Consider the following 71,920-nt stretch of genomic DNA (forward strand, 5'->3'; position numbering starts at 1 on the left):
GGCGGCGTGGTGTCCGATGGGATCGAGGCGGTTCGAAATGGATGGCCCGAACGTGTTTCGGTTCCCGTGACTTGCATCCGACGGTGGAGGCCGCTCGGGCCCAACCCTATAAAGCCTTCGCTTTCTCCCCCAGCCGCATCTTTGCCTTCGCGTGCTCCCCAGTTTCTCTATCTAAGCTCTCCGGCGATCCTGCTCTTCTGTTTTCAGATGATCTCCGGCGTTCTTCCCTCGACCTTCCATTTCATTGTAAGGTTCTCCTACTTTCTCTCTTGGTTAGCCTTGTGTTTCTTGCCGAGTTCTCGTCTTTTGAGCACTGTTTCGTCTATCATCTTCTTCCTTCTACCCTCTACTTTTCTTCGCCTTTTGTGATTTCGTCTGCTCGGACAATGACTAGTTCCTCTCAGCCTCAAGACCAAGCTCTCGGCCCATGGTATACCACCATGGAGTCGCGCTTCGATCGGCGCGACGCCGATATTCTGATGGACTCTTTCGAAATCCCTTCTAATTTTGAACTTATATTACCCTCCCCCTCCGCTCGGCCACACAAACCGCCGCGCGGAGCTTTCTGTGTTTTCCGCAACCAGTTCGTCGCCAGTCTGCGCTTTCTAATCCATCCGTTCATCGTAGAAGTTTACAACTTTTTCGGCATTCCGCTCGGAAGCCTAGTCCCCAACACTTTCCGCCTTTTATGCGGCGTTGTCGTTTTGTTCAAAATCCACAATATCCCCCTCCGACCGGAGGTCTTCTACTATTTCTACTACCCTAAACAGTCCGAGCTGGGCACTTACATGTTCCAGGCTCAGCCCGGTTTTGTTTTCTTTAATAAACTGCCCTCTTCCAATAAGCATTGGAAAGAATATTATTTCTACCTCCGTCTTCCCGAGCGGGCCTCCTTCCGAACCCAGTGGCAGATCGGACCGCCAACCTCCCCTGAGCTTAAGAGGTTCAAGACCCGACCAGACTATCTTCACGCTGCCAACATGCTAGTCGGTCTGAAGTTTGATATCAACAAGTTCTTACCTGAAGGGGTCATGTACATATTTGGCCTGAGTCCGATCAGGACCCCCCTCCCGAGCGGCTTCGGTAAGAATTTTACTCGGTACATTTGCCTTGATTGCTAACTGATTTTCTCCTTTTTTCTTTGCAGCGGACATTATCATGGAGTCAGTGATGGCCGGCATTTTGAAAAGGAAAGCAATGGCGCTCGAGGCCGCAGCTGCCAAGGAGATGGAGGCGTTTGGCATTGAGCCGGTCAGCTCTCAAGAAGGAGAGAGCGACACGAATGCGGGGGAGTCGGCCGAGCAAAAGAAGACGGCCGATCAGGCCTACACTCTGGGAGAACTTGAAAGGCAGGTGAAGACGCTTGAGCGGAAGAAAAACCTAGCCACCGAGCGGAAGAAAATGGCAATCTCCGATCTGGAGAAGAAGAATGTCGAGGCTCGGGGTCTGGAGCAAAAGGTTAAGGAGCTGATGGATCATCTGGTCGGCGAGAAGGCGGCCCGATCGGATGAAGTGAAGAAGCTTGAGGCTGCCTTGCAAGAACATCAGGCAGCTGCCGATGCTTCCCGAGCGGCTCTCAAAGAATACCAAGATGCTGAGCTAGACCGGGTCGCCGCCTTGAGGCTGAATTTCATTCGTTCGGTCGAATTCTCCGAAAAAGTGTGCGAGCGGATGTATACTGCTTTTGAGCTCGCTATGACGACCACCACAACTTATTTGAAGTCCAAGGGCCATCTCTCCGATTCCGCCATCATCCCAGCTCAAGACCAGGCGACACTTCTCAGCACCATCCCGAAGGATCTTTACGATTATCTGGAATAGAAGTATATATGTAATTCGGCCGCTCGGCCAAAGATTATCCTTTTTTTGTAATGCGGCCGCTCGGCCTTAATTTCTTTAATGCTATCCTTTTGCTTGCTTTTTCTTTTACTAATCAATACGAGTGCTGTCCGCTCGGCTAGCCAACTACCGTTGTTCATTTTCCTTCACTTCTCCTCGCTATTCGCCTCTCATCTCACCTTTCATGTGTTCGAAAGGGGTTTTTTACGAAGTATTTTGCATAGCTAGTCCGCTCGGCTGAATATATCCTGTTTCGCAAACGAGATTTTCGCCAGAGGCTCACGAAGTACTTTTGGTTACTTGGTCGATCGGCCAAATGACTTAAAAGTCGACTTCTTTATTGTCTCGGTCTTCCGGTCGGAGGGTTTATAGTTGCCAACGTGACTCTCGATTTTTAACGTCGGAGCTCGACAGTCTTCCGGCCGGAGGGTTTATAGTCGCCGGCGCGACTCTCGATTTTTAACGTCGGAGCTCAACGGTCTTCCGACCGGAGGGTTTATAGTCGCCGGCGCGACTCTCAATTTTTAATGTCGGAGCTCGACAGCCTTCCGCCCGAAGGGTTTATAATCGCCGGTGCGACTCTCGATATTTAACGTCAGAGCTCGACGGTCTTCCGGCTGGAGGGTTTATAGTCGCCGGCGCGACTCTCGATTTTTAACGTCGGAGCTCGACGGTCTTCCGGTCGGAGGGTTTATAGTCGCCGGCGCGACTCTCGATTTTTAACGTCGAAACTAGACGCCTTCCTCCCGGAGGGTTTATAGTCGCCGGTGCGACTCTCGATATTTAACGTCGGAGCTCGACGGTCTTCCGGCCGGAGGGTTTATAGTCGCCGGCGCGACTCTCGATTTTTAACGTCGGAGCTCGACTGTCTTCCGCCCGGAGGGTTTATAGTCGCCGGTGCGACTCTCGATATTTAACGTCGAAGCTCGACGGTCTTCCGCCCGGAGGGTTTATAGTCGCCGGTGCGACTTTTGATATTTAATGTCGGAGCTCGACAGTGTTCCAGCCGGAGGGTTTATAGTCGCCAGCGCGACTCTCGATTTTTAACGTCGGAGCTCGACGGTCTTCCGCCCGGAGGGTTTATAGTCGCCGGTGCGACTCTCGATTTTTAACGTCGGAGCTCGACGGTCTTCCGCCGAGGGTTTATAGTCGCCGACTCTCGATTTTAACGTCGAAGCTCGGCGGTCTTCCGCTCGGAAGGTTTATAGTCGCCGTGCAACTCTCGATATTTAACGCCGGAGCTCGGCGGTCTTCCGCCGAGGGTTTATAGTCGCCGCCGACTCGATTTTTAACGAGCTCGACGGTCTTCCGGCGGAGGGTTTATAGTCGCCGGTCGACTCTCGATTTTTAACGCCGGAGCTCGGCGGTCTTCCGTCCGGAGGGTTTATAGTCGCGGTGCGACTCTCGATATTTAACGTGAGCTCGGCGGTCTTCCGCCGGAGGGTTTATAGTCTCCTCGACTCTCGATTTTTAACGCGGAGCTCGACGGTCTTCCGCCCGGAGGGTTTATAATCGCCGACTCGATATTTAACGCCCGAGCTCGGCGGTCTTCCGGAGGGTTTATAGTCGTCGGTGCGACTCTTGATATTTAACGTCGGAGTTCGACGGTCTTCCGGCCGGAGGGTTTATAGTCGCCGGCGCGACTCTCGATTTTTAACGTCGGAGCTCGACGGTCTTGAAGGTTTATTTCACCGTCCGACTCTCGATATTTAACGTCGGAGCTCGACGGTCTTCCGGCCGGAGGGTTTATAGTCGCCTACGCGACTCTCGATTTTTAACGTCGGAGCTCGACGGTCTTCTGCCCGGAGAGTTTATAGTTGCCGGTGCGACTCTCGATATTTAATGTCGGAGCTCGACGGTCTTCTGGCCGGAGGGTTTATAGTCGCCGGCACGACTCCCGATATTTAACGTCGGAGCTCGACGGTCTTCCGGCCGGAGGGTTTATAGTCGCCGGCGCGACTCTCGATTTTTAACGTCGGAGCTCGACGGTCTTCCGCCAGGAGGATTTATAATCGCCGGTGCGACTCTCGATATTTAACGTCGGAGCTCGACTGTCTTCCGGCCGGAGGGTTTATAGTCGCCGGCGCGACTCTCGATTTTTAACGTCGGAGCTCGACGGTCTTCTGGCCGGAGGGTTTATAGTTGCCTGCGCGACTCTCGATTTTTAACGTCGGAGCTCGACGGCCTTCCGCCCAGAGGGTTTATAGTCACCGGTGCGACTCTCGATATTTAACGTCGGAGCTCGACGGTCTTCTGGCCGGAGGGTTTATAGTCGCCAGCGCGACTCTCGATTTTTAATGTCGGAGCTCGACGGTCTTCCGCCCGGAGGGTTTATAGTCGCCGGTGCGACTCTCGATTTTTAACGTCGGAGCTCGACGGTCTTCCGGCCGGAGGGTTTATAGTCGCCGGCGCGACTCTCGATTTTTAACGTCGGAGCTCGACGGTCTTCCGGCTGGATGGTTTATAGTCGCCGGTGCGACTCTCGATATTTAACGTCGGAGCTCGACGGTCTTCCGATTCGGCTGACGATGCCTTATACTTGCGCTAATTTTTCGATTTTTTACTCCTGTATTTCAAATATACAGCCGAACGGAAAATATACAATATACATTACATTGGCGCACCTTTCACCCCGCCCGGTAAGGTTGGAGGTGGTTCGCACTCCATGGTCGATCTAGTTGTCGTCCGTCTTCATCCTCAAGATAATAGGCACCCGAGCGGAGCTTTTCGATGACTTTGAAGGGGCCCGCCCAAGGAGTCTCTAGCTTGCCAACGTCCCCGACCGGCTTTACTTTCTTCCACACTAGGTAGCCGACCTGGAACGCTCTAGGGATCACGCGCCGGTTGTAATTCTGCTTCATCCTCTGCCAGTACGCCATCAACCGGACGGACGCCTTGGCTCGCTCTTCGTCAATCAAGTCCAGCTCCATGTTCCTCCGCTCAGCATTGTCATCATCATAGTTCTGGATCCGGACGGACTTGATGAAAATATCATCCACGTACACTTCTAGATTGCGTCCGATCTGCGCCTTGAATACTTTGTTCATCAAGCGCTGGTAAGTTGCTCCCGCGTTCTTCAGTCCGAACGGCATTACATTGTAACAGTAAGTGTCATCGGCTGTGACGAAGCTGACCTTTTCTTGATCTTCTCGAGCGAGCGGTACTTGATGGTAGTCCTGAGAGGCGTCTAGCATGCATATCAGCTCGCAGACGGCTGTGGAGTCCACCAGTTGATCGATCCGGGGTAGAGGGTAAAAATCCTTTGGGCATGCTTTGTTGAGATCTCAGAAATCGATGCAAACCCTTCACTTGTTGCCCGGCTTGGAGACTAGCACCACGTTCACCAGCCAGCTCGGGAACTGGACCTCGCGTATGTGGCCGGCCTCCAGGAGCTTCTCGACCTCCGCTCGGATGATGGCATTTTGTTCGGCGCTGAAGTCCCTCATCCTTTGCTTCACCGGTCGAGAGTCCGGTCGGACGTGAAGCTCATGCTGTGCGATACTTGGCGAGATTCCCGGCAGCTCGTGCGTCGACCAAACGAAGACATCACAATTTCTCTGGAGACATTTGATCACCTCCTTTTTCTGGTCTGCCTCCAGATCGTCCGCAATAAATGTGGTGGCCTCTGATCGGGTCGGGTGAATCTGCACTTCCTCTTTTTCTTCATAAACCAAAGAGGGTGGTTTTTCGGTAATGGCGTTTACCTCAATCCGCGGCGTCTTCTGAGCGGAATTAGCTTCGGCTCGGACCATTTCGACGTAGCATCGCCGAGCCGCCAGTTGGTCACCTCGCACTTCTCTGACTTTATCCTCAACAGGGAACTTAATTTTTTGGTAGAAGGTGGAGACGGCCGCTCGAAACTCGCCGAGTGCCGGTCGCCCCAAGATGACATTGTATGCAGAGGGAGAGTCGACCACGACGAAGTTTGCAGTCCGCGTCCTTCTGAGCGGCTCTTCTCCCAGCGAAATAGCCAGTCGGACTTGTCCGACCGGCAGAACTTCATTGCCCGTGAACCCGTAGAGGGGGGTTGTCATGGGCAGCAGCTCGGCTCGATCGATTTGCAGTTGGTCGAAGGCCTTTTTGAAGATAATGTTGACCGAGCTGCTTGTATCGATAAAAATACGGTGAATAGTATAGTTAGCTATTACCGCTTTGATGAGGAGCACGTAGTCATGTGGCACTTCGACTCCCTCAAGGTTCCTGGGCCCGAAACTGATTTTGAGCCAGCTTGCCCGTTCTTGACTGCAGCCGACCGCATGGATTTGGAGCTGCCTGATACTCGCCTTCCTTGCTCTGTTGGAGTCACCTCCGGTCGGTTCACCAGCGATGATGTTGATTTCGCCTCAAGACGTGTTGCTTCTATTTTCTTCCTCCCGTGCGGACGACCTAGGTCGTTCCTTGGACATCTGGGGATTGTCCTCGTACCTCTGAGGATGATGTCACTCGGGAGACAGTTGCTGTCGCCTGTCGGATATCCGCCGATCGGCTTCATAGTGTCGCTGTCGCCTGTCCGTTGATGGCGATCGACGACGGCTATTCCGAGGAGCGGGATGGGCGATCAGGGGAAGGCTTCGACAATCTCGCGTGTTATGCGTGTCGGTTCGGTGGAACGAGCAAAACATGGGGGTCCATACCTTCTTCTTTGGTTTGGGCCTCTCGGCAGCTACCTCTTGGACTCCATGGGCCCTCGCATGGTGAGAGCAGACTGCTTCGGTCCGCGGTCCTCTGGGTGGCTCCTGTCGGGTGACAGCCTTCCGCTCGGCAGGGGCTAACCGCTCAGTTGGAATTTCTTTTCTTCGGGCCGCCTGTGCTTCCTCCACATTAATGTATTCATTGGCCCGATGTAACATATGATCGTAGTCTCGGGGCGGCTTCCAAATGAGTGAACGGAAGAAGTCACCGTCCACGAGGCCTTGCGTGAACGCATTCATTATCGTTTCTGAGGTGGCAGTTGGAATATCCATGGCCACTCGGTTGAATCGTTGAATGTATGCTCGGAGCGACTCCCTGGGCTCTTGTTTGATGGCGAATAGACTAACACTAGTCTTCTGGTAACGCCGACTGCTTGTAAAATGGTGGAGGAAGGCCGTGCGGAACTCCTTGAAACTTGTAATGGATCCGTCCAACAGCCTCCGAAACCACCGTTGCGCCGATCCCGAGAGGGTGGTAAGGAACACCCGGCACTTTACTCCATCTGTGTATTGATGTAGGGTAGCCGTGTTGTCGAACTTACCAAGATGGTCGTCCGGATCGGTGGTTCCGTTGTATTCCTCGATCGCCGGGGGCACATAATGTTTTGGCAGAGGGTCCCGCAGAATGGCCTTTGAAAATTGCCGGTTGATCCGTTCGAGGAAGGCGTCCGTTCGGGGAGCCTTGCCTTTTCTGTTGTCTCGCATAGGCGCCTCGTCGAATGAAGATCCTCGGTCACGATTAACTGTTGCGGCTTCAGGAGGCGTACGAAATAGGGCCCGATGAAATGGAACCGTGGCCGGTGGTGCTTCCGCTCGACCTCCCGACGCGGGCGTCGCTTGTTGCTCCATCCGCTCAGCTTGCGCCTTCTGTTTCTGTTGTTCCACAAACTTAGCTGCTCTTGCCTCGATCAGAGCGTCGAGCTCCTCCGTGGAGAGCATCACCGTATGCGGTCATCCAGCATCGTCCATTGCTTTCGCTCGGATTCAGGTGCGTTCCCACAGACGGCGCCAATTTGATCCTGCCCGAACGCTGAATCAACGGACGCTGGGCACGTGGCGCTCTCCGAACTGATGACGTGGATCTTCGGCCGGTCGTAGGGCTCTCCTGCGAACCTGCAAGGAAGTCGGGCCGAGAAGGGGTTCCCGGCAACGACCCTCCGACGCTCAAGTCAGGCAAGAGGAAACTATGGGGTGGCTTCGAATCTCAGAGAATGCGTATCTCCGGCGAAGTGTGAGGACCCTTATATAGAGCTGTGAAGAGACTTATGCACACAGACCGAGGCAAATACGTGTCCTCTTACCGTACCTCAGTATGGGCTTGTCAGAGGAGCTTGCCTGACACCGTACTGCTACAGTCCGAGCACCTCTCTGATGGGACAGTAGAACCTTCCGTCATAGGCTTCTGCGTATGGGTTAGTCGTCAAACACGCTTGTTGTCAGAAGATGTTCCCCGATGTTTCCCTTGTCCTTGTCTCTTCTGTCCCTGCGCCGAGCGTCTGGCCGCTCGGCGGGCACGTCGCGTCCGACCGGACGTAGGTGATGGTTTGACCGGGAAGATTCTCGGTCACGTGCTCGGCTAACTGTTCACAGCATTGCCGCTCTAAGCCTCGGTCCGAGCAGGTTGCCCGCTCGGCCTGGTTACCCTATTCCCTATGAGCGTCGGAAACCCGAGTCCCCGTCGGGTTGTCTTTGATTCCGCTTAAACCCCGTTCGGCTGGTCAGTCCCCCCTTTTCTGGTCGGCCGTTTGACCTTTGACCTCCACGTGGTGTTGACTCCCCTCAAAGGGGGTCCCGCGTCCGTACCGCCGGATCAGTAGTATAAAAAGGAGACGGGGTATGCGAGAGCAAGCTCACTCAAGATAATCCAAAACATCACCGGGTAGCAACTCGGTCATCTTGTTCCGGCTAATGACCTTGTTTGTAAGAGCGGTGGGAATATAGCCGTCGTCTTTTAGTTGGTCGAGTGTCTCGTCGATCATGAAGTTAAAAAGGTGGAGTGCCCGATCGGTGACCTTGTCGTTGAAAGTGTCCGAGCAGAGATATGCCCATTTCATGAGCTCAAATCACTTAGACTCCCCACCTTGATAAGTTTCAAGGGTCGTTCGGGATGCTTGCAGCTCCTACTTTAATTGGGTTAGCTCCTCATTCTTGGCATCAAGCTGGGCCTTCGCTGCATACCGATCAACCAACCTGCCCTCTCTCTCGGCGTTCAGCGAGGCCTCCACATCCTTCAAGTTTTGAGCAACACCCGAAACTCCTTATTTTTATCTCCGAGTCTTCGATAGCCCAGAGCTTCTTGGTGTTGGCCGAGTGGATCTTGGACTCGAAAGAGCTGACCTGTTTATTAATCTAGGCCAATTGGAGGTAGTTCGATCGACTCTTGTATTTCTTGAGCTCCGGAGGGTTTGACACTTCTAACTGCTAGCTGGTCGGAAAGTCCGCCTGCTTAGGAAAATGAATAAAGAAGAAGTAGTCCTTTCAATGTTTGTTGGAGGACAACATCTTATCAAAGAAAACTAGGCCCACTCGGGCTTGGAAGAGAAAGTCCCCGGTTCGGACAATTTTGGATAGTAGAAATAGTGGAAAAGCCAAGGAGTAAGAAGGAATGTTGTGCAGGTGGAACAAGACGACAACCCTGTACAACAACCGAAAGGAGTTCGACACTAATTGATGGAGAGAAATGCGAAAATATTTACAAATGGTAGAAAAGAAATGATGGATCAGGAACCACAGACCGGTGGTAAATTGGTCCCTAAAGAAGCATACAAAATCTGGCGGCGGTTCATTCAGGTGATCGAAAGTCGAAGGAAGACTTATTTGATAGTCAGATGGAATTTCGTAAGTGACTCTCAAACTATCAGTGTTGCCGCCGTCGAACCTGGACTCGATGGACGTGTACCAGAACCCAGGGATGGCGACGGGGGTAGTGAGGAGCTCACTATCGAAAAATAAGGAGATTGAAGAAGTGCAACGAAAAGATCCGATTAAAAAGGGGAGGAAGCTTACTGGAAGATCGCCGGAGAGACAGAAGAAACGAAATATATACGGAGAACTCAAAGATGAAGGTGCTCGAAGTAAGGAAGAAGGCGACGCACACGAGGTTTATAAACCTCGCGGCTGATCGACCTGAGTCGTCAGATCTAAGGTTGTGAAAAACTAGGAGAAGATCCAACCGTTGAATTTGAAAAGGCATCTGTTACGTCGCCAGCAGATATCTACCTATCACATCAAACGTGTGGCGGCAGAAAGAGGGCCATGTGACGCTCAACCATCGGATGACATTAATGAAGCTTAATTAAAAGGTATGGCCGCGTGCTTGGTCATAATGATCGAAGATTTGCACGGTCTTCAAAAAATTTAGATGACGTCAGAATGCTCGGTCGAGGAGCGCAGGAAAGGATTTTTTTCAGCAAGTGTTGCCGCTCATCACCGAGCGGCACGAGTAGGTGATTATCACATAGCCGAACGGTCGAAACACAGTTGCTCCGAAGGAATTAGGCCGAGTGGCGTTTATATATATGCGGTCGGGCCTTGCGAGGTCGGATGGAAAAAGCGTATAAGTCATTGAAAACTACTGGTCCAGTTAGTCTGACTTGCAGCCTCCTTCGACTAGACTTGAGAGAGAGGCTTGTGATGCGACAATAGAGGGAAGCCTATCTGGCACGAGGTCAACTGCCAGGGTGGAGGTCAAAGTCAAGGCGGTCAACTCCCCAATGTCAAAGGTCGAACGGAGGACAATTTACAATGGCTGGTCGGGTGGTCAGGGCCCAATCGGAAGGATATGGACCCGAGTTGACCCCCATTTAGGCTCAGGATGATACGCAAGACAGCCAACGCTCGATACTATGTAGCAGGACGTTGTATGGGACCTGGCCAAGGACGCAGCGGAGTCCCGACCGAGCGGCTTCCCCTCTCGGCCAAGCAACGGGACATGGTTATGGACGTAGTGGAGTCCCGACCAAACGGCTACCCCGCTCGGCCAAGCAATGGGATCTGGTCATGGACGGAGCGGAGTCCCGACCGAACAGCTACCTCGCTCGTCCAAGCAACGGGACCATTGTAGTATCTCTCGACATCCTTTTGAGAAATAAAACCGCTGACATGAGGCATGGTCGACAGACGGATTGTACGACTGAAACTTCTACTATCGCGTCAGGGATATGCATGCCCTGTTAAGGTATGGTGTTAGGGGTACTTGATTGACAAGGCTCTTTCATGGAGTATATGGAAGAGTGTGCTCATGCCTCGAGAAGTATGTACGCTACCCACCATGACTATATAAAGGGGGATCCTTCACCGACGAAGGTACGCGTTACTATTGAATTTTACTACTGCTCTGCTTCTCCACATTTTTCGGTGGCTGATATGAGTGTTGGAGGGTCAACGCCAGGAATCCCTTCCTGGCTCAACACTGATGTCGTTTGTTTTGCATATCAGAGCGAAGTCCATATTCGATTAATGAAGTCACCACCTCTCAGCTTCATGATTTCGGACAAGATCACATGGTATTAACTCCGCCTCCATTACGTTCTATTCAATTACTAGATAATTAATTAAGATGGTTAGCCTAAACCTGGATTATATAGCTATTCACCAACAATTTATTTTTTTTTTAAAAAAAATAACTAATTAATTAAATCTGGATAAATAATGAGATAAAATCTAGATAAACAAATAATAATAGATATTAAATATATAATTATTCACTAAAAAATTTCAATTATGTCAATTGAATATGCATTAAGTTTTAATTATAGAAAAATTAGTTTATTTTATGCATTATTGATACATGTCATTTTAATTATATGGATTAAGTTTTTATTTTTAAAAATAAAAATAAAATTGATAGGTATTTCTGGAGCTCAGATCCTCTAGTTCAGAATCTTCTGGATCAGGAGAGATCCTACAAGTACATTGATAGGGTGAACTAGACCCTACCTATTTAACAGGTGGGTATAATCCACCCCACTAATGAATAGGTAGGACCCAGAACTGATCCAGGGATCTTGGACTAGAGGATCTATACCCTTATTTCCTAATTATAAAGTTTAATAATTATTTTTTAAAAAAATCAAACAATTATACAAAATTATTTAAACATATCATCTACAATTAAATAAATTATAAAGTATATGTTATTTCAAGTATAAGACATATACTATGTCAATTAAAACTAATTTTAATATTCAAAATAAATCAAAATTTTAGAATACTCTAAGACGATTAAGGTATTTAGTAGTTTTGATATCAATCTTACTCTAGTAAGATTAATGTTAATAGTACACTAAAATATTTAATTTATAGTTTACCACACATAATTTTTTGATATATTATATTTTGACTGTCAAATTAATAATAATTGGATAGAAAATTGTTAAACTATAGATTAAAGAGGCAAACTAGGTGGTGAAAATACTAAAGATAAAATTAATGTCAACTGTAAATATAATATTTAAAAATTTCATCACATAATTAATAAGGAGATCGACACCATTATTAAGGTGATAGACGGTATTTTATACTCCTTCACTCAACTTATACACACTCAAAAATTGATCTAAGATATTCAACTTATACACACTCAAAAGTTGATCTAAGATATTCATCCCATAATTCTTATTCAGTAAACATACTGACAACTGACAGAGTAAATAATAAATCTTAAAGTTTTAGAATTGGACTATGCAAAGTAATATGAAAATTATCATCCAATAATATTTTGAAATTGACCTCTAAATATGCTTAAATTGTATTTCAAATTTACTACAGACAAAACTCAAATATATAATTGAGCATTCTACTTGAGTACAAAAAAAAAAATAATAATCAATCAACACGTGGTTGTTAACAAGTTAATTGCAAATGGAAAAAATGTCTAATTAATCGATTGAAAAGATCTCTAGTTGCAAAATGTGTAGTAGTTGAACAGCTTTGCTATTTGATTTTGTTGCACTTGATGAGAACCTTAGCAAAACTCTTGTACATGTGATTCTTCAGGTATTTCTCTTGCACCTTTCTCCTTCCGAGAATTCCCATTTTTTCTTTCATTGATGGGTTGCTCAGCAGATACTGAATGTTCTGGGCCAGAACTTGTATTCCTTCTCTCCCAACAGGATGGAGAAGACCGGTAACTTCATGCTCAACAATCTCCCTGGTCCCTCCTGCATAAGTTCCAAGCACCTGCACCAGAGGCCACGAGATGAACGAACTTAGATCACAAACAAAAGGGAAACCATCTAATTGAAGATTAGCTTCCATTCTGATTGCACATTCTTGAATTTCCTAATAAATCTAATAAAGGGAATGAATGATCAATATAACTTGCTACAACTCTTCCTGATCTGAAGTTCTCAATTACAGATATAAACTATAATCCATATCATTTTTTAGTCATCCGGCATGAGATTTTGGATCAGACACTCGTGGTAGCTCAACGAGATTGCAGAAACCAACAGGAAATTAAGTCATGTAATTTCTCATCCTTTTGCATATGTTTAGCTGGTTATACATAAACTTCCTATCGATCGTCTGATCTTGGTCCCAACTATGGACAATCTATTTTGAGGTCAACCTAAGAGCCATGAAATTTGAAAGTCTGGAATGAATGAAGGCCTACATAGTCACGCTGCCTAATGCAAATAGTGGAACTTTTGAAAAAGTTAAAAGCAAAAAAGGCATCAATCAAGAAGCATCAACCTATAATGATCATGAATTTAATATAAGAATGAAGAGATAAGGTAAACATGAGAATACCGGCAGGCCAAAAGCCATAGCTTCAATTGTAACCCTTCCAAATGTTTCTCCAAGCCCCTGTGTATGAATTACGTATTATCAGATGATTATAAAGCAATGCGAAAACTGTTATAAGGTAAAGCAAACAGCAACCTAATCATTACGGGGAATGGAAATGGTCATGATAGTCAAGCTAATGGTTAGAACATCAAAACTTCAACAAAAATTATAAACTTGGAGTCTTAACCATTTGAAGTTCACACTAACCTTTCTATTTGATGCTTAAGAAATACCATTTATGAGCTTCCTATTTTTCCCTTTCTTGTAGTCCAATAATAATGCAATTTCCTACAAAAGATCCAGGATTTTGGTGCAAGGAGCAAGCCATCCAATCTACAAGTGAGAGATGACGATCACTAGCTCATATTAGTTTGTCTTTCTAGCCAAATCAAATAATTTTTATCCTTCTACCACCTTCAGCAAATGGTATATTCATCTTCTCTTTCTATATCGGACAACTTGGGTGGTTTTCTGAACTTTCTAGACTTATAACAAACTAATTGCACGGCAAAAAAACAACAATGTAATTTTCAGTGTGATAGAGAGAGACTACAAGAGATCTCAGTTTCAAGATGTAACCTTTCAAAGCTCTCCAAATCGGCTTTTAGTGTCGAGGGAAACTAACTTCATGAAGTACCAGAATGAAACTACTGAGTAATATTAGATATGGTGTATTCTTCAATGGTAAGGAGATCAGGTTACTGACATTCTCTCCTGAGAATGCCATGCTTGAGGAGATTATAAAATAGAGAAACAATAGCAAAGTTGAATCTTCACTAAAAAATATGTAGGCGTTCTATGATTGATCTATCACTTGTATTAGTGAAATCTTTCACTATCAGGATTCATAGGTACAGACAAAGTGTTGGACTAGTTCTTAGGTCATATTAAGCAACAGCAAGATAATCCTTGGTAATGTTAAGAAACTAAGGGTGCGTTTGGTTTCATTTTCATTTTTTGAAAAACGCGCGTTTTCTAGAAAACAGAAAACGACTTTTTGTCATTCTCTGTTTTTCTATAAAACAATAGTCAATTTTTTAGAAAACGCGCACGGAAAACGTAAACCAAACACCGTTTTTCAGAAAACGTGCGTTTGCCAGAAAATGAAAATGGAAAACGCGCGTACCAAACGCCCCCTAAGATATCAAATGAGATTAGAAAAGATGTTGACTCTATTGACAAGATGTTTTTAGGTATAGGAAAGAAGTGATGTGTTTCTCTTTAGGTTATATTAAGTGATGGAAGATAATCCTTGGTAAATTATTTTTAAGGTCTCAAATGAGATCATAAAAGATGTTGAGCTATATTTCTAAGTTTTTCTTGTGTAGTACAAGGAATCTCATTGCACAAGATCTCTAGGAAACAATTACCAAAATCAGAATTCAAAATGTTAGTAGTGTACAGATATCAATATGCTGCAGTAGGAATAAGCGGATTTTTTTAAAAAAGAAAAGAAAAAGGCAAATTCCCCCAGAACCTATAATAAAAAAAAACAGAAAAGTTGGATATTTAGAAAGAAGAATCATGTCAAATCTCAATCTCCAAAAGAGATGCTAGTGTTACCAAAACTATAGTGAAGTTCTCCCAAACAATAATGTATAAATGATAAAACAACTATTTATCTTAACAATAATAATCTAAATGAACATTCCTGTGTGATGTAGATAAATCTTATGATGAAGGATCCCATGTTACCTGTGCATTTATCACGTATACATCTGCTGCAGCATAGAGTGACGCAACGCGTGTAGTTGCTGGGGTCCATAATACTTGTTTCGTCAGGTTTGAATGTTGAGATAACAATTTAAGGATAGCTTTTATGTAAAGCACTTTGTTGCTCTTGGATCCAAGTGAGCCTATAAGAACTTTAAGGTTCTGCTCTACTTTGTCCTTGGTTTCTGCCAGCAGATTCCTTAATTTTTGGCCATCTGCTCTGGTGATACTCTTAGAAATATCATTTCTCAAAGAAAGAACAGTGGCCGATTTTGAATGTTTTCTCCTCTTCCTAGTAGTCATACTGCTAATGTTACTCTTCAGAACAATATCCTGGTTAGTTGGCATTGAGATGCTACTAGAATTAAGCTGAATATCTGTGTTTCGGTGAGCAACTTCTGGAAACTTTACCACAAGTGATTCATCTTTTGGAAATGCTTTCAAAGAAGCATTATGTTCAGCCACCAAAAGAGCTGATTCTAGAAACAAGCGCTGACCTTTGGTAGGGTTTATGCTACTGAGAGACATAACAAGCATGTCATTATCACTCAAGCCCATCTCTTTCCTAACAGAAGCTCTTAGCATATTCCTCTTCATAAGCATGTTTTCTGCACTAAAAGCTGGAGTGTTCAGGGAGGATGGAATACCAGCTATGAAAGCTAATTCATCGTTCACAGAGAGAGGAACTATCATTGGTTGCAATTTGAGATGAATCTTCTCTTCTTCGCACCATGATAACCACTGCTTAGATTGTGACTCAGACAAGAAAACTATCATTTTCACTTGGCTAAGCATATCCTTTGATCGGCCAAAGTATTCTCGTCGATTCTCCATGATCCACCAAACTATTTGATTTGAGCCACCTGGGAAATGTGCCAGATATTGCTCTGCAACAAAACATCACGTATCTTTATGAGCTTAATGATTAAATTTCTCTACAAGTTCATCCAACTTTACATTTCATACATAATGCTTATGTAATTGGGATTTGGGGAAAATTAATTTCAAATCAAAGAAAAACTTCCCTGATGAAAATTGCCATATCAATTCATCTTTTAGTCAATAGACACTACAATTTTTTTTAAATCATACAACTCCTTCTGTTTCATTGTAATTTAGCGCAAGAGGAATATATTAGATGACGAGACATCAAAGAGTGATATAGAACTTAATTTTTGTCCATAAACTCTGATTATAGATTATAATTTGATAATTTCTGACCTATCCAGGATGAACAGACAGCTGATCCAGCTATAATAACATCTGCTTTCATGGCAGTCTTGAAGCTAATCTGCGCCCTGTCTTTAACTACTTTAATCCCTCTTTTATCGAGTTCTGTCAGCAGCCCACCTTTTCTGCTTAGGACTACCGCAAAGACAGTACCCCCACAACTCAGGATCTCAGATGCTAGTTCCATCATTGAAAGCGGAGCTCCTGTCATTGAAAGTTCATGAAGAACCAACACAAACGACTGTGACCGAACAATATGAGCAAATTCATTTTTCCTATCACAAGTGCCCCACATTTTCTCACCATTCCACCCCAGAATGTTGTCCTCTGCCTTACCAAATGGTCCCACGATCAATCCATATGAAGTATTTCTTCTTGGTATCATCCCTTCCTCTATCTCGCCAGTTTTATTCTCCAAAGCCATGCCCTTCAACTTGGCTGAAGCTCTTTGCAGTCTCCGTTCTGATCTCCTACTGCGCTTCTTGGTAGTATTAGCTTTTGTTGGGACCTCTTTTACTTTCTTTGTCTGAGTATCACCGATCTTAATCTTGGTAGTATTAGCTTTTGTTGGGACCTCTTTTGCTTTCTTTGTCTGAGTATCACCAATCTTAATCAATGTTAAGTTCTTTCCATTCTCTGTTACAAAATCCTGATTCCAAGTGATTGAATTTCCAGCTAATTTGCCAGAACTACCTGCCTTGCTCTGATAACCAATGAGTTCTTCCTTTCTATGGTCACCATGAGCCCACTTTGATTGCACATGGAAACCAATGTAAGCCCAAAAAATTACAAGCATCAACCATAGCACTACAAGATTGCTCCGCCAAAAAAGCCACTTGACAGAGGTGGCCTTGTTCTCCCTTCGGGTTCTACTAGAATGCAACCTTCCATTGAGAGGAGAATTCCTAGGACTAAACCTCCCTGACACAGAAGGCTTCAAATTTCCCGTCGTTCTGACTCCAAGCTTCCGCAATGATTTTAAATCCGATTTACTATTGCCTTCCTCCATTTCTACTTCCCTCTTTAAACCTCATCAAATCAGGTCAGCAGTCATCTCTACCCAATTTACAGCAGAAAATCAGAACATATCTAACATAATGTCCAACAAATCTTTAGCTCCACCAATTTTAGAAAAGCGAAAGAAAAAAAAAATCCTTTTTTTGCAACTTAAGAGAAACGATCCAACGTCCAAAATTCCCTATTTTCGTCCATCAGTATGCAAGCTCTAAAATTTTGGTTTAGAGCAACTGCTTCATTGAGACACACCCATAATCGACAAAAAGAACCAAAATTTCGGAAGGAAATATACGATAGATAGCTCAATTCATCCGGGAGCTAACTGGCAAGAGAAGGTTAGGAAGCAAACCCTAGCAATTGCGAAAAAGAATCTGCTCAAACCAACCAGAAGTTCGAACCAGCTAACTAGAAATCGATGAACAAGCGAACAGGCGACCTGCAACCGACAACAGAGACCGAAGAGGAGAATGAGTAGAAGAAGGACATCAATTAGGGATCTCGTGACGCATCTCCAAATTTGGACGCTGAGAATGGAGGTTAGAAGGAAGCGGCAAGTGCAGACCGAGTAGAGAGAGAGAGAGAGAGAGAGAGAGAGAGAGGCGAGGAGAGGAGGTTTAACGTGAGAAACTTGATGCACCCGCATTCTATACTGGAAATCATAGGCTCTCCAGTGCCCTAAAAGTTGCGTGGACCAATTGAATTATTGGTATCACGTGGGTGCAATGAGGGGAACTCTAAAAAGTAAAACATGTTTTCGCGTTCTGAAGGCCTTCTGAAGTCAGATACTTTCCGAGCAATATCTGCACGTGACGTGCACGTCCATTAATTGGTCGCAAATAGTTGATTATTTGTTATTTTTATTTAGTAAATTGCTTTTCCCCCCTCCACGTGACACCGCAGCCCTCTCCCCTCCTCTCTCTCCCCGTCAAATGACAGATTTAACCTTTTTCTTTTCTTTATTTTTTAAAAATTTTATTTAACTTTATTTTTTAATTAATTTTATTTATTATTTTTTTCATAATACTTATATATTTTTAATTTTATTTAAATTTTATTTAATTTAATTTTTTAATTAATTTAGTTTATTATTATTTTCATTAATACTTATATATTTTTTAATTTTATTTAATTTTATTTTAAAATTAATTTTGATTATTATTTTTTAAATTTTGATTTAATTTTATTTTTAATTAAATTTGCTTTTTATTTTTTTTATTTTTTCAAAACACCCTTTTCTTTTAAATTACGATCTTAACTCTTCACATATATTAGAATCTCCATTCTCTTTAAATTATCCATCTTCCAACCTTGACACATGTCAAAATCTATCATCTCTTTAAATTACCCCTCTTCCAACCCTTGACACATGTCAAAATCTTTCATCCCTTTAAATTACTTCACTTTTAATTCTTGAAACATGTCAGAACTTATCACTCTTTTTAAATTACTCATGTCAAAATCTCTCATCCCTTTAAATTACCCCCCTTCCAACCCTTGACATATATCAAAATCTTTCATCCCTTTAAATTATCTCACTTCCAACTCTTGACACGTATCAGAATTTTTCACTCTCTTTAAATTATTCATCTTTCAATTTTTGATACATATCAAAATACTCCTCTCCTAAAATATATAACTAAAAATAAACAAAAAATTATAAATATATAATAAAAAATTATAAAAAAATATGAATCAACAGCTTCTTTTTTTTTAGCTTGAGCAATACATTTGGAGAACTCCTAAAAAAAATTTATTTAAAAAAATAAAACGGGTAAAAAAATAGATTAACAAAAATAAAATAAAATAAATAAAAAATAAAACTTAAAAAATAATAATAATAAATTAAAAAAATATAAGTATTGGTGAAAATAGTGAATTGTTTGAAACAGCTTTTTTTTTTTTAAGGGTAAACATGTCATTTACAAGGAAGAGAGAAGGGAGGGGGGAGGGGATGCTGACAGTTGAGTGGGGAAAAAGCAGCTCTCTATTTATTCAGCAGTCTCACCGGTCTAAATTTAGTCTTATTTTTTTAAAAAAATATATAATAATAATTTTTAAACATAAAAAAAACTAGAAATATTTTCTAGAATGTAGAAACTTGCATCAGACGTAAATACCCTACTCTTCACATTTGAGGTGTACATAGATACGGATCCAGTATTTATTTGATCATCTTAAATATATACCTCAATTTATATAAACCTATCTCAATACAATTTCTCATAGATATAAAACATCCCTTCCCTCCTTTATATGATAAAAAAATTATAAATCATCTTTTTTAGCAAGTTAACTTACACAGCAATTTATATTATATAAGTCGTTAATTTATATCAAATTTTAATTGAAACATTTATCATTTCAAGTTTCACAATGCTAGAGAAGTTAGTTGTAGCACAAGCATTTGTGAACTATGAATATCATAATTTTCACCAACTTTCATAAGAAAATCAACGACACATAAAAGAGGACTCTGAAATCTTCTGATCTCCCTATAAAGCTCCATGTGTGATAAAAAAGAATCTCATAAATAGTCATACTTGAGAGTGAAGATCAGAAGGTAAGAATTCTTGTGATTACACTGCTGAATTCAAGAAGATATTCAAAAATCTCTGGCACACATTTAGGACCCCTCAGAGAGAGCCTTTACTCTGATGCTGAAAACCAAAATGATGGAGCAAATAGTGAACAAGAGAAACCAAGTTTGATGTTCCTAGGCTGAAGGTGCACTTTCGGATCTGTCGGTGTCCATTGGCTCAGTCGCTTCTGTTGGGGGTGCTTGACTGCCCTCGTCAGACACATGCTCCCCTGAAGCATTCCCTCCATGGCTCTGTGGCTCAGAAGCTTGAGATTGATCCCCAGGTGTTGGAGTCGAAGGGGGCGTTTGCACTTTAGGTGGTGCAGGTCGCGGTTTAGTCATTATTGGTTTGCAAAACCTGCAATAAGTAAAATCCAACAAAGCAGTTATGCGATATGAGTGAAGGGTTTAATTTGAATCTAAACGCATAATTTGAGATCCGAAATAGAACACCAAGGTGACGACTGATAACAAACCATTGTGCCAAAAACAAAAGTAGACTCAGATGCTATTGAGGTATCTGTAAAACTCACCTGTCCAAGGCCTCCGTCTTTCTTTTAATATCAGCAGAAAAAAGGACCGGAGTGGCAGATTTGGGCGAGGCATCCTGCTGCTGCTGTTTCTCCCTTAGCCATGCTTCAGCTTCACCGCACTCACTGACAACCTGTAGAACAAATAGCACTATCATGCATCATAATTTCTTCGACTATATCCTAAATTCCAAGTGGAACTAAAAGAAAGCACAATTTAATCAAAAAAACAACCAGAAATAGCACACGCTCAAATCCATAACAGCAACCAATCATTTCAGCCAAGACAAATTGAATGGAAACCCCAGAGATCCAGATCCATCGCTAAAACGTACTTTGATACTCAGATAAAACAACAGTTGGCATAGAGTAATGTACCTTCTGTTTCTCAGCTATATCAATGTGGTCAAACTTGGGATCATTTGACAAGGCTGCTCCTCTGAAACTATTAATGCAGTAAACAAGTTGATCGATTGCAGGACCTCTTTCTGTCCACTCCTTGTATCGCTCCTCGATTGGGTTACCTTGCTGGACTCAAGACAACCATCATCATAGCAAAGGGGTTCTTTAAACACCAATGTACAGGAAGGCCTAAAGCAAATATTTTACCTTTTGAAGTTCCTCAAGTTTAGCAACATAAACACCCTTAGTTTCGTCTTCTCCGTCTTCATAGAGCCAATCCTCAACTTCCTGAAGTTTTGCAATCAGCTCATCTTTCTCTGGGGATGTGACAAATGCCTCGTACTTATCATAAAGCTGAACGTAGATTTGCTGTTAGAATCTTAATGAAAAGGAAGCAAATGTATCCTACGGTAGAATTAAAAATATATATTGTTACCTTGTTTCGCATATCATACACATATGCCTCCACAGCATTTTTCTTGTCCTTTGTTTCCTCCATCACTCTGTCTTGAAGGGCCATTTCAAATTCCTTTTCAACAGCCTTTTGTAGTTCTTCAGCTGGCATCCCACCATAAACCAACTCCTTGACAGGAACATTAGTTTTCTTAACCTTCTTTTTCACTGCTTCAACCTACAATACATAACCTTTATAGTTAATAAAAAAATGCAATTTATACAAAAAATCAAAATTGAAAATGATGAAAATTTCACCTCAATATGTAAAAATGAAAAAATGTATGCTGAGTGACAGAATAATATCTCAGGTTACCAATTAAAATAAAGATCCATAATAGCACTTCTCAGAATGTGCACATGAAAACAAACACTGGAGCCCAAGAAAAAGAAAAGATAGGAGAGTATAAAAGGATTTTACTTTTGCTAGAAAACAATATTCAGGATGTCAAGGCTTGCTTTCAGTATCACATCACAAACTTCGTTATCAGCCAAATTAGTAACAAATAAAGGCAATAAAAGAAATACACAAAACAAACAACATGATTATCACCTAGGGAAACACTAGCCAGATACAAACAAGCATTAGTAACTGTATTAAAAAAACACCTCATGCACTAGTCTTTTGATCATTTTAAGCGTTAACTTAATTTTAACACCCTATATTTCATGTTTTATAAAATATAACCAAGAATGCAGGTACAAATACCTAGCGTTAAAAAAGTTTAAATGTCATAAGCATGGATTTGAAACATATGCATTCAATAAGGTTTAATAGGGCAATGTAACCAACAAATATCTGGGAATAACAAGTATAATTCATAATTGAAGTATCTGAAACTTTTGCCCAACATTCTATCTTTAATCTCCAAGAATAGTTGAAAAAAATTGAAAAGAACACATGAAAAGAGAGAAGACCCTTGACCAAGAATTTAAAGATGTTTCCATGTGAAAGGCAATTGGCTCACCGCATATGCATATGGAATATGCAAGAGTTTTTATGTGATATAAATTTAAAGTATATATAGAGTGAGTCAGATAAGTCAACCCACCTAGTGAGATAAGATTTGGTTGTTATTATTATTGTTGTACAAAGAGGGCCAGATAAAAATGACTTACAATTATCCAATGCTAGAATACTGTCCATCCATTAAATTCAAAATTCAACATAGATAATATATCTATCAATCATATAATGTAATTTACATAATATAACAATGCAGAGTATCATTTTAATTAGTAACATGTAAATAATTAATACCTAAAATATTGATCATATTTTCATCAAATGTTCAAGCCAACACTTACAAGTCATGTGCTACCACATCAAAAAGTAACTTTACTGTTTTGCAACCATAATTATTCCTCGAGATGAAATACTCTATAGGGGAAAAAATCACGTCCTTTTTTCACCTAGGATGGGTTAAGCACCCACTTGACCCACCTAGGCGCCCAAACCAACCAAGGGAACCTTTTATTGCATGCGTAATGTGGTCACTTATCTAAAAGGCCTAGGCAGATGCATAGAACATTACACTAAAATTGGTACAAATGAAGAGACGAAGAGTATGATAATTATGATGGTTCACTGCTAATTAAGCATTTTAAGAAAGAATCAATATTACACATAAAACTTTGAAGTAATATTGCATAAACGACTCTAATGCGGCAATGGCATGCAATTGTGGAAGTTTAGAGACACAACAGAAACATATAAGTATAGGCACCTATATGAAATATATCTTATAGTTTGTGTCCATTTATGTGATAAATTGTTTACATTATTATCCATTTTACTCTCAATGGGCCAATTATTCTATTTATATTGTTAAAATATATATTACATTATAGTCCTTTTCTCTCCTTACTGAAGAACCTCTGTCAATCATTTGCTTTCTTATTTGTTCCACGGCAACATCAAAGCACAACAAGAATCTCAAGCTAGAAGTCAGGAACTAAACTCACTTTCGGGGGCAATGCCCCCTATATCCCCAAGATCCTATAAGTCTCTTTCTCTTTGGATCCACTGATGCCTTCCTATATACATATCTCATCATTCTGTCCATTTTCAATAGAACATAGATATATCCACGCTATCTTCTAGGGCTTCCCTTTGACAACACACACAATATATATATATATATATATAAACATTGCTCAACTTGGTCATCCACTAAATTTAGAATAACTTTAAGCACTGCATCTTAGACTCAACTTACAACTTCAAATATAAGTTTTGGGGAAACTTCAAATATAAGTCAATCTGTGACAAATGCCAGGATGATATTTAAAAAAAAAAAAAGCATAAAAGGACGTTGCACAGTTTGATAAAGATAAATGATGCCTATATAACCATGTTTCTTAATAGTAAAGCACCAATACAATAAAGAGCTCAAATTACCAGCATCAGATTTGACAGAACAAGGAGAGACAGATAAAATAGGTACCCTAGATCTTAATTAATCTATAAGTGGTAACTTGATCATTTTCAGAATCAAACTAGAATTTGAAGAATAAAAAACTCCAGGCCATGTTACTGATTGCTAATTCAAAGCTCAAAGATTTTAAGCTTAAGTGTCAAACTAATATCAGAAGAAAATTTTTTTAAACATGTTAGGGAGGAAAAGAACATTCAAGCAGGGAAAACAATTAAGGCCCAATTAGGAAGTGAAATCTTAGGTCAAACATAACCACACAGAAAATAAGTACTAAATTAGGAACCTTATTATCAGTTTCTATTTGTGGAGGCCTTTGCTCAGACTCTGGCACTCCATTATCAACGCCTACAGAAGTCTTCACATCCTCCATGTTGACATCAGTTTCTGTTTTAGAGGAATCATTTGCTGCTTCATCTGTGTCCATTTTTACAGATTCCTTTGGTGGTTGCTCTGCAGCTGAGACTGGGACTTCAACTTCCTCCTCCAACATCTGTAGAACCATGATTAGTCATGGCAAAAGATAGGTAAATAGAACAACAATACAATTGCTCACTTCAAGTACTTACCATAGCCGAATCGATAGAAATGATTCCATGAAGATTCAAGCGAACTTTTACTTTCAACCTAGCCCGCTCACCAGTGTTAGATTGGAATGGTCCAATCTGCAAGGAATATTAGAATTGTCAAAAAGAAGCAAAGCTTAAGGATTTGGCAAACATTCACACAATGTTAAGCCACAATCACATGAGAAGGATGTAGAAGTAAAGACTCAAAATTCTCATCCATTGCTGAACTGCATCCACACACAAAAATGTAAATGCTTGTTTGTGATACTTTTCAAAGAAAATGATTACCGTGTAACTGCTGATCTTAGCTGCACCATGCACATCACCTGCATCTGCATATACAGCATCGACACTGAATGTAGCATGCCTATAGAATGTAAGAGATTTGACACTGGGAAGTAAATTTCCTTTTGGAAACACCACTGTAGTCTGTTGATTTTCAGCTCCATTCTGAGAGTCAAGAGCAGATCCTTTCCAAGAAAAGGCAATTGAGAAAGGGAAACTCTCATGAATCTGAAAGCAAAGAAAAAGTTACAATGTTAGTAAAGCATGCAGCAAAAAGAACAATGCCTTGATGTAAACATGTAATCCAGAGCCATTCACAGCTAAGGAAAGTTATCAAGAAAAGTTCGATGGCATAACTTGGTAAAGTTAAGGTATCTAAGCAAGCTGAACCAATGACATCATTATATTAAAGAAAGTACTCAAACTAGAATCTTAATGAACAAATAATAGAAGAACCAATTACTAAGATAGTTGTGAACTGCAACAGATTAATACATTTAAACCTTAAATGTATACATTTAATCCATTTAAGGATAAAGAATTATCCTTAAATGGAAATTGAAATCACATATTAAACCTGCAAGTAAGAATGAAAAATGAATTAGGAAATGAATGCAATTGTCCTATCACAGCAAAGAATAAAAACAATTAGTTTCATGTGTCAAATGATGAAACACATGATAAAATGAGACAGACAGGTATCCTAATGTGAGATATTTGAACAAATCTTATAAAAGTTTGTAAATCATACTACAGAGTTAAATGTCCAACTTCAACACAGTAGCTTCTGAAAGAACAGCTAATACAAAGTAAACCATTTACAGAAGCTAGTGCACCATAAAAACATACCAAGCAAGTGCAATAGCTTGGCACGTAACAACCATTTTATAAGACATTGTCCGCCAAACTGCCATCTGGAATTTCCCATCATTTCCATGGTAAATCAACAGACACAAGCAAAACAACATAAAAAAAATAAACAAGCCAGTGCCCAATACATTTAGCCATCAAAAAGGAAAATGAAGCACAGAAACTCTGCTAACGTAATAGCAAAATATCATTATAAAGCAAAATCAAGATTGAAATATCTAATACCTGAAATTCTCGCACTTTGAAAGTGGGACTTAGTATAGCACACTGAAGGGCACAACCACGGGCCACACACTCACTTGCATTCATGGTACGCCTAGGCTCTTTGCCAAAGAACTCTGTCAAAATTTTGATAATAGCTGGAACACGGGACCCTGATCCGACAACTTCAACTGAGTGAATATTCTCCACAGTCAGCCCAGCTTCGGCAAGTGCTTTCTCTAATGGCCCTTTGACACGCTCCAAGATGGGAATGCTGATCTGCTCAAACTCTTCTCTCTTAATAAAGCCTTTCACATCCTTCTCATCCATTAGACACTCAATGTTCAATGGAGCCACAGGGTTTGCACTAAGAACCTTCTTTAGCTTCTCACATGCTGCTCGGAGCCTGATACAAGCCCTAGCATTTTGATACACATCTATCTTGTACTCATCTCTGAACTTAGTGGCAAAGTAATTAAAAATAACTTCATCGAAATCTCTCCCACCAAGAGACCGATCATATGAATGAGACAATATTTTTAGCTGCCCCTTCTTGTAACCAGCAATACAAACTTGCATGCTTGCATGTCCAACATCAACAAAAGCCACATTAAGCTGATCATTCTCTGGTAAGTCTGTCTTATAGATACCATAAGCCAGTGCAGTGGCAGTGGTCTCATGGAACAAGCGGAGAGGATGCAAACCAGCAATTGTAGCAGCATCTAACATCTCTCTCCTCTGAAGATCACTGAAGTAAACTGGAATTCCAATGCAACAATCAACAACTGCTGCATTTAGATTCTTCTCTGCAATACTCTTCAGATTGGATAGAACCATGGCAAGGATCTGGGTCGGAGTAAATGCCCTCAGTTCACCGAGGTAGTTTGCATGGACCAGTGGAAACCCATCGGGCCCTTCAGTCACCTTAAACGGAAAGGACTGAATATCCTTCTGTACCTCAGGATCTGAAAATTTCAGACCCAGAAGACGCTTGATCTGCGATATTGAGTTCTTAGGGTTCATCGTTGAAGACGCAGCACCAGCAGTCCCAATAAAGCGCTGCTTCTCGCCAAAGCAGACAACAGCAGGAGTCTCACGCTTTGATTCATCGTTCAGAACCACATCGATGCCACGCTGCCTTGCTACCGCAACAATGCCGCTCTCATTGCCGACGTCAAATCCAACAACGCTCATTTTAATATATATTATGCAATCTCGAGACCGAAACTAAAAGGTGATCTGTCAGTTAGCAAATCAAAGAACCAATTTTTAGTAAGATGGATATTGTAAAACCAAAAGCAAAAAAACACACTTGGTCCAGAAAAAACACGAAAAGATCTTATTATAGTAACACTGAACTACTGCTCTGGAAATCTAACTACAAGATCGGCCAAACTGAGCGCTCCACTGATTCAATTTCTGGCTAAGAGCAAAAACAGAACGAACGAAAGCACCAACCAAGGAAAACAAAGGAAAGATCTATTGAAAAACAGTTAAAAGCTTAACTGAAAATGATAAAAAATACGAAGAATCTAGGGTAGGGAGTGGGTTCCGATCGTACCTCGACGAATCGCCGATCGATATTTTACCAATTTGTCGTCGTCGCCGTTGGAGCTGTTAGGTTTCCCTTGCGCAAGGAAGGGGAAGAGGGGGGCAACATAAAGCGCCCCCTGAGACCATGGTGCTTCTTCTAGAACCATCGGCTCGGAGGGACTTTGAGATCGGCGGTTCAGATGAACAGAACTGATCTTAGCCGTCGATCGGGACACGCCCCCCTTTACTGGCGGCGGGTATACGAGTCGCCAGTGCTTCGCCGGTCGGACCGTATAAATGACCGAAAGGACCACACGGTTCGAGAAGGTTCGGGTGGTTGATCGAAGCGCCAGCTCTTCCTATAGTTCTCATTTAACTCTTTATGGTAAATTTTAACGGGGGCAGATCCTCTGTTTCCAAAAAACTAAGTGGACCAATCATTTATAATTACTATCAGATCACGATGATATAATTTCTTTTAAGATTTATCATCCCTCTTAAATTATAGTACGAGTCAGAATGAATAATCGAACATTTAATGAATAATCGAACATTTTTTTAAAATCGATAAGTGGTCAGATAATCTGATATTGAGCGGGAGTAGTCTTCGGATGGCTTTTGATTATCCGTCCTAATTCAAATTAATTCAAATTATAATCGGAAGGAGGAAATTTAGGAGAGATCATAATAATTATGACCGAATTATAACTATAATCCAATTATAATTATAAGGGGTCTATCCCTGATATTTTTTAAAACAAAAAATCTGGACTCAATTTTAATGTTTATTATTATCATCAAAAGTGCATTCTTTTCTAAAATACTATTTCAGTGCTGTTTATCAAACAATTATAATTAAAATTGCTTAAATGTTAATTAAATTACTTAAAATTAATCAAATATTATTAAATTAATTTTGATTAAACTGTCATAATAGAAAGAAGTTAATTAAAATAATTAAAGTTGCACAAGTTAATTATTAAATTTTCACTGTTCTCTAGAACGATAGGACCTAAATATCATTTCCAAACAACGGAACAAAACTCAAAGAGATGCACAAGAACCGTAAAAATAAACATTGAGCCAAATTTCCTTGCAACTTATCAGGTTTCAACATGCCTTCAACAGTGGCAAATGCAGATAAGCAAGTGAAGATACACACTCTACATTTCCTACATTTCCGCGGCGAAGGATTTGCCGCAGCCACAAGTTTGTGTTGCGTTAGGGTTCTTAAATGAAAAGCCACCACCTATGAGTGCATCGCTGAAATCTAACTGCATCCCGTATACGAAGAGTAAGCTCTTGGGATCGCATACTGCATCATCAAGCAACACGAGAGACAAACGTTAGTTCGAGCTTATATATCACATAACCAAATTATGATTTGATCTGTTTGAGTCTCAAGTAACAATGAGAATTAAGACCTTCAAGGACTAAAATGCAGAAAGAACGTACCGATCACGAAGCCATTGTATTCTATGATTGAGTCATCAGACCGTGCATTAGCTCGGTTTTCGAACTCCATAGTGTAGGACATGCCAGAACATCCACCCTGCCTCACTCCAATTCTCAAGCACAGATCTTCTTTGCGTTCAGATCTCGTTTGATTCAAATGGTTTAATGCTTTATCAGTTAATGAAATTGCAGGAGCAACGCTACCGGACTGTGGAACAGCTGCAAATTTTTGAAATTAAAACTTAGGCAACATAAAGAATATAGGTAAAAGAAAACACCATTGTTTATTTATCGCATAGGCATCTGGAATCCATTAGTGGAAAGGGCAGAGCAGCACCGAGGACAAAACAATATTATGGGCTTGAACTAATAATGTGACGAACAAATTCAACTGAGGAAATCACCACCTGATTACTTAGATGCTTGCACGAAAAGAGAATATTGTGTTGCAATCAGGTCCATTTGAGTTAAATTAAAATTCTTTGATACAAATCAGCAACTCATCATATAGCATGTGAACATCTTCTTTTACCTAAATATTAATTAGTGAGGCAAGATGCATTTAGAGAACAGTGTATACCAGTAAAAAATAATAAAAATACAAATGTTCAAATGAAATAAGGGAGTGAGTTTGCAAGGCTATATGATGCTGAGGTTAGAGAGAACAGTTTTCCTTCAAATTGTTAGATATGAAAAAGGTATTACAAGTTTACTCGGCACTGTAGTAACTAGAAAGAAACTAGAAGAAAGGTTGCAGAGTCAGGAAGGTTCCCTGCTTTCTGCATAATTTGGATCAAAATTGTATCATCACAAATTATTATAGTGGAAAACATATGTGGAATCAATAACAACTTTATCAATACTAGGAATTTTAAATATTCTTTTGATGAGATTACATTATATGCATCCACATACGCACTCCTCGTTGATGCAACTATATGGCACATAGCAAGACTTTTTACAGCCTTATGAATTCGTAGAAAGATGGGAAGATTTTTGAAGGATATTCTGATAGTAAGATCCCCTAGTCTGGAAAAATAAAAGAACACAACGACATCTTTACTGGGGAAGGGAGAGGCCTATGTATGAACAGGTGAACCACAGTGACAGATAGGCAACACACCCACAAAGGTTGTTAATGCCTGAATCTACACATAGATCTGACCTGCTTCTGACTAGAAGTTACCAACCATTGGGTATTAGATATCACACTGCGCCAAAATGAACATGTACTAGTATTATTCTACAAACCAACCCTCAATTAACGATTACCTGAGACTAAGTTAAGAGCAGGATAGATGAGTGTAATAATTATCCTCCAAGGCAAAATTGACAATATATATATATGAATTGGAAAGTTTAACTAGATTTTTAAGTCATTGTTGTCAAAACATGCTCAAGAAAGCAACTAGAAACTAAAACAAACAAGTATCACCTGAGTGCTGAGCATAAGAGAAATCATGAAGCATTAGATTGATATAGCTTCTTAACTCTTGAAAGAAAAAGTTAGTCGTAAGCCACCATCACAAGAATATGATACTATATCACTAGGGTACAGCATAGCCAAAGTAGCTAACTTAGTAATTTGTCTTTAACTCCCATCTGCAACTGTTGAGTTTAAGATGAAATTGTTTTCAAAATGTTAGGTTGGCATGGAAAACATGGACAATGTTCCCAACAGGGATTTTTAAAGTGAGCAGTTTCTACCATCATACCAACAAAACAACTAGGAAAAAGCTATTCACAACATGAAAACCGTTTTCTTCTCTTTTTCACTTGCTTCTCCTTTAATTAGCTATCGTACTTTAGCTTCCGTATCTTAAAATTACTACTGACCTCGAAAAAAAAAACAAAAGCTCTCAATCCTAAAGAGGTACCTACTGAGTCAATCAGAAAGCTATTTGATGCACAACAAATTTTTATCTCATATCAACGGGGCATAATCAAGCTACGATTTGAAAAGAGACAAAGATGCAGTCAAGCTAGGATTTTCAACTAAAGTAAATTGTCGAAGAATGACGAAAAGAAAACCAGCCGTATGAGGAGATGAGCAAAAGGGGCAAACATGTATAGCACAAGGGATCAAATTATTAGTTGCCATAGAAACCATAAAAATGAGAGGGATTCTAGGACAAATACCTGAAGCAAGCGACGATCGACAGACCAAGCTCCGGCGACGGAAATCGCGGGGAAACCTAACAGAAGACCGATGAGCGGTCGCAGTTCGAGGTTCTCCGCCGCGCAATCGGAATAAGAACTTGCTCGAGACTCCGGAGGAGAGCGCCATCGAGAGCGAAAGAGATACCGAGAAAGAGAGAAAGAGAGAGAGCAGGCGACGGTCTTCCTCTTCTTCCTCCACTTCTCCTTCGTCTTTCCTAGCGATTTCGGAGATACGACGTACCACGCACGCACCCAATTGGTCCGCCTTGTGGGCCCCGCCTCTGGACACACTATTGCCTTAAGATTTCTTGAGAGTTCCGACGTTCATTTTTCTTTCCATTTTTTTTACCAAAAAAATGAAATAGTTGTAAATTTATGGTAAATATATAAGAACTCATAAAACTTCGAACTATTAAATACTTTTAAGTAAGTACACAAAATGTCTTACATTCATTCCTAATTTATGCAAATGATAGTAGACAATTTCTGTGCAAATTAATCAGCTTGTAAAAGCTGATTATCTGAATTACTTTAAAAAAAAATCTGCTCTCAACTCTTGTTTTTTTTCTCCTTAAACCGCTCTTAATTGGTCAACCTACGAACTCTGATTGGGAGACCTTTGTAGAAGTCAACGAAGGGCGCCGTCATGGGGCAGTCAGGTTCAGCCACAGCCCAGTCATAGTTCCTGACGAGGTGGTGCAGGAACACTGCCATCTCCAACCTCGCAATCTCTGCCCCGGGGCAGTACCTTGCTCCCCCACCAAACGGCATGAACTCACTGCTGCTCCTCTTCTTCAGCCCACAAGAAGACCCCTGAAACCACACAACACAACTCAACATGCAATATCAGTCCAAATCCACCCACCTCAAATGAACAGACACAGTTCGCAAAGCACTCACAATTAGCCACCTCCATGGATCGAACCGCTGAGGGTCTTCGAACAGCTCGGGGTCCAAGTGCACAGCACTGAAGTGGGCAACGAAATGGTATCCCTTTGGAATCAGAAAACCTGAAAAAGGCTTTGCAGGACTAAGTTAATTTCATTTTTGTTGTTCAGTGTTTTGCTTTTTCACCTTTGAAGTGGATGTCTGTAGACAACTTCCTCTGGATGTGGCTAACAATGTTCCCAAGCCTTAATGTCTCACTGATAACCTAAACAACAACATCTCCGAGCCTTAACTCCACTGCTCTGAAAATGACAAGTACCGTGGCTTCCTAGTGAACTTACAGATTGAGTGAAGTTCATTGATTTGTAGTCCTCGTAGGTCAGTTTACTCCCTCCGCTTTGTTGCTTTGATGTGATCACACCAGCAAATTCTTCCTAATGGAATTCAGACACACACTAAAACTATCAAAATAAGTTTGATTTTTGCCTATCTTTTTTTTAAAGCTTGTTTTGTTTGGCTACCTTCAGTTCTGCAATGGCTTTTGGGCAGTTGTCAAGGAAATAGATCATCAAGCAGATGGCCCTGGAGGAAGTATCATGAGCTGCAAAAAGAGTATGCAGCATCATGTCGCCAATCTTCTCAAGAGAGTAGTCTGTGTTCCTGATCACCCAACCAAGGAAATCATCCTTCTTCTTCGATCCTCCTTTGTCGCCGCTGGCTATTCTCCTCTCCTCTGTCTCTTGGTACAGAATTTCAAGGAGAATTCTCCTCGACTTTCACACGATATCGAAGAGCGAGAAATTCAGAACATTTCAACCATAAAGGGAGTATGTTGAGTTTAGTGCCTACCTTTAGACCCTTCCAATATCTTGTACCGGGTATTTTGAGTGGAAAAGATACAAGGCCTCTTGTGAATGTGTTGTATTCTTTTAGCAGCCTCTCGATAAGCGGATCCTCCGGTTCGATGCTCAGGATGTTCTTCACCATGATGTAAAACGAGAACTGAAAATTTTCGAAGCAAGGTGAATTAGAAGCTTTCTCGTGTCGATATCGAACTTGTGTAACATGATTGTTTACCTTGGTTGCTTCATCCAAAGAAGATATTAAAGTGTCATCCTTCCATGAGCTCATAACGAAAGAAGCCATATACTCCATATCTTGCAAGAACAAGTTTCGAATCCTCTCAGTGCTCAAGAATTCAACGATGTTCGATCTCATATGCTTGAGTGCATCTCCAACCAAGAAGGATATCGATGATTTCCCGGCAATATCTGAAAAAGATTTAGGCCAACCCGGCTCAAACATCTTTGTATCATTCTTGAACATAAACCGATTCAACTCAGGCTCAGCCGACACGACTATGGGTCTCCCAAAGAGGTTGGACAGAAATATCTTCCCGAATCTACAACCGAATTCACTTCAGAATCTAGCGAAGATCGAAAAATTAATAGCAAAGCTACTACAAACCTTGCCATATGTTGCTCCATGAAATCCCCGACCGTGGTTGACAAAGAAGGCTTCAAGAACATGAGAGTTTCTCCAACGATAGGCCAACCCATGTCTCCGGGTGGAATATTACCGGGCTTTGGTTTTGAGTTTCTCCGAGAAGCTTGGAAGACGAGGAGGAAAATAATTGATGCGGCAATGAGCACAAGTAGTGCCTCCATTGTGAACATGTTGGTGAATGATTGAATTGCTTAAGGAGGCATTTATATGCGAGTATTTCTATCGACCAGTCGTGCCAATAAGGCAGAGTTTATTATTAGTATTTTGCTTCTTAGATGATTCCAAGAATTGGAGAAGCCTTCAAAAAGCATCTTAGTTTTTAGATCAATCATAGAAAACATTCTAAATTTCTTTATCAAAATGTGTTGACAGAAATAAACAAGAAGAGGGAGAGAAAAAAAATGGTCTTAATATGTATGAACAATATATCGTTATAATGCCCGTCTTGCTCAAGAATGGTGATGCGGTGATAAAGAAGAGTCTACCTGGCATGATTACGACAGTGTAAGGTCAAAATCAAAATGGCCAACGTCAGGGCTTAAGTAAGGCTCGAGTGTACCCGAGCGGGAAGCGGTTCATCAGTCGATCGGAAGAATCATTATCCGGTCAGCCATCTTAGTAAATCAGTGTTGTCAACTCGGTCGACAGGAGAGCAAGCTAAGTGGGCCAGGACATCGAGCCGAGCGGGCTACCCGTTCGACTCCTGATATGGCGTAGACATTGTACATAAAATGAACCGATAAAATAATAAAAGAGAAAAAGACAGATAATTAATAAGGGAAAGAGAAAATAAAGGAAAACACTCTTTCTATCATTAAATGAGAAGAAGTCAAGATAAATATGTCTTCCGTCAATAATTAATATCATTAAACAAGGGAAGATGAAGGGTCAGAAAGATATAAAAGAGTATGTCAAGTATGAAGAAAGGCAAATTGAATCTCTGTCCTTAGTACTTTCACTTTCTCGTCTTCTTCTATTCTTAACTTGAGCGTCGGAAGACCAACGTCAAGGACCTCTTTCCTGATTTTGGGTTTGTTTTGCAGAAAGGAGCGAGGTCTTCATCCCGTCAGCGGAACTACCATCTCCCTGACTTTCCAATTTCACGCCATCAGACAGGATCAAATGGTTTTACAAGGGACTCATATCGACAAAGGGACTGACACTCATACGACAAATTAAACTGAAAACAACACATGTAAATGCAAACCTAAGCTAATCCGCCCTATCCACGAAACTTTGCTTCAATACAAGCATATATAGATATTATACACAATGTAGCAAAAGAAAACTCGAGAGCCAAAAATATTACAAAGCAACAAAGGCTAGGCCGAGCGAAGATGAAGATCTTGAATCATTTGTATCTATGGTTAGGCTAACAAAGATACCTGTGTGGACATATAAGGTTATACTTGAAATTTTATACAAATTTCATTCTTTAAAATTTTATAATTTTTGTAAATTTAAACTTATCTTTTTTCTTCATGAGAGTAGTTAACAATCAACAAAAATTTAGATTCCAATGTGCTAGAAGTAGAGAGGGTGTGATGCGGAGGTCTCTGTTCAACACCTACGTGGCATTCGAGTCAAAACCTAAGCTAAGTTGTCCGTTAAAGTCAAGATGGGTCAAACTTATTCACTGAGACAGTCAACTTAGCCCAAGTGAGATTTAGCATGCTCCCCTCTAGAGATTAAGTATGACTAGAAAACAAATCCTGGATTCTCTCACTCGATCGTAGACTCCCTACTCAGGATCTCAGTTTCAAAAGTTATCTCAGTCTCAGAAGACATCTTGGAAGCCATCTTGGTCTCAGAAGTCGTCTCGGTCTCAAAAACCACCTCGGCCTCGGAAGCCAACTCAATCTCAAAAGTCATCTTGGTCTCGAACGCTATCTTGGTTTGACCCCGTGGCCTCGAGCAACAACTTTGTCTTAGCCTTGGTCACCGATACACTCCTTTGAAGAAGTTATTGTAAGTACCTCGATATTTTGATATAATCAACCAAGTCAAGTTAGACTCTGCGTATTTGATATTTTACGTCTAAGTGTGCAGAGACTTAGGAATGCAAGAAGTTGAGCGGAAGCAGACGAGAAGGATGGCAAAGGGAATCGAGACGACCGGCTCGATGCATCCGAGGGACGAAAAGCTGTCAAAGAGTATACCGGTGGAGCGAGAAGGACAAACGCGACACTTCCGAAGGGCGAGAAGTAGAAGTGGAAGAATGCTTGAGAAGAAGTCTAGAGTTGAGTTCAGATGAGCTCAACTCTGGAAGGTCAGAGGATCACCCAAGCTACTGGAGATAAAGCCAACAACCGGAGAAGGCACCAAACCAGTCAACAGATAGCTGACTGGTCTGGGCGCCGGGACCACCAAGGTGCCGAACAAGCGCCTCGTCGTAGTGGATCACTCTTCGAGTCCACGTCAGCAATGGTCCAGTCGCCCGGACATGAAAAATTCTATCTTCCAATTATTGCGAAGATGTTGCGTGGAGATAGATATTACCACAATGGAGGTGCTCGGATCACCATCCAAGCGCCTGGAGTCCGCCATGTCAGCAACAGATAAACTTGACCAAAGCACTATAATAGAGTTCTAGTTCACCCAATTTAAACACAACACTTGTATTCGAATTTTTTGTTTACTATTTTCATTTTCTGAACTGTAAGTCATTGTACGGGGCTTCACCTCGGAGAATTTGCTCGAAGAAGGAGTTCTGACAATGCGTGTCATTTGTCTAGAATTAGCAACCTCCCTTGTTGCAAACCAAGTAAATTCGGTAGCCTCGTTTAATTTTTATGAAATTTATTTCTATCTTACTAGCAAGTATTAATTAATCAAAGTCGAAAGTTTTTTAGAAGGGTATTCTTGTTATTTCAGGTAATTCACCCCCTCCTGTCTATTGCACCGGGACCAACAGTTATATACATCATTCTCCTCAAAGTCACTCAGTGTTAACATCACTTTCTCTATCCTTAAAGCAGGTTTGCACCCTGCATGCACTTGCAGGAAGTAGTTGTAATATTCCTGGACACATATCAATCAAGAAATAGCGAGGCAGTTACAAGGTTGTCAAGGATAACCCCCTAGATACCTCCCTATTGACATGTGGCACCAAATAAATTGAAAGAGAACCAATGGCTGCCGGATATGGTCCTCTCCCAAGTCTCCATAATTATGACATCTCATGGAGATGCTCTCAAGAAAAGTCATATAGGCACCACGAAGAGTGGGAGAAGGGGATCTGAAGGAGGTTTGAGTTTTCTCCAACTTTTTCTTGTTTTACTCTTATCATCTAAAGAAAATTCTAACTTGAACATTGGAGTGGTCACGAGACTCATCCCACGACCAATCTAACCTCCCATTTGAGTATGTTCCGATTTTCTTCAGCTACTTCATCTATAATCTCTGGAGCGCATGCACCTAAGCAAGTTGGTTAACTAGTTGTTTAACCATCCATGGTATTTTGGCCAGAACAATTGGTGTCGTTTGTGGGAAACTGAGCCAAGATGTTGCGATGGTTAACACTAGAAGGGTTGTTGATAATCGTGACTCCAAGGGAGAACAAAGTTATGGCGGAGCGGCGTCTGTAACACAAGAGGATGTTAATGAAATGATTTTCAAAGTGTTACAAGGATTTATGTAGTAGTGCCCTGTTATAAGCCCTAGTAGAGAAAGGAGACCTTCTTCCTTTAAGAAGAGTGTTCCCTCAAGAGGGGCCCCCCCCCCCCCCCTCTCACCCCACACCTTTCATGAGAGTTCCACCACCAACAACCCAGTTAACGAGGGTAATGCACTCCCGGGGAACGTCTCCCATGAATTGCAAGTAGGGGAAACCTTGCCTTTTGATTGCAAGGGAAAGGCTCTTGCCTTAGACAAGATGAATATTCAAGGAACGTCTTTCTCTAAAGAAGTACATGAATAGAAATTACCTCGACACTTTCAGAAACCCCTATTAGCTGGGTATATTGGATCATCAGACCCTGAATGTGTCACTTCAAGAATTATTCTATGCTACATCAATACCCAAATAGTGTTAAATGTTGGGTTTTCTTGACTACTTTTCCAAGATCCACTCAATGATGGTTCAACAGGCTCACTAGTTCCTCTATTCACTCTTTTGCTGATTTTAAAACGGCATTCCTATATTAATTGACCAGCTACAAGAAATATCAGAAAGCATCTTTCAACTTATTCAATATGGAGCAGGGGTCTCACGAGACCCTGTGAGAGTATTTGCAAAGATTTGATCAAGTAATCTGGAAAGTTCATTCCACCTCTTGAGAAATATTAACCAACGCATTTTGTTAGGGCATGTTAGATGGAGGTTTCTTCAAATTCTTAATAAGAAAGCCTCCTGTGAGTTATCAGAAGCTATTGAAGCGAGCCGAAAAGTATATTCAAGTGGAGGAAGCTCAACTGATCCGCAAAGGAAATGCCCCTGAGTCTATACGATCGGATGGAAATGCCCAGTCAAGAACAAGGTCTTTAATCAACCTCTCAGTTATATCCCAATCCGTTAGGAAGGACGACCAGTGTAGGCCATGAAGGTGGCCCCCGCTTTCATAGAAGAAGCGAATCAAATGCCTCTTAAAGGGGCGGTTTATTCTGTGAATTGCACCAATCCTATTCACATGACACTTAGGAGTATCGATGACTCACTCAAGGAGGCAATCAGGTCATAGATGAGGCACATTAGGATATGATAACTCCACTCGACGAAGATAGGGGTTCGCCCGCCAAGTATCCTCACTAGGAAGGCTACGGAATCAACCCTCCCAAAGGGAGTCAAAGTCTCCTCAATGTTGATCACCAGGGCATCAGGATAATCGTTGGATAAATCACTAGTAGATGGGGGTGGCAATCGTCAGAATAACCAAGGAGGTAATTATTGTGAGAACCACTAAGATGATTGCTAAGATCATTGTTGAGAGAATCAAAGGGATGCTCCTCCAGCAGGTGATTTTGGCATGATTTCATATGACTCTACTAATAATGACTCCCACCGAGTAAGAAAGGCTCATAGGCGAAAGTTAAAAAATTATAGTGTTAGTATTGGCATAATTCTAGAGAGGGACCCTATGACTTAGATAAAGTAGATATCTCACATGATGATACTTTCGTGATCTATGCCCTCATAGCCAACTACAATGTTGCTAGAGTGTTTATAGGCATGAGAAACTCTATAAATGGGATATACAAAGAAGCTTTTGATTAAATGCAAATTGACTAAGATGAGTTGAGACATACTGAGATCGCCTTGTTCGGATTCACAGGTCACAAACTATAACTAATTGGTCAAAATTGCCTATCTCTCTCACTAGGTGAGGGTTCTCAGAAGCAAATCTATAGCACTATTATTGTCATAGATGATGTACCATCCTCTTATAATGTTACAGAAGATAATAGGGCCAAGGGGAATGTGATACACCTTGAACATGATGACGAACTTGCAAATTAGGTGGTATGAATTAGGGATTAACTGGGTTAACCACAACTGAAAATAATGGGCCAACTCTTGAATAAAAGCAGAAATCATAAACCTAAGATCATTAGCGTGAGATCCCAAACTCACTTTGAGTGTCGAACTCACTTAAACCTTTGAGTGTAGTTTTGGATCGATCAAGTCAGTTATAGCTATGAATTGATTTTTTTTTAGTAATCTAAATATTTAATTTTTACACAATCGGCCTTCCTTCCGTGTTTGACCGACCACATGAACCACCGATGGGGTTTTTATGCTTCTTTAGGCACCAGTTCAACACCGGTCTGCGGTTCTTATTTCACCCTTTTTTCCATAGTTTGTAAATATTTATGCATTTCTCTTCATCAATTAGTGTCGAACTCTTTTCGACTGTTGTGCGGGGTCATCGTCCTGTTCCGTTTGCACGACATTCCTTTGACTCCTCAGCTCTTCCATTATTTCTATTATCCGAAATTGCCCGAGTCAGGGACTTTTCTCTTCCAAGCCCGAGTGGGCATAGTCTTTTTTGATAAGATGTCATCCTCTAATAAGCATTACAGAGACTACTTCTTCTTCGTTCGCTTTCCTAAGCGGCCAGATTTCCTGACCAGCTGGCAACTAGAAGTGCTGAACCCTCCAAAGCTCAAGAAGTACAAAAGTCGATTAGACTATCTCCATGCAGCCTCCAGCTTGGCCGGTCAAAAGTATCATATCCATAAGTTACTGTTGGAGGGCATCCTCTATATGTTCGACTTGAGTCCGATCCAAATGAAGCTTCTGTCCAGTCTAGGTATGCTCTTTCTTTTCCCAACCTTTGAATCTAACTGATTTTTCCTCCTTTTGTGCAACTTGAATCATGTTGCGAGTGTGTCTGGCCGACAAGTGCAAGCTTGCGGACGCAGAGATCAATGTCCGACTGTGGCCGAGCTAGAGAGTCGCGACCTGTAGCCAGTCGGCTCCCACAAGGATCCGCTCGGCGACGAGGAGGGAACACAAGTGCTAGGGAGTGGAGGTGGAGCCAACCATACGGTAGCTAGTGGAGCGGCAGCTACTGCTGACCTTCCGCCCGAACAGCTGTCGATGGTTCCTATCGCGGTCACCCCAGAGTCGGCTACCTCCGGTGAACCCCTGCGACAACGCAAGAGATGTCGGGCAGAAGGTTCCTCCCGATCTGCGACTTCTGCCTTGCAGACCCCAACACTGGCCATCTCCCGACCCTCCTCCGAGCGGGGTGAGACCTCTATTCCATCTCCCGAGCAGGGAGTTAGAGAGCTCCCTTCCTCCATATCATCCTATCGGACATCGTCGCTGTCCGTGCTGCTCAGGGGACTGTTTGCACGCCGCCGGTCGCCTTTATGCCACCATCTCTACTAGCGGCCCAAGTGTCCTGCATCTGCTCAGTTCCTGCGTCCTGATCTTTGGGTAGGGTAACTTCAGACCCCTCTGGCCCAAGCAGCCAGAAGCAAATAACGACAATTGTCCATTTGCCAATAGACGAGTACCACAGTGCAGATGACCCAACATCCCTCACCCCCGAGCACCAGATAAGGATTCAAGGGCCGCTCACATAGATATGGGTCGATGCTCGGGTCTGCGCAGCGATCATCTATCCAGGGGAGCTCACCAACAGTCATACCCAGATGTCTACTGGGGTAAGTGCATTGCTTTTGCATTTGCTTTTCATCCATTTGACGCTTATCATTTTATTGTTCCTACAGTTCTGGGTAGAGAACCTGGCCATGTGCCACAGGCTCGCCTATTTGGAGCACAAAATCCAGTAGCTACATGCTTCAAGCGACCAATTGGTTGCCTCTCAGGTGCACGTAGAACATATGAGCGCTAAGATGGCCTAATTAAAGGTCAATCTGAATAAGAGTTTCGAGCTGCTAGAGATAGAAAGGGGCAAAAGTGCCAAGCAAATAATGCAGCTAGCACGACTTAACAAGCAGGCCACCTCTTTCAAGCCGAAGATCCACTTGGAGAATATCAGGAAGCTCTGGGCTATCGAAGTTCTGGAAATCAAGAACAAAGAGTTTCGGGTGTTGGCTCAGAACTTAAAGGAAGTGGAGGCCTCCATGAATGCCGAGTGGGAGGCTCGGTTGGCCGAGCAGTCTGCAGCGAAGGCCTGACTCGATGCCAAAGATGTTGAGCTGGCCACTCTAAAGGCGGATTTAGAGGTGTCTCGATCGACACTAGAAGTTTACCAAAGCGCGGAGTCCAGCCGGTTTGAGGTGCAGAAAAAGGCTTACCTAAGCTCGGACGTCTTTAATGACCAAGTCACCGATCAGGCACTCCGTCTTTTCAACTTGACCATCGACGAGACGCTCGACCAACTCAAGGTCAGTGGCTATATCCTGACCAGCCTGACGAGCCAGGTCATCAGGCGAGACAAGATGACTGAGTCCCTGCCCAACGACGTACTCGACAACCTCGAGTGAGCTTGCTCTTGTGCATCTTATCTTCTTTTTGTATTTCCCCTTTTGGCCTTGTAAAACCTAGAAGTGTTAATGAATGGTCGTCCGTTCGGCGCACCTTTTGTTGGTGCGATTTGTACTAACGGTCTGACCCAGGTTTTGATGAATGACAAGTAAGTTAAGTTAGGTTCTGTGGTGATCTAACCACTTGATTAAGTGTGCAGGAAATCTAGTTAGGTCGACGGATTGACCGGATAGTTGGTATAAAATTCAGTTAGGTCGACGGACTGACCGGATAGCTAGTACGAAATCTAGCTAGGTTGGCGGACCGACCGGATAGTTGGTACGAAGTCCAAATAGGTCAACGGGCTAACCAGATATCTGGCAAGAAGTCTAACTAGGTCAACAGGCTGACCGGATAGCTAGTATAGAGTCTAGACAGATCAACGGGCTAACCGAATGTCTGACAAACTGATAAGTTAAGGTAAATCACTAGAGGAGATTGACTAAGTAAGGGCGCGTCCCGATTGAAGAGACAGTAGGCGTTGGTCCAATTTAGGTCCATTTGGGATCCCTAAACTGAGATCTTGACTAGTTCCTAGTCCTAGGAGGACATGAGCTAATTACTACTCTGTATTATTATACTTGTTTTGCAGCATATTTTAGACTAACATTATTTTAGAGAGTTAAGAGAAGAAAATTGTCTGTGGATAAACAGTGTCTGAAGGCACATTTAAGTTTGATGGAAGGCGCCTTTGTACTATTCATAGAAGGCGCCTTCCGCGGGATAAAGTTTGGCTGAAGTCTTGGATAAGCACCGGGATGTTCGGGATCGAACTTGCCTCATTGGAGGCGCCTTCCATGCCTTTTATGAGGCTGTCTCGAGAAGACATTGAAGCACAACACATATTCGAGAAGGCATTGACTGGATACTTAGCACGAAGAAATCTAAATGGGTCAAGGGTGATCGGATATCTGGTGGAAGTCCAAGTGGGTCATGGAGGACTGGACACTTGGCACGAGACGGTAAGTCCAAGTGGGTCAAGATTAACTAGACACTTGGCACAAAGGGAAAAGTCCAAGTGGGTCAAAGGATTAACCGGACACTTGGTGAAGAAGTTCCAACAGGTCACGATTGATCGGATGTTGGAATTGGGGATCCTAGACTTGATTTATGCAAGTCAAAGGGAGGCCAATTGATCAACCAATCGATCAGTCGATCGATTGGCCGTGTGAGCGAATGAAGGCTGGCCCAATCGATCAGTCGATCAATTGGGAGCTTATATCGTGCAAACAGAATGCTTTCTAATCGATCAACCAATCGATTGGGGTTTGCTTCTCGTGCGTAAACGCGAGGGAGATTGAATCGATCGGTTGATCAATTCAAGTCTCCTCGATCGATCAGCCAATCGATTGGGATGCGACCGTTGCGTAGGTAGCGAGCGATGGACGGTTGGGATGGCGCAGATTTGATGTGGCAATTGATTGGGAACCTTAGAAGCGCGAAGTATATAGTCATTGGCGAGCTTTTTCTCGGCAGTACTTTTTTCCCAACACACACAATTCTCTCCGACGATCATTCCGCGAGTTCTTGAAGCTTCTTGGGGATAAGTGCTGGTGCACTTCCAAGAGTCAAGATGTGATCTACATCAACAAGAGCAGTAAGAAAAGGGGTTTATTTATACACTTGTGCATTTTTTTTCTTGTTTGAGTGCATCTTGTTGTGAGGAGATTGTACGAGATTTCTTCACCTCTGGTAGTTACCGAAAAGGAGAGTTTCTTAGTGGATGTACGTGTGAGGGTCGGATCCTTGGATTAGTCATCTTTTCTTGAGGTGGATACCAAGTAAATCCCTTGTGTTAGCTTTGTGAGAGTTGCTTGAGTTTTTTCCGCTGCAACAACATCATCAAAGCAAGCAACCGAAGCACGACGAACTATTCACCCCCTCTCCCCTCCCCTCTCTACTATAAATTGACCCTAACAATAGATATATGATGAATTAAATTCTATATTGTTAATTCTTAAAAATCACGATCCCTAACTATTAGGCGAGAAATATTATATTATGTATCCACTGCCTACGTTATGTCCTGGCGCTATCTCGGTATATCAAATTATCAATCTCACACCAACGTGCCAAAAAGAAATACGTTAAGAAGCAACAAGAAAATATTCGGAATTTACATTATTTATTAAGTATGGATAACTTGCAACTGAATAAACTTTGTCCAAGAGTTTACATTATTGATAAAATAAAAATTCAAAGGTATAAAATTATATTTATTTATATCTCAATTGTAAAATTTTATTTGAGTAGTAAATTAATTTCGATATCTTACAATCCAACTAATCATAAAATCCTAAAAAAATTCTTATCGACCATCACATAACATCACAGTTCACATCCAGCAGTCCCAATGGATTGAAATCCAAAGTAAATTTCTAGCACTCCTTATATGTCAAATTCTTGATGCACGACAAGGAGTCCCAAAATACATTTACCATTGTAACATGTTCTATCTTTCAAAATATATTTATCATCTAGAAAAAGATAATTCGTTCGCTCCTAATGATCTCGTCATCTTGTTCGTATATTAATATAAAAGAGATAAATCATAGATAATTACTAGCTATTAGTACAAATAGTCAAAATATAGAGAAAGATATGATTGGACGTATCGAATTTTAACTCTAAAATCTCATATAATAATATCCTATATCTTAACTACTATACCACCCCACCCTAAAGAAATTTAAAAAAAAAACAAAAAAGAATTACCAGCACCCTGACTGGGGCGCCAATATTTACCTTTATAGGATTATTTAAGTGCATACAATGTCTTCCATGTATCCTAAGAAACCATATTTATCTTCCATAGGCTTCCACCACATGAATTGGCATTCATGTCGTCAATTAGTCACCCAACGAACTCTGATTGGTAGACCATTATAGAAGTTAACGTAGGGCACCTTCATGGGGCAGTCAGGTTCAGCCACAGCCCAGTCATAGTTCCTGACGAGGTGGTGCAGGAAGACTGCGATCTCCAGCCTCGCAATCTCTGCCCCAGGGCAGTGCCGTGCTCCCCCACCAAACGGCATGAACTCACTGCTGCTCCTCCTCTTCAGCCCACAAGAAGACCCTTGAAACCACACAACACGACTCAACATGCAGTATCAGTCCAAATCCACCAACCTCAAATGAACAGACACAGTTAGCAAAGCACTCACAATTAGCCACCTCCATGGATCGAATCGCTGAGGATCTTCGAACAGCTCGGGGTCCAAGTGCACAGCACTGAAGTGAGCAGCGAAATGGTATCCCTTTGGAATCAGAAAACCTGAAAAAGGCTTTGCAGGACTAAGTTAATTTCATTTTCACTTTTATTGTTCAGTGTTTTGTTTATTCACCTTTGAAGTGGATGTCTGTGGACACCTTCCTCTGGATGTGGCTGACAATGTTTCCAATAATAACAAAGGTCTTGTTATTTTATGCATTCGGTATAAAAAGAAATTATCTTAAATGATCCTACTCAATACACTCAGAGTATACTAGTGTAATTTTATAGTCAAGATAAACTAATACCAAATTACACTACGACTATTCCAATGGTTTGTTCTTATCCATCTTAGTCGTGAGCTATTATTTATAATTTATAAGGAACTGATAACATGATCTTCTGTGTGTAACACCACACATCATGTTATCTACAATATAAATTAATTGAACAACTACACTTAGCATATAAATGTAGACATTTGACCAATGTGATTCTTTATTTCAAAAATAAATGTTTACAAAAAGCTAGGCTTTTAGTATACACTCTAACAATCTCCCACTTATACTAAAAGGCTAAGTTGCCATATCTGTTGTCATACATCTGATTCCCACCCCCTCTACATGCCGATCAAAAGATTTCGTCGGAAGGGCTTTCGTGAAAGGATCTGCCAGGTTTTCTGCTGATGCAATCTTGGCGACAACAACTTCTCCTCGCTTTACGATGTCTCATATCAGGTGGTACTTACGCTCTATGTGTTTACTCGCCTTATAGGTTCGTGGTTCCTTCGAGTTTGCTACTGCACCGCTATTATCACAATAAATTGTGATGATTTTGGGTAAACTAGAAATCACATCTAAGTCCATTAGGAAGTTCCTAAGTCATACAGCTTCTTTAGCTGCCTCAGAGGCTTCCACATACTCAGCTTCCATAGTTGAGTCTGAAACGCATTTCTGCTTAACACTCCTCCATGTAATGGCTCCACCTCCTAAAGTAAACACATAGCCTGATGTAGACTTACTATTGTCCCTATCTGATTGGAATTCAGAATCCGTGTAACCCATAGGGAGCAAATCATCTGCTTGGTAAACCAGCATATAATCTTTAGTCCTTCTAAGGTACTTCATTATATGTTTTACAGCAGTCCAATGTCCTTGTCCAGGGTTACATTGATATTTGCTAATCATGCCCACGGTAAAACAAATATCCGGTCTCGTGCATAAATTAGGCTTCCTACTGCTGAAGCATAAGGAATTGCCTTCATCTCTTCTATATCTTTTGATGTCTTCGGAGACATCTCTTTAGATAAAGATACTCCATATCTAAAGGGTAGAAAACCTTTCTTGGAGTCTTGCATGCTAAAACGAGCTAGGATTGTATCGATATATGAAGCTTGGGATAAGCACAAAATTCTTTTCTTGCGATCTCTATTACTTTGATCCCGAGAATATGTGTGCATTCTCCTAAGTCCTTCATATCGAATTGCTTGGACAACCATACTTTTACTTCCGACAACACTTTGATATTGTTTTCAACTAACAAAATGACATCTACATATAGTACAAGAAATACCACCACATTTTCATCATACTTCTTGTATACACAAGACTCATCCGAACACTGAATAAATCCATATGACTAGATTACTTCATTAAATCGGATGTTCCAAGATCTTGAAGTTTGCTTCAGTTCATAAATCGATCGATTGAGCTTGCATACTAGATTCTCTTTGCCCTTTGCAATAAACCCCTCTGGTTGCTTCATATGGATATTTTCTTCAAGACTTCCGTTAAGGAAAGCTGTCTTGACATCCATTTGCTAAACCTCATAATCTATATGAGCAAAAATAAATAAGAGTATCCGGATAGACTTAAGCATGGTTACCGACAAAAAAGTTTCCTCATAATCGATTCCCTCTTTCTGAGTGTACCCCTTCGCAACAAACCTTGCTTTGAAGGTTTCTACTTTCCCATCTGTCCCTCTTTTCCTTTTGTAGATCCACTTACATCCAACGGCTTTTATACCATTTAGTGGTTCTACAAGCTCCCATAGATTATATTTCAGAATTCATCGCTCTTTGCCAAGATATTACATCTTTATCTTGGAGTGCTTCGTCATATGTCCGGGGATCAGGTTCATGTTCACCAGGGATCAAGTCTGAAGACTCTCTCAAAAACATGAATCTCTCATGTTACCTTACAACCCTCCCACTACGAGGCATTGTCTGTAACTGTGCATCATTTGTGACACGTGTTGCAGTTTCTTGTGATATTTCATCTTGTATTGTTGGTACTAGACTAGACGTGCCTTCTCTAATTTCTTCGAGAATAATTTCACTCATGGGCTTATGGTTCATTACATAATCTTTCTCTAAAAATCGAGCATTGGTGCTAACAATGATCTTCTGATTTTTAGGATTATAAAACAAACCACCTTTCGTTCCCTTAAGATTTCCTACAAACAGATAAACTCCTATGCGTGATTCCAACTTGTTAGTATCTCCTTCAGCACATGTGCTGGACTACCCCATATTCGAATATGATTCAGACTAGGCTTACACCCATTCCACAATTCCATGGGAGTAGAGAGTACTGATTTAGAAGGTACCATATTCAAAATGTACACTTTTGTTTCAAGAGCATATCCCCAAAACGAATCTGGTAATTCTAAATAACTCATCATCGATCTAACCATCTTCATAAGAGTTATATTCCTTCTTTCTGTCATACCATTCTGTTGGGGTGTACTAGGTGCAGACAATTGAGATTGAATCCTGACCTCTAATAAACAATTCCTAAACTCTCCAAAGAGGTATTCGTCACCACAATCAGACCGTAGTGTCTTGATACTTTTACCATGACGTTTCTCCACATCAACCTTGTACTTTTTGAACTTATCAAAGCATTCAAACTTGTGGTGCATCAAGTCAATGTATCTATATCTCGAATAGTCTTCTATGAAAGAGACAAAATATTCAAAACCATCTCTTGCCTGCATAGACATAGGACCACACAAATCAGAATGAACTAGTTCTAACACATCTTTGGCTCTATACCCCTTGGCCTTAAAAGGTCTCTTAGTCATTTTACCTTCCAAGCAAGATTCGCAAGTTGAAAAGTTTTCCAACACTAATGAACCCAAGAGTCCATCGGCTATTAGCCTTTGAATCCTACTCAAGTTAATATGACCAAGCCTTAGATGCCAAAGATATGTTTGGTTCATTTCTGAAGGTTCCTTTCTCTTATTAGAATTAGAAGATGTGTTATTAATTTTCATTTGTTTCTTTATAGGAGAAATCGGATTTAGAGTATACAAATTGCCTAGTAATGCACCAGAACAGATAATAACCCTATTTTTCTTGATAACTACTTTGTCATCAAAAGAAACAGAATATTCATCCACAAACAGTTTAGAAACTGAAATTAAATTCTTTCTAAAAGTTGGTACATAAAGACAATTTCTCAAAACCAAAGTTCTATTCCTATTGAATGATAAGTAGACACCTCACACTGCAACAGCCGCGACTTTCGTAGCATTGCCCATGTAGACGGTTATCTCTCCTTCATATAGTCATCGGGTTTCCTAGAACCCCTGCAATGTATTGCAGACATGATCAGTGGCTCCTGTATCTACACACCAGGTACTGGTAGATAACACCGCTAAACATGTTTCAACTACTAGAGAATAAGATATGCCTCTATTGTTCTCTTTTATTCGAGGACAGTCCGCCTTCCAATGTCTAGACTGCTTGCAGATGAAACATTTTCCCTTTGGCTTATTCACTCCAGCTTTAGGTCCAGTACTTAGAGATCTATTCACCTTCTTTGCTGAGTTAGCCTCTTTCTTCTTTTTCTTGCCTTTCCACTTAGAAGTAGAAACATTTTCAGCAAAGTGAATATGAGAACTATGACGAAATATACCTTCTGTTGCTTGAAGTTCTGTCAGAAGTTCTGCCAACGTATAAGCCCTTTTGTTCATGTTATAGTTCAGGCGAAACTGCTCAAAACTTCTGGGTAGCATTTGGAGAATAATATCGATCTGGGTTTCCCCATCGATTTCAGCTCCAAGGATCTGTATTTCGTTCAAATAAGCTATCATCTTTAGGATATGATCCCTTACGGGTGTCCCCTCTGACATGGTGGCTGTCATTAATTTTCTCATTGCCTCTTGCCTAGCAGCCCGATTCTGGTATCCGAAGAGTTCCTTGAGATTGTTCATCATATCATAAGCAGTTGGTATGTCCTGATGTTGATGTTGCAGCACATTTGACATTGAAGCCAAAATGTAACACTGCGTCATCTCATCTACCTTTATCCATTTCTTATGATACTCAATCTCCTCTTCACTAGAATCACTATTAGGCACATTAGGGCAAACCTCTAATAGTAGAAACTTATAGCCTTCAGCAGTTAGGACAATGTCCAGGTTTCTTTTCCAATATATGTAATTGGGACTAGTAAGTTTGTTCTCTTTCAGTATAATAGCCAGTGGGTTGAAAGTCATCATAAGAATCACAAAATAAACTTTTGGTCAAGACTCTAAATTTAGAATAATATTGATTCCTCAAATAATATTATTTAAATTTACCAACACCTCAAAGCACCGTGAATTTTGCATGTCACATTAGTGTGGACGTATACAAATTCAATATTTGTAAGAGGAGGTTTTAACCATTAATTTTATTATCTTGTCATCCTAACTTTATGACAAATGAAATTAATAGTTGGTTTTCCTTTGGTCTCACAAATAATAGCAGTGACTCCGTTGGGGAAGATACTATTAAATGTGCCTAAGTGTATACCATTACTTGATACTTAGTCCATTAAATAAAATTGTACCCCTTCAGTTGGAGAAGATCACACGCTTCTAAATAATTTCTTATAACCATCCATAAAGGAAGTTTGATCTAGTGATCCACAAACAAACTCATCCGTTGTGGAGGGAGACACTCAGAGCCAACACGTAAGTTTGTTGCATCACTTACAAACCAGTAATGGAGATCGTGGAATTTATTTACTGATCCCTCTCCCACTTAGTTATTTAAGGTCAGGAATTTTAACCATGCAAGCACACATCACACACATCACAGTAAATACAAGCAATAAATATGGAAATTAATTTTCCAACTATTATGGCTTCTTCCATCACTGTCATCCGTGTGCTACCAACCCTAGCTGCTGCCATCTTTAGCCACCGCAATCGGGTCTAGTTGTCGCATCTATCTTGCTTCTTATTCCGCTGCGCCTCTGGTCCTCAAATAGTACCACGCCTCGCAAGGATACGTTCCGCGACAAAAATAGAATTTTACATTTATCGATCATATATTCCACTAGGGATTGTACATGTAATCTAGATCGAAAAAAAAAATAAAAAATCCTAAAACTAATATAGCTCCTGCTGTATTTAATACATATAATCATGCACACACATAAAATGCCCTTGACATATCCAAGGGTCCAATCACACATAATCACTATAAGACATAATAGTTGAAGCCTGCAACCACAGAGTTAGCATATCCTACTATTATCCTGCCTAAATTATATATGACATGTGCATAATTAAACTGAAAACCAAACCCACAGAGGAAAACCCTAGCTCTGATACTAATTGTTGGCTGCTACCAGGAATACCGTATTGGTTCCCCTGTACAAAAATTTTGTACAAGTCCTGAACCTTTCCTAACAACTTTTTGACCGTTGCGTAGGTAGCGAGCGATGAACGGCTGGGATAGCACAGATTTGATGTGGCAATTGATTGGGAACCCTAGAAGCGCGAAGTATATAGCCGTTGGCGAGTTTTTTCTCAGCAGTACTTTTTTCCCAACACACACGATTCTCTCCGACGAGCATTCCACGAGTTCTTGAAGCTTCTTAGGGATAAGTGCTGGTACACTTCCAAGAGTCAAGATGTGATCTACATCAACAAGAGCAAGCAAGAAAAGGGGTTTATTTATACACTTGGCATTTTACTTGTTGTGAGGAGATTGTACGAGGTTTTTCCACCTTCGGTAGTTACCGAAAAAGAGAGTTTCTTAGTGGATGTGCGTGTGAGGGTCGGATCCTTGGATTAGTCACCTCTTCTTGAGGTGGATACCAAGTAAATCTCTTGTATTAACGTTGTGAGAGTTGCTTGAGTATTTTCCACTGCAACAACATTATCAAAGTAAGCAACCGAAGTACGACAAACTATTCATTCTCTCTCCCCTCCCCTCCCCTCTCTACTATAAATTAACCCTAACATTAGATATATGATGAATTAAATTCTAGATCGTCAATTCTTAAAAATCACGATCCCTAACTATAAGGCCAAAAATATTATATTATTTATCACTGCCTACGTTATGTCCTGGCGCTATCTCGGTATATGAAATTATCAATCTCACACCAGCGTGCCAAAAAGAAATACGTTAAGAAGCAACAAGAAAATATTCGAAATTTGCATTATTTATTAAGTATGGATAACTTGCAACTGAATAAACTTTGTCCAAGAGTTTACATTATTGATAAAATAAAAATTCAAAGGTATAAAATTATATTTATTTATATCTCAATTGTGAAATTTTATTTGAGTGGTAAATTAATTTAGGTATCTTACAATCCAACTAATCATAAAATCCTAAAAAAATTCTTATCGACCATCACATAACATCACAGTTCACATCTAGCAGTCCCAATGGATTGAAATCCAAAGTAAATTTCTGGCACTCCTTATATGTCAAATTCTTGATGCACGACGAGGAGCCCCAAAATATATTTACCATTGTAACAAGTTCTATCTTTCAAAATATATTTATCATCAAGAAATAGATGATTCGTTCGCTCCTAGTGATTTTGTCATCCTGTTCGTATATTAATATGAAAGAAATAAATCATAGATAATTACTAGCTATTAGTACAAGTAGTCAAGATATAGAGAAAGATATGATCGGACATATCGAATTTTAATCCTAAAATTTCATATAATAATATCCTATATCTTGGGTAAATTTGCATGCACTCCCCATTGGCAAACATGACTTTACATGCAGTCCTCATCCATGAAAAACTTTTTTTTCACTCCCCAATCAAACATATTTACCTAATTGCCCATGATATTTTTAGGTACAAAAAGTCTAAAAATCAGTATAAATCCTCTTAAATTCAGTATATTAAATTAGAATCTAGTATATTTTCTATCAAATTGAGTACGATTCTTTTTTCACCTCAAAATATACTCGATTTTAGTTTAATGTGCTGAATTTAATAGAAAATATACTCGATTTTTAATATAAAATACTGACTTTAAGAAGAATTATACTCATTTTCGGACTTTTTGTACTCAATTTTTGACTTTTTGTACCTAAAAAATATGGGTTAATTTCGATAGAAAATATACTCGATCCTAGTATAAAGTACTGGATTATAGTGTAAAGTGCTGAATTTAACAGGAATTATACTTATTTTTAGACTTTTTATACCTAAAAAATAAGAAGGACAATTTTGATAGAAAATATACTCGATTTTTAATATAAAGTCCTGACTTTAAGAAGAATTATACTCTTTTTCAGACTTTTTGTACTCAATTTTGGACTTTTTGTACCTAAAAAATCTTAGGGGCAATTTAGGTATCAATATTTGCATGAGGGAGTTGAAACAAGTAATACTTTGCATGCAGGGAGTGGAAACAAAGTTTTTTGGACATGGGGATTGCATGCAAAGTTATGGTTACCATTGGAGATTTTTTTCTAATTTACCGATATCTTAACTACTATACCACCCCACCCTAAAGAAATTAAAAAAAAACAAAAAAGAATTACCAGCACCCTGACTGGGACGCCAATATTTACCTTTAAAGGATTATTTAAGTGCATACAATGTCTTTCATGTATCCTAAGAAACCATATCTCCTTTATCTTCCATAGGCTTCCACCACATGAATTCATGTCGTCAATTAGTCACCCTACGAACTCTGATTGGTAGACCATTATAGAAGTCAACGTAGGGCACCTTCATGGGGCGGTCAGGTTCAGCCACAGCCCAGTCATAGTTCCTGACGAGGTGGTGCAGGAAGACTGCCATCTCCAGCCTCGCAATCTCTGCCCCAGGGCAGTGCCGTGCTCCCCCACCAAACGGCATGAACTCACTGCTGCTCCTCCTCTTCAGCCCACAAGAAGACCCCTGAAACCACACAACACGACTCAACATGCAGTATCAGTCCAAATCCACCCACCTCAAATGAACAGACACAGTTAGCAAAGCACTCACAATTAGCCACCTCCATGGATCGAACCGCTGAGGATCTTCGAACAGCTCGGGGTCCAAGTGCACAGCACTGAAGTGGGCAGCGAAATGGTATCCCTTTGGAATCAGAAAACCTGAAAAAGGCTTTGCAGGACTAAGTTAATTTCATTTTCACTTTTATTGTTCAGTGTTTTGTTTATTCACCTTTGAAGTGGATGTCTGTGGACACCTTCCTCTGGATGTGGCTGACAATGTTTCCGAGCCTTAATGTCTCACTGATAACCTAAACAATAACATCTCTGAGCCTTATCTCTCCATTGCTCTGAATACGACAAGTACTGTGGCTTCTAAGTGAACTTACAGACTGAGTGAAGTTCATTGATTTGTAGTCCTCGTAGGTCAGTTTACTCCCTCCGCTTTGTTGCTTTGATGTGATCACACCAGCAAATTCTTCCTAATGGAATTCAGACACACACTAAAACTATCAAAATAAGTTTGATTTTTGCCTAAGTTTTTTTAAGGTTGTTTTGTTTGGCTACCTTCAGTTCTGCAATGGCTTTTGGGCAGTTGTCAAGGAAATAGATCATCAAGCAGATGGCTCTGGAGGAAGTGTCATGAGCTGCAAAAAGAGTATGCAGCATCATGTCGCCAATCTTCTCAATAGAGTAGTCTGTGTTCTTGATCACCCAACCAAGGAAGTCATCCTTCTTCTTTGATCCTCCTTTGTCGCCGCTCGCTATTCTCCTCTCTTCTATCTCTTGGAATAGAATTTCAAGGAGAATTCTCCTCGACTTTCTCAGAGCAAGAAATTTAGAACATTTCAACCACAAAGGGAGTCAAATTCATGTAGTTGAAGCCACAAAGTTGATCATAATTGTCGTTGGTAGTTCGATAAGTATGTTGAGTAATTTAGTGCCTACCTTTAGACCCTTCCAATATCTTGTACCGGGTATTTTGAGTGGAAAAGAAACAAGGCCTCTTGTGAATGTGTTGTACTCTTTGCGCAATCTCTCAATCAGATGATCCTCTGGTCCGATGCTCAAGATGTTCTTCACCATGATGTAAAACGAAAACTGAAATTTTTCAAAGCAAAGCTAAGCTTTCTTGTGTATTCATGATGTAAAAAAATGAATCAAACTTGTGTAACGTGATTGATTACCTTGGTTGCTTCATCCAAAGAAGATATTGTAGTGCCATCCTTCCATGAACTCATAATGAAGGAAGCCATGTTCTCCATATCTTGCAAGAACAAGTTTCGAATCTTCTCAGTGCTCAAGAATTCAACAATGATCGATCTCATATGCTTGTGTGCATCTCCAACCAAGAAAGATATGGATGATTTCCCGACAATTTCTAAAAAAGATTTAGGCCAGCCCGGCTCAAACATCTTTGTATCATTCTTGAACAGAAACTGATTCAACTCAGGCTCAGCCGACACGACTATGGGTTTGCCAAAGAGGTTGGACACAAATATCTTCCCGAATCTACAACCGAATTCACTTCAGAATCTAGCAAAGATCGAAAAATTAATAGCAAAGCTACTACAAACCTTGCCATATGTTGCTCCATGAAATCCCCGACAGTGGTTGACAAAGAAGGCTTCATGAACATGAGAGTTTCTCCGACGAAAGGCCAACCCATGTCTCCGGGCGGAATATTACTGGGCTTTGGCTTTGAGTTTCTCCGAGAAGTTTGGAAGACGAGGAGGAAAAGAATTGATGCAGCAATGAGCACAAGTAGTGCCTCCATTGTGAGCATGTTGGTGAATGATTGAATTGCCTGAGGCACTTAAACGCGAGTATTTCTATCGATCGGTCAAGCCAATAAGTCAGTTTATTAGTATTATTATGTTGCCTCTCAGATGATTCCAAGAATTGGAGAAGCCTTCAAAGAGCATCTTGGTTTTTGGATCTATTGCAGATAACATTCTAAATGTCTTTATCAAAATGTTTGGACAGAAATAAACAAAAAGAGGGAGAAAAAAACAATGATAAACACAGCATGAATCAAATGGCTGAGAAGTAATTGATATGAAGGTTTTTGTTTTCAGGAGTTTGATACTGTTCTTAGAATGACATTGAACAATAACATGTACCAATCGTCAAACACTGATTGTCCAGAGACACCAGTATAAGCCTCAAAATAAAATATTGTGAGGCCAAAGGCAATGTTCTTGTAGAAGTAACAGATCTGAACACACAGAATGAATAAATAAACAAAGAGAATTTCCTCCAAAAGCATCAATTTAGTGTTAACTAAAACTCACCATCTGCGCTATCCTCATGTAGCACCAATGGCCATGTATAACAAGAAGTCGTTCGAGGAAACAAAATTGAGAAATGGCAAAATCACTAGCCATTACAGCCTGCAATAGTTAAAAAAAAAAAGGAAAAGTGAGCAGCTTGTCCAGTATACTAGTTTTCAGTGTTTTCCACTTGTATGATTTCAGAGTCCTATGACTCAGCTGAAATTTTAGCTAAAAAAAACACTGTAAACCTGCATTCCTTCAACCCCACTAATTCCGACATCAATATCAGCCTCTTGTATCATGCCCAGGTCATTTGCACCGTCACCTATCGCCAAAGTAGTTTTTCCTGTACCTTCTTTAACCAACCGAGTCACCTAAATGAAGGCAGATATGCATTACTATAACTACGCAATTTTATTTTATTTTCAAAATAATTGGACTGTACAAAAAACAACAGAGTACTAAGTATTTCTATCATTACCAATGCCTTCTGCTTTGGTGACACTCGACAACATATGATAGAAGCGCATTCAACCGCTAGACTCAAAAAATGGTTTTTCAAGTCATCTTCCAAGGCTTAGATTAAAGTTTTGCCATCTATGGTGGCAAAAAGGCGAATGCGCTCGCCCAAGTTTTGCCATCTATGATCAATGCAAATGCAGCATTAGGATCCTTCTCTAGCTCGATCATTTGAGAGGCCTCAGTTAATTGCATCAAGATAATATCTTTCGCAGCCTGAGTCATTCCTCAATTAAAAATACACCAACACTATATGTTAATGTTTTTGTCGAGAGCAATTCACATAGCAATAGTTTACCAAATGTGTCAAACTGATGTACCTTTTTTGGGTCTAATGACAATATTTTACTGCTATCCACAGATAAGCATATCTGCTTCATGCCTTGTCTAAGTAAACTACAAGCAAATCTGCAATAGGTAAGGTATTGGAGTTTAAGTCAAGGATAGAAAGAAATGGCTCAATTTCCAGATATAATTTTTTCTTGGTAATATCCATACCCTATGTTGATTGCAGTCTCCATCTTATCGCCTGTTAGAACCCAAATCTTGAGACCAGCTTGTGCTAATGTGTCTATGCATTGAGGAACCTATAAAGAAACTACAAGGTCAGCATGCTCATAGGTAAAGAATAAAATCACATAAGCATACCCCTTTTGTAATTTGTCTTCCACAGCAGTTGCACCAACAAAAACCAGATCCCTTTCAATCATATCTGCAACTCGCTCAAGTTCAGTTTCTCTATTGCACCCGATTGTCATTTTTGCTTTAAGAAACTCAGCATTCCAGGCAGTGTACTCAGATTCTTCAAGTGCCCGATAAGCCAACACTAAAGTGAGCAATCCTGCTTCCCCATATTCATTGAGGTGTTTGATGGTCTCAGTCTCTTATGTTCTTCCTGCTTTTGAGAGTCTCTCCAAAATGATGTTGTTTGGTTCACCCAAATACATTTTTTAGATAATTAAAGGTTGATGCCTGTTTAATGGATCTTATATGTGTTTGTTTGACACTGTGATTATGATATTATCATTTACTGTTACTGTTTAACATTTGATGTTTATAAATATGATAGAAATTTCTTTTGGAATCATACAGTTTGGATCATGATTTATTATTGCAGTTTAGTATAAAGTATTTTGTAAATATGATCTGCTCTCTTTTAAGGTCATCATAGGACTAGTTGAAAATTGACATGTACTGATCGCATTTCATATAATTTTCACTCTACATATCTACATCTTGATTTATGTCATTAATGATATTGGTATTGTGATTACTGTTGGGATTTGTTACGATCATATACAGTAGCTACGACCTCTTTAGTCATATACCAATAAAGTTAATAGGTCAAATTATTTAAGAGATATTCTATACCCATAAAGTTTGATATCAACTAAAGTTTTACTTGTATTTCATATACAACTCACAAATAGCGCAAGTGGGAGATTGTTAGTTATTATCTCTAATTGGTGGGTTTAATTGTAAGTTGTGCATATGAGTACAAACTGAACTCATTAAAGTGATCTAACTTAGGCTTATTGAGTTTCGATTATTGGATGTAGACCTTGTATGTGTAGAACCTATAGTACCGCATCTATTATCATTTATAAGCTGATAATAGATGTCCACTATATATAGGGTTAGTCCCCAAGGGTTTAGGGTTTAATCTTGACAAAGCTTTGGGTTCCCTATTGACCAAAAACTTTTCGGCGTCGTCACCCCTAAGTCCCTTGGAAGACCTTCCTTTTCTTTCCGTTGCATCTTCTTTCATAGGGATTATTTCTGGATGACGCTAAAGGCAAGGATAACTCTTCAATCAGGTTCCTTATCATATTTGTTTATGTTTTATATTATTATGTCATGTTCTCGATGAAACGAAGATCTATGCTCATATTTTTTTTATTTTTTTCTATTTGAATTCTTATTTTGATTGTCTAGAATTCATGCGGCTAGGTTTTACAAAAATTAACAATTGGTATCAGAGTCACTGCTTTGTTTCTTCGAATTTCATGGTTTAAAATTAGAGTTTTTGTCTATCATTTGGATTTTATGCTAGATTAGATTTTATTGGTATAAATTGTATTTAATCGTCAAAATCTTTTGTATAGAAATTCTATGAAAGACTTGATCTTTCATGTAATTCATGTATTTTACGAACAACATGAAGAACAACGGTAAACAGCCGTCGTTTTGGGAAGAACCATCACATTTAACCTAATTTTAGGTCAAATAGCGATGGTTTAATCAATTAATTTGATCGGCCGATCGATTACCTAACCTAAAATATCAAACAGAATCGATATGAATTGACAATCTAAACTTTCGACTACTTCAACTATTAATTGATTAGAATTGTTTTTAATCGATTAAATTTTTTTATCGATTAAATCTATTTCATTTTGAAACAATGAACGAAGAAAAAAAAACTATTTCGTAAAAAAAATCGTTGAAACAGTAAAGAAGAAGGGAAAAAACAAACAAACCAATTGTTTCATTGAAACAGGAACAAGAAGAATATATATATATATAATTATTTCATACATATTATATATATATATATATATATATATATATATATTACATTAAATATTCATTTTTATGTATGAATAATGAAAAAATTAAATAGTATTAAATAATATTATTTAATTATAGAATTTAAGAAAATTTTAACTTCTGACATGAGGATTCTATATATAATCATATAGTCGCATATAATAGATTTTTAAATTGATTATGATAATTAATTAGATAAAATCAATCGACTGTCATTAGACCTGACTACGATTTGGAAATGACAGTTCAACGATTCAGAACCGTCGGTTCAATAGTTCCAGGTAAATCGACCCTTAACCGCCAAAGATGATTACGATTCAGAATCGTCAATTCGCGATTCGTCATAGTTCAAGATTATTATGTTAAAAAATAAAAAATTAAAATTAAAATTTATTATAAAAAGGACTTACATTCATTTAAGTTGCCTACGTATCCCCTTAAGGTATAGGGGAATCAAAGCTCACGTAGTTTCTTTACATTTTTATCCTTTTATCACTCACTTCCATTTCCCATTCCTATCGTATTTGTTCCTTCAGTATCAAAATCTTCAACTTTGTCATCTGAAAGTTGCATTCCTTGGATTCTTTTCTCCGCTTTGGTCCAATCATCCAATAATGCTTGGGCTTCTAATGAGTCAGGAGACAAAATTGATCGTCATTCATCTAATATGTTACCGCCAGCACTGATGTCTGCTCCACAGCAACAGTTGACACTGGACAAGTTAAAATTTCTTTGGCAATCACGAAGAGGACAAGAAAGCTTTGAGCCTTCTGTGACCACCGCTTTAAGATATCGAAATTTTTGCTATCTGCTTCATTAAAATCAAAAGAAGTCAAAAAATAATTTTCAAGTTCCTGTGTGGAACTTGAGGATCATTGTGGGTGTTTTGTTCGTTCTTTTAATAAAAGTTGTGCTTTTATAAGTTTTAAATTACTACTAGTAGTTTGTTGTATTTCAGAAATATTAATTTGTGTTCCATATTTTGCATAATATTGATTATAAATATCATATAAATTCTAACATTATATATAATATTAACTAGATCAGGAAAAGAAGAATCTTTAATTGGAATTAAAACGTCATAATATAAAGTTAACATTTCTTGTAAAATTTCTAATTTAAATCTAAGATCTAAAGCAAATACAATTAAATAAATTTCAGGAATACAATAAAAATATTTTTTTCCATTTAGTTTTCATAGCTAAGATGCAAGAAGATAAAGATTCATTATTAATACGTTCATTTAATACTAATACTATATTAGAAAAATTTTCTTAAACTAATTGAGCAGTGGGATAATAAACACCAGAAAGTTGTTCGGTTGCATCATTAAATACTTTTAAAATTTCATAAATATTACTACAAATATTCCATTATTGTGAAAATAAATATATATTAGTATTAGTATTTGTGCAAAAAAATGAACATAATAATTCTTTATATTGAAATGAATCTTGTAATAATTGGTATATTGAATTTCAACGTGTTGGTACGTACATCACGTGGAAATTTTTTAAGTCTCATTTCATTAATTTTATAAAACCTACCACATTGTTTCATTATAAATGGATGATATCATAAATAAGAAATTATCATTCTAATTGGTTTAATATAACTTTCTAAATTTTTAATTCATCTTGAACACATAAATTTAAAATATGGCATACATAATGAATATGAAAAAATAAATCGCCAATAATAGGTTGACAAATAAATTTTAGAGCATCTGTACAAGCGGTATTTGACTTGTTAGTATTAACTCTAAGAGTCAATTATGAGATGATTGACGCATCCAGATTAGAATCATTGAGTTAGACTCAAGTGAATCCAACTATATGGATTCAATCTAATCCGAATTAGACTTGAGTTAGACACAAGTGAATTCATTCACTAAAGAGGATTAATGGAGATTAATGAAACATTAGAAGAGTTAATTTCGAAATTCATTCAATTTCAAAATTGAATTCAAAAATGAAGAGTTCAAAAATGGCCTTAATGGAGTGTTGATGCTCATTAAGTAAATTAATACTCATTAAGTATTTTCATTAGATGAAGGACAAAAGGCATTTTTCTCTCATTTTTGAGTGTGAAATCATCCATCTTCTTCTTCTCTCTTTCTTTGGCCGAAACTCAAAGAGGGTTGCTAGCACAACCTTGAGTGTTGATGTTCTCCATTTTCTTGTGTTCGTGTGGATACCGAAAGAGACATGGACACATGATCATGCTGAGATCCTAGCTGTTGGGAGATCGAGTACACACATCAAAGGTATAACTCCCTATCATGTTAAAACTTAGTATATGTTTTTATCTTTCGCATGGATCTTCTGATAGAAACTAGATGTTTTCCGCTACGTGTTTAGCGCCCTAGTTCCTTACAGTGGTATCAGAGCCACTTGCGAAGGCATATACTAAGTTGTTAGATTTTATATGTGATATAGAAATTACATGATAGGTTTACTATGATTTGCATGTTTATGAGTTTTCTGTTGGTAACGAAACAATGAGTATATGAACAAACTAAAGGATATAGCATCTTCATACTTGTTATGAACTAGTGCTATAACCTATTTCATTTGATAGATATATACTTCCATGGTTTGACCAATAGAATGTTGGGACCGAAAAGTAGCTAGGGGGGAGTGAATAGCTCGTCGCGATCTCGTGCTTGTCGTTGCTTGCTTCTTGTGATGATATGCAGCGGAAAATACAAGAAACAAAACACTACAACGCTAACTCATAGATTTACTTGGTATCCACCTCAAGAAGAGGTGACTAGTCCAAGGATCCACACACTCACGCACCCTCCACTATGAAAAATACTCCTTTTCGGTAACTACCGAAGGCGGAGAAGCCCTACAACACTCTCAATACAACAAGAAATAAAGAGAAGCAAATACAAGGGAAAGCTTACACGGTTTACAAAGAAACCCTAACCCTAGCTTCTTCTTCTTGTTGCAACTCGCCTCTTGACTTGGACGTGCCTCCAAGAAACTTCAAGAACTGGCATGAGAGTGGAGAAGAATCACTGGAGCTGTAGTTGTGGCCACGTGGATGAGAGCCCGAGAAGAACTACATAGAAAAACGCTCGCCAACGGCTTTATCTGCGCCAACGGTCGAATCCCAATCGATTGGATTGCTCCCAATCGATTGGGGAGGCTTTGGATCAATCGGTCGATCGATCCAGAGCACCTGTGTACTCTCTGGGAATTGCCTAGATCGATCGGCTGATCGATCCAGGGCTTATCGCACAGAATCACTGCTCTCAATCGATCGGCCGATCGATTGGAGGCTCTGAATCGATCGTCCGATCGATCCAGAGTTGTTCTGTGCAATCGCGAGCTTCTCCCAATCGATCCACCAATAGATTGGGAGGAGGCTTGTCTCGGGGACTCACCCAATCGATCAGCCGATTGATTGGCCATGAGCCAATCAATCGACCGATCGATCCAGCTCATGATTTTTGCCCAAAACCAAATCCAAAGTCCCCTAAACTAACATTCGGTCAACCATGACCTGTTGGTACATCATGCCTAGCATCCGACCACCCTTGACCTACTAGGACTCTCTCACCAAGTGTTCGGTCAATCCCTTTGACCCACTTGGACTTTCACCTCGTGCCAAGTGTCCGGTCAACCTTGACCCACTTGGACTTACCAATACCAGGTGTCCGATCAACCTTGACCCACCTAGATTTCCGCATGTCTGGCTTCACTCACCAGGTCTTTCCATCTGCCTAGCTTCACTCACTAGGACTTCCCATCTGTCTGGCTTCACCCACCAGGACTTTCACCTAGCTTCAACCACTAGAATTTTCACCAGGCTTCACTCACCAGGATTTTTCCACTGCCCGGCTTCACTCACCGAGACTTTCACCTACCTGGCTTCACTCACCAAGACTTTCACCTAGCTTCACTCACTAGGATTTTCCAACTGCCTAGCTTCACTCACTAGATCTTTCACCTGACTTCACTCACCAGGATTTTTCTTTCTGCCTAGCTTCACTCGCTAGGACTTCCCAGTCAAGTATCCGGTCAATCTTGACCTACTTGACTCTTCTTCAAACTCAGACTGGTCAAACCCTAACCAGAGGGGAATTACTCCAGTAGTCTCCCCAATCGGATGATTACACCTGTAATCTCCACGTATTATCTGTATTGTCAAACATCGAAATTCAAACATAGAAACTCAAACTTGAGCCAACTCAAGCTTAGTCAACCAAGTCAACCTTGACCTAGGGATATTGCACCAACAATCTTCCCCTTTTTGTTATTTAACAATATCTTTAAGTTAGGCTAATCCCATAGCATCAACTTCCTTCATGCCAATGTATGAATGAGGGTTTCCTTCATTCTCCCCCTTTCCTAGAGGACAAACTCCCTCTTTAGGTAATGAAGGCCTAACTTAACCACATATTCTCCCCCTATTGGCACACATCAAAAACTCTTCTCCTGAAGAGTTACCCAACGTTGTTCACAACTTCACTCGTTGCTCACAACATGATAATGAAAGTCTCATACCTTTCATTTTCCTTAATGCTCACCCTTGAGCATTACCACTTGGTATGTTTAAACACGATTCAACTGAAGGTCTCATACCCTTCATTTTCATCGAATGCTCATCCTTGAGCATATACCACCTAAACAATGAAGATATCCACTCCCCATTGTATTCAAATACCCAACCTTGAGCATTTTCACGAAAGAAGGTTAACCACCTTCCAAGGTGTATGAAAAATAGATTTTCATGTCCTTAAAAAGTAACTCCCCCTAAAGACATGCACATAACTTCTATCATTGCACCAACAATGACTTGGAATCCCTAAACATATATAAAACCCAAATTTTAAAGTTTTGAGGTTCAAAAATTTAATATTGAAAATCAAACCTCAACCTAAACCTCTACTTAGTCTTCCTTAACCAATTCATCCTTGTTTTCATCATGAAAACTCCCCCTAAATGTATACAAATGTGTTTTGAGGGGTAAGGAGGGGTTATATAGACTAAAAAATGATGAAGTCTAGCTTACCCAGCCAAAATCAGCATTTCAATCGATTGGAGTTGGGTCCCAATCGATTGAACCTAGATGAATCGATCCACTGATCGATTCAGACTGCGTGGATCGATCGGTGGATCGATCCAGCAAGCTTCTGCTCGTGAGAAATGCCTTCTTAATCGATCGCCCGATCAATTGAGGCACTCTAATCGATCGGGTGATTGATTGAAGCTCTGAAAATGCTGAAATTCACTTTCAGTCAATTTCAGAAACTCTCCAAAAATTCTACAAAATTCGAAAAAAACATGAAAATTCATGTAGACATTCCTTAGGGCATATACTATCAAGAAAAAAATAGTTTTCTATGAAAATACTTTCTATTTTCCAAGATTGACATACACTTGAAAACTTGTAAAAACTTTAGTGTTTTCTTCTAGTTTGTGTCTAACTTTTTAATGATGATTACTATCAAAAGATAGTCTTCATCAAGGTTTTCTAAAAGTATTTTAAAACCTTTTTCAAAATCAATATCCAACCATGTTCTTTAGGCTCAATGCACATGACTTGTACATTAGCTTTCCCAATGATTGGAAAACACGCAATTAGTGTTGTTTTGATGAACTTAAAACTCAAAAGAACGCACTTAATCAACACCTTGAGTTGTGTTCATCATCCTAACATCTCACTTGTATCTAATGTATACGAAACCACATACAAGTCACCTTATAGTTCTTTAGTGAGATGTAAACTTTGATTTTGCCCTAATCTAGGGATCATGCATATCTATCTAGGCATTTTGAGGTTAGGAACATCCACCAAGGATGTTACTTGTTAATGAATGTCAGTTGTCCTTAGTTTGCAAGGAATTAAAATAATGCATGATGCGTCATGGCATACATCAAAGATAAATAATTTTCAAAAGAAAATTTCCTATGACTACATGATATATGTATGACATGACATGGTATTTTTGTGTTTTTTATAATAAATCATGAGTGCAAGAATAAATATAATGTCATGACATATGATGGGCAAACAAAGCATGACAAATTAGCATAAATAAAATACCTAGAGTAACTATCTAAGTATCCTTAAACCTTAGCTAACTTAAAGTTTAAACCTAGATTGCCCAATATTTCCCAAGGAAATGTCAAAACCCAATTTTGGCATTTCCTTTGCTTTTCCTACATTGCCAATTTAAATTAAGCATATTCCTCAAATTTTGGCACAAATTACTCTTTTAAAGAGTAACAAATTAAAATAAGGCTTAGATTTGCCTTTAACTTCCCAATAAAATGTCAAAATCCCAACTTGACATTTCTTTACGATTCTCCCACTTATGCTAATTTAATTTAAAATCAATTTTCTCAAATTATGGTACATTTTACTCATTTCAAGAGTAAATCATAATCCTTTTCATTTTCAAAGGTTAATAATAACCTTGAAAATGCTCTCCGAGTGTCAACTTCATCAAAGTTGGGTTAACTACCCTTCTAATCGAAGTTGACACTCTCTAACCCATCTAAGGGCTAGAGAAAATGCTCCTAGGAACCCAAAACCTATTGGTGCTCCTTGGATGCTCTAGGTATTCACTAGGGATAACTTCCCTAGATACCTTCCTAATGATCTTGTTAGGCTCCTTAGAGTCCTTGGTCATCTTTTTTAGGTCAACTCTAGGGATTTCTTCCCTTGTGACCTTCTTTGTGACTTTCTTAGACTTCTTAGAAGTCTTAGTCACGTTTGTTGTTGTAAAAATACTTCTAGGGATAACTTCCCTTGTATTTTTAACTTGACCACTAGGCCTAGGGTTAGTTCCATAACTATATGAAACTCTATGGTAAGAAGGTACATCCTTTTTGGTTTTAGGTATGTATCCCAAACCTCTATGACCCTTGGATGACCCTTGTTGTCCTAAACCTAGATTTTGCTCATTTTGCCCTTTTAGGATATTTTTCATCTTTTTAGGGTCTTTTCTAGTTTATCAAGTCTTGACCTCAAGACTTGATTTTCTCTCATTAAATCCTTAGTTTTTGGTTTTTCATTTAATCCTTAAGCATTTTTATTTTTAGGCTTGTAACTAAAATCCTTAGAATTCTTGTCTAAATTTTTATATATCTTCCTAGACCTAGGTGTGGTAGTTTTAGCATGAAGAGCTACATATTTTTCCTTAATACTATCATGCTTCCTATTTTTATGGTAAATAGCATTAAAATGGTATAAATTAGAACTAGCATGCTTTTTACCATTATTTAAATGGGTAGGCTCAACAAATGATACCTTGCGTTTTATCTTGGAGGCTCCCTCTTGAGTTGTGCTTCTTCCTTGAGCCTTGACCACTTTCTTCCCCTTGGGACATTGACTACAATAGTGTCCCTTTTGATTGCAAGAGAAGCACACAATGTGCTCCTTGCTCTTCTTTGTTCCGGGAGCGGTCTCTTTGGCCTTCTCCTTGCCCTTTAGTGCCACTTGGCTTTTCTTCTTGGCCAATTTTGGGCATTTACTTTTGTAGTGCCCATGTTCCCTACATTCAAAATATATGACGTGATTTTTATTTTTAATGGAAATATTTTCACCTTCACATGTAGGGATGACACTTGATCCTCCATTTGATGTTTCCTGATTTTTGGAGGATGCATTGTCTTCTTCTCCATTTGACCCGGATGTAGAAGCTTCTCCTTCTTCTTAATCCGATGTCAACAACGGTCTCTCCTCCTCAATCCTAGAGGTGGAGACTTCTTCATCTTCCTCTTGCATATGGAACAAAGAGTATGCTCCCTCTTTGCCCTTTTCATTGTATTCCTTTGAAGATGAAGCTTCTTAGACCTCTTCTTCAGAAGTTGAGCATCTCTCAACTTCGGAATCTTCTTCCTTTTGATCTTGCTCCAATGAGTCGCCCTCTTTGAATTTTTCTTGGATTGGTACAGTGGAGGGTTCTTCATGAAGATTGGCCAACTTGCTCCATAGCTCTTTGGCATCCTCAAATTCTCCCATTTGAGCCAATATATTGCTTGGCAACAAATTGACCAAAAGCTTGGTCACTTTATCATTTGCCTCGCTCCTTTGGATTTGTTCTTGGCTCCACTTGCTCCTCTTGAGAATTTTGCCCTTTGAATTCTTTGGAGCTTCGAAGCCTTCCATTAGAGCAAACCATTGCTCTATCTCCATCATCAAGAAATTCTCGATCCGTGATCTCCAAAGATCGAAGCTCATCATTGTGAATGGTGGAGACACCCTTGTATCGAATCCAAGTCTGTCTTGGAATTCCATGTTGAAGTTGAGCCTTTGATGAAGTCTTTGACTTGTAGAATTGCTCCAACTTCTTCACCCTCTAGCTTTTTGCCCCTTCCGGTGATGATTTCGGTGAAGAGCAACCTTGCTCTGATATCACTTGTTAGGACCAAAAAGTAGCTAGAGGGGGTGAATAGCTCGTCGCGATCTCGTGCTTGTCATTGCTTGCTTCTTGTGATGATATGCAGCGGAAAATACAAGAAACAAAACACTACAACGCTAACTCATAGATTTACTTGGTATCCACCTCAAGAAGAGGTGACTAGTCCAAAGATCCACACACTCATGCACCCTCCACTATGAAAAACACTCCTTTTCGGTAACTACCGAAGGCGGAGAAGCCCTACAACACTCTCAATACAACAAAAAATAAAGAGAAACAAATACAAGGGAAAGCTTACACGGTTTACACAAGAAACCCTAACCCTAGCTTTTTCTTTTTGTTGCAACTCGCCTCTTGACTTGGACGTGCCTCCAAGAACCTTCAAGAACTGGCGTGAGAGTGGAGAAGAATCACCGGAGCTGTAGCTGTGGTCGCGTGGATGAGAGCCCGAGAAGAACTATACAGAAAAACGCTCGCCAATGGCTTTATCTGCGCCAACGGTCGAATCCCAATCAATTGGATTGCTCCCAATCGATTGGGGAGGCTTTGGATCAATCGACCGATCGATCCAGAGCACCTCTGTACTCTCTGGGAATTGCCTGGATCGATCGGCTGATCGATCTAGGGCTTATCGCACAGAATCGCTGCTCCCAATCGATCGTCTGATCGATTGGAGGCTCTGAATCGATCGTTCGATCGATCCAGAGATGTTCTGTACGATCGCAATCTTCTCCCAATCGATCCACCCATCGATTGGGAGGAGGCTTGTCACGGGGACTCACCTAATCGATCAGCCAATCGATTGGGCATGAGCCAATCGATCGGCTGATCGATCCAGCTCATGGTTTTTGCCCAAAATCAAGTCCAAAGTCCCCTAAACCAATATCTGGTCAACCATGACCTGTTGGTACATCATGCCTAGCATCCGACTATCCTTGACCTGCTAGGACTCTCTCACCAAGTGTTCGGTCAATTCCTTTAACCCACTTGGACTTTCTCCTCGTGCCAAGTGTCCGGTCAACCTTGACCCACTTGGACTTACCAATACCAGGTGTCCGATCAACCTTGACCCACCTAGATTTCTGCATGTCTATCTTCACTCACCAGGTCTTTCCATCTGCCTAGCTTCACTCACTAGGACTTCCCATCTGTCTGGCTTCACCCACCAGGACTTTCACCTAGCTTCAACCACTAGAATTTTCACCTGGCTTCACTCACCAGGATTTTTCCACTGCCCGGCTTCACTCACCGGGACTTTCACCTGCCTGGCTTCACTCACCAGAACTTTCACCTAGCTTCACTCACTAGGATTTTCCAACTGCTTAGCTTCACTCACTAGGTCTTTCACCTGGCTTCACTCACTAGAATTTTTCTTTCTGCCTAGCTTCACTCACTAGGACTTCCAAGTCAAATATCCGGTCAATCTTGACCTACTTGACTCTTCTTCAAACTCAGACTAGTCAAACCCTAACCAGAGGGGAATTGCTCCAGCAATCTCCCCAATCGGATGATTACACCTGTATTCTCCACGTATTATCTGTATTGTCAAACATCGAAACTCAAACATAGAGACTCAAGCTTGATCCAACTCAAGCTTAGTCAACCAGGTCAACCTTGACCTAGGGATATTGCACCAACATAGAAGTTGTGAACAGTAAGGTGGTCTCGGCCAAAGTGTTGTGAACAACATGGTCTCTTGGTTTTTGTCGGTTGTAGAGTCTCGGGTATTGCAGCAACTCATACAATGAGTATGCGAAATAATTTTTCGCCGGAAGTGCTACCCCCTCACCCCACAAGGGGCGCTGCCCCCTTGACCCCCCCCCGCATGCTAATCGGCTAGCGAGACCACCGTGGCGTTACGACTCATAATTAGTTGTTTAAATCATAGTAGATTTATGTCATAAGGATATTGTGAATATATATATATGGCATGGTGCATGGTTATGGCCTTTAACCCTAATGTGATTAGATGTGTGTTGTAATTCATAATACAACCTACGTGTCATGTCTTCATCTTTTATCACTCTTGTTGTAAATTTAGACTACCCTCGAATATAACTCGAGATTTCTTTAGGTTTTGTAATGTACAAATTAGGGAAGAATTAGTCTGCTGGACGATGGTGGAAAAGGGAGAAGGACAACAATACACGGTGACCAAGGAAGCACTTGGAGAAGATGCTTAGACCTAGGTTGACCTTTTGATCTTCTCATTGGCTTGAGAAGATCGTAGTTTATGGGGCCATAATCATGTCACGTTTAATTTAGTACATATGTTGATGTGTGTCATGTTGTATGTGATACATGTGTAGTTCAACAATAATTAGGTCCTTTTAATATATGTCTACCAAAGTTTGGTACTCACTTCTAGCTCGATCAATTGTAGTCAGATTTTACCAAAGCAAAGTGACTCGATTTATCTTGCTAGGTGAAGCAAAGCGAAGCCAGGTGAAAGACCTAGTGAGTGAAGCTAGGCAGGTGAAAATCCCGGTGAGTGAAGTCGGGCAGTGGGAAAATCCTAGTGAGTGAATCTAGGTGAAAGTCCTAGTGAGTGAAGCCAGGCAAATGGAAAGTCCTGGTGAGTCAAGCTAGGCAGATGGAAAGACCTAGTGGGTGAAGCCAGACACGTGGAGATCTAGGTGGGTCAAGGCTGACCGGACACCTATGTTGGAACTCAAAGGCTGTTTTTGGTGTGATCAACCAAGTTATATTAGGTCCTGTTATGCTCTGATTCCTGTGTCTAAGTGTGCAGGAGCTTAGGAGCATAGGAAGTTGAGCAGAAGACACGTCTAGCGAGAAGGACGGAACGGGAGAGAGCCGACGGGCTTGGTGCATCCGAGGGACGAGATGATGCGGAAGAGTACACCGGTGGACGAGAAGGACATGTGCGACGTTCGAGGGATGAGAGGTTGGAGAAGAAGCCTACTTGAGGAGAAGGTCGAAATTGGGTTCGTGTAAGCCTTATTTCGGTTGATCGAAATCACCCAAGCAGAAGAGTGAGAGGAAGAAGAAAGGGAGCCAAAGTCTTCTGCTGGAAGGCGCCTTCAATGTTCATGGAGGGCGCCTTCAAGCCTTCATGGAAGGCACCTTCCATATGCATAGTAGGCGCCTTCAACCCAGCATGGAAGGTGCCTTCGACTAAGAAATCTGGTCGTTAATAGAAAGGATAAAGTTTTATCCTTTGCCTTGCTGGAGGCGCCTTCAGCCTATGGATAGAATTTTCAATAGCTATAAAAAGACCCCTGGAGTTAGGAAAAGAAACAACAACTTCTGTATTGATTTCCTAGCAATAGTCTGAGCTATTAACGAGTGTAAGAGGCTTCTCCGCCTTTACCCAAGGAGATTCTTAAGAGCTTTCATTTGACTTGGATTAACAACCACCTAGGTTGTAACCAAGTAAATTTTGGTGCCTCTTCCTTTAATTTTTATTGTTTAATTTTATTTGCTATTGCTGCTAACCTGAGTTGAAAAGTTCAAGAAGGTATTAGTTTAAGTGTTTCAGGCAACTCAACCCTCTCCAGCCGGCCGACCCGGACCAACAAGTGGTATCAGAGCCTAATAACTTCAGGAGGACTAACGCCGAATGAAGCACACGAGATGACCAGTTCAAGCATCCACTCACCAAAGTTCAAGGGGGACTTCGTCAACTGGAAAAATAAAATGGAGGTATTTTTCAAGACTGATTTCAAATTATTTTTAATAATGGAGTTTGGTTTTGTAGTACCCGAAAGTAAAGATAAATACCATTGGACAAAAAAGGAGCAAGTTGATTTCGTGGCAAATGGTAAAGCAGAATTCCATATGCTAAGCGTTTTACCGCCACAAGAAGTCAATCAGATCGGAGCCTACGAGTCTGTGAAGGAGCTCTGGGAGAAGTTCCTGAAACTACACGAAGGAATCTCGGAGGCGAAACTCACAAGACGAGATCTGCTCAGAAACCATATCAGCAACATCAAACTGGAGCAAGACGAAACAGTTGCACACCTTCATTCAAGGATCAAGGAGCTCATCACTGGACTCACAAATCTCGGAGAAAAGGTAAGTAACCAAGATTTGCTAAGGTACACGCTTAACGCATTCCCTAGAAGTACTAAATGGGCATCATTAGTAGATGCCTATTACATATCTAAGGATTTAGATTCAACTACTTTAGAAGAATTATTTTCAACTTTTGAAGTACATGAATCGAGATGTACAAGTACGAAGGAGCTAAAGCACAACATTTCCTTTAAGCTAACGAGGGACAAACATGAGTCAAAATTCTCTCTCGATAACGATGAAACAGTAATGATGGTAAGACGTTTTAAAAAGTTACTTAAATCAAGAAAAACTAACCATCCATAGGGTAGAAAGAAAAGGACGATCAGATGCTACCACTGCAACGAAGAAGGACACGTTAAAGACAACTGCCCTAAGTTAAGGAACAAGGACAAAGGAAAGAAGCCTGTCCAAACGAACAAGTACAAGACTCTAAAGGCGACGTGGGATGAAACATCATCCAAATCAGAAGTTGAAGTTTTCTCTGGACTTGCATTAATGGCAAATCATCAAGAAGATGAACACGAAGCAAGCTCGTCCAAAATGAGCATCGAGAGCATCGATGAAGGGGGAGCTACATCGGAAGAAAACAACAGTTCAGGGGGAGCTACGGATAACGAGATCGACAAGTAAGTCAGGTACGATGTCTTCCTCTCGATAAGTTATTTAAATTTATTAAATTATTAACTAAAGACTGTTGCAAATTAGACAAGAAAATTAAAGAACTAAAATTAATTCTAGCAAAATCCTATCCATTAGAAGATTTTGATAAATTAAAGCTAGAAAATGACAATTTATAAAAATAAATAAAAAAACTTGAAGAATCATACATGCACATATAGTACAAGTATTAGAAGATATAATTTGAATTGGTATTTTAAATATCACAAAGGACAAATTAGGAAAATTTCTCAGAAATACATTCCAAAGAAATTCCTAATTAACTCAGTTGGAAGGAACCTATATTGAGTTTCAAAGACTTGTCTTAATTAAAGTTTAATTTGGACTTAAGTTTTTCAGAGAGTACATTAAACATTTAATTTCCTTATGAGGCTTTGTCTAGAAAGTGGTTGATGATCCAATATCCAAAAAGGTCTAGAGTCTCGCCACAGCCTAGAAGTCAAGTATTGAAATAAAATGTTTAATTGACTAACTGATAGAGCATTAAATTGAAATTAGATGATGCTTTAAATAGTTACTCAAATATTTTTTTAAAAAATTTCTCAAAAATATTTTTTTTCTGGCAAATCTCTTTAACTTAGAATTTTTTTTTTCAAAAACATAGAAAAATTTCTCATTTTTTTCAAATCTATTTAACTTAGAGTTTTTTTCGATTTTCCTTTACAAAAACTTGTAAAACTTTCAAAATGTTTTAAGAGTTAAACTTTATTAATTTTGGAAGAGTACCCTTAAACTTTTTAAGGAATCCCATTTTTTTTATGTGATCAAAAGGGAGAAGGGAATATTAAGTCTAGGGGGAGATATCTTTAAATTTTTATTCTTTTGCACTAAGCTTTAAATTTTTTATGTTTTACACTTTATTGTAAAATTTATTATTTTTTACTTTATATTACTTTATGTTTTGTTTGCCCTAACTTAACTTGGGTTGCTCACATAAAAAAAAAGGGAGATTGTTGAAACCCCAAGGTTATTTTTGGTGTGATCAACC

At 40.2% G+C, this 71,920-nt stretch overlaps 4 protein-coding genes across 5 annotated transcripts; all 4 read right to left on the minus strand.

Annotated features, from left to right (window-relative positions):
• Positions 1 to 12,309: 12,309 nt before the first annotated feature.
• Positions 12,310 to 17,873, minus strand: LOC122008709. 2 transcript variants are annotated; one of them, XR_006119355.1, is made up of 5 exons: positions 16,257 to 17,873; positions 15,018 to 15,922; positions 13,530 to 13,655; positions 13,284 to 13,340; positions 12,629 to 12,710 (listed from the first exon to the last, which is right to left on the minus strand). XR_006119355.1 is itself a non-coding variant. In XM_042564536.1 (4 exons), the coding sequence occupies exons 1-4, from the start codon at positions 17,272 to 17,274 to the stop codon at positions 12,465 to 12,467; spliced, it is 2,226 nt and encodes a 741-aa protein (XP_042420470.1). In that variant the 5' UTR covers positions 17,275 to 17,873; the 3' UTR covers positions 12,310 to 12,464. The 2 variants fall into 2 exon arrangements, 1 of the variants encoding a protein (XP_042420470.1); XM_042564536.1 differs by lacking the exon at positions 13,530 to 13,655 and having other exon boundaries at positions 12,310 to 12,710.
• Positions 17,874 to 19,789: 1,916 nt separating this feature from the next.
• LOC122008710 (heat shock 70 kDa protein 15-like) lies at positions 19,790 to 26,844 on the minus strand. Its single transcript, XM_042564537.1, has 9 exons — positions 25,630 to 26,844; positions 24,538 to 24,762; positions 24,250 to 24,345; positions 23,967 to 24,173; positions 21,229 to 21,423; positions 21,000 to 21,146; positions 20,769 to 20,918; positions 20,394 to 20,524; positions 19,790 to 20,218 (listed from the first exon to the last, which is right to left on the minus strand). The coding sequence occupies exons 1-9, from the start codon at positions 26,797 to 26,799 to the stop codon at positions 19,996 to 19,998; spliced, it is 2,544 nt and encodes an 847-aa protein (XP_042420471.1). The 5' UTR covers positions 26,800 to 26,844; the 3' UTR covers positions 19,790 to 19,995.
• A 1,360-nt stretch (positions 26,845 to 28,204) lies between these two features.
• Positions 28,205 to 31,017, minus strand: LOC122008711 (iron-sulfur assembly protein IscA, chloroplastic-like). The gene is made up of 3 exons (XM_042564538.1): positions 30,733 to 31,017; positions 28,594 to 28,812; positions 28,205 to 28,453 (listed from the first exon to the last, which is right to left on the minus strand). Exons 1-3 carry the CDS (start codon positions 30,878 to 30,880, stop codon positions 28,311 to 28,313), a joined length of 510 nt encoding a protein of 169 aa, XP_042420472.1. The 5' UTR covers positions 30,881 to 31,017; the 3' UTR covers positions 28,205 to 28,310.
• Positions 31,018 to 52,087: 21,070 nt separating this feature from the next.
• On the minus strand, positions 52,088 to 54,317 carry LOC122008713 (cytochrome P450 90B2-like). Its single transcript, XM_042564539.1, has 8 exons — positions 54,066 to 54,317; positions 53,676 to 54,000; positions 53,437 to 53,589; positions 53,056 to 53,307; positions 52,878 to 52,970; positions 52,721 to 52,799; positions 52,541 to 52,650; positions 52,088 to 52,453 (listed from the first exon to the last, which is right to left on the minus strand). The coding sequence occupies exons 1-8, from the start codon at positions 54,272 to 54,274 to the stop codon at positions 52,223 to 52,225; spliced, it is 1,452 nt and encodes a 483-aa protein (XP_042420473.1). The 5' UTR covers positions 54,275 to 54,317; the 3' UTR covers positions 52,088 to 52,222.
• Positions 54,318 to 71,920: the final 17,603 nt, after the last annotated feature.

The sequence above is a fragment of the Zingiber officinale genome, chromosome 8A (assembly GCF_018446385.1).
Source record: "Zingiber officinale cultivar Zhangliang chromosome 8A, Zo_v1.1, whole genome shotgun sequence".
Classification (NCBI taxonomy): domain Eukaryota; kingdom Viridiplantae; phylum Streptophyta; class Magnoliopsida; order Zingiberales; family Zingiberaceae; genus Zingiber; species Zingiber officinale.

Coding starts and splice junctions, on each gene's coding strand:
- LOC122008709 (XM_042564536.1), bottom strand. CDS start 17,274: ATGGAGGAAGGCAATAGTAAATCGGATTTAAAATCATTGCGGAAGCTT. Junction 15,923..16,256: donor TGTCTGTTCATCCTGGATAG/GTCAGAAATTAT, acceptor GTTTTGTTGCAG/AGCAATATCTGGCACATTTC. Junction 12,711..13,283: donor CTATGGCTTTTGGCCTGCCG/GTATTCTCATGT, acceptor CCTCTGGTGCAG/GTGCTTGGAACTTATGCAGG.
- LOC122008710 (XM_042564537.1), bottom strand. CDS start 26,799: ATGAGCGTTGTTGGATTTGACGTCGGCAATGAGAGCGGCATTGTTGCG. Junction 21,424..23,966: donor AAATAGAAACTGATAATAAG/GTTCCTAATTTA, acceptor TATGTATTGTAG/GTTGAAGCAGTGAAAAAGAA. Junction 21,147..21,228: donor TGTATGATATGCGAAACAAG/GTAACAATATAT, acceptor ATCTACGTTCAG/CTTTATGATAAGTACGAGGC.
- LOC122008711 (XM_042564538.1), bottom strand. CDS start 30,880: ATGGCGCTCTCCTCCGGAGTCTCGAGCAAGTTCTTATTCCGATTGCGC. Junction 28,813..30,732: donor TCGATCGTCGCTTGCTTCAG/GTATTTGTCCTA, acceptor AAAAATTTGCAG/CTGTTCCACAGTCCGGTAGC. Junction 28,454..28,593: donor ATACAATGGCTTCGTGATCG/GTACGTTCTTTC, acceptor TTGATGATGCAG/TATGCGATCCCAAGAGCTTA.
- LOC122008713 (XM_042564539.1), bottom strand. CDS start 54,274: ATGCTCACAATGGAGGCACTACTTGTGCTCATTGCTGCATCAATTCTT. Junction 53,308..53,436: donor GATATTGGAAGGGTCTAAAG/GTAGGCACTAAA, acceptor GCTCTGAGAAAG/TCGAGGAGAATTCTCCTTGA. Junction 52,971..53,055: donor AAGCCATTGCAGAACTGAAG/GTAGCCAAACAA, acceptor GAATTCCATTAG/GAAGAATTTGCTGGTGTGAT.